General features: G+C 39.3%; 6 protein-coding genes across 8 annotated transcripts in view; 2 read left to right on the top strand and 4 right to left on the bottom strand.

Moving 5' to 3' along the window:
* The window catches only part of spmap2l (sperm microtubule associated protein 2 like), a 9,695-nt gene extending 6,568 nt beyond the window's left edge, over positions 1-3,127 (bottom strand). The window contains exons 1-4 of one of the 2 annotated variants that reach the window (XM_087846847.1): positions 2,721-3,127; positions 2,599-2,629; positions 1,163-1,219; positions 586-720 (exon numbers count right to left, since the gene is read on the bottom strand). In XM_087846847.1, the coding sequence (XP_087702973.1) occupies positions 586-720; positions 1,163-1,219; positions 2,599-2,629; positions 2,721-2,739 (242 nt within the window). In that variant the 5' untranslated portion in view covers positions 2,740-3,127. The remainder of the gene's footprint in view (positions 1-585; positions 721-1,162; positions 1,220-2,598; positions 2,630-2,720) is intronic. The other variant, XM_087846849.1, reaches the window with a different exon arrangement.
* On the bottom strand, positions 3,122-9,075 carry arl9 (ARF like GTPase 9). Its single transcript, XM_006798909.3, has 4 exons — positions 8,635-9,075; positions 6,864-7,041; positions 6,531-6,706; positions 3,122-5,125 (listed from the first exon to the last, which is right to left on the bottom strand). The coding sequence occupies exons 1-4, from the start codon at positions 8,920-8,922 to the stop codon at positions 4,949-4,951; spliced, it is 819 nt and encodes a 272-aa protein (XP_006798972.2). The 5' UTR covers positions 8,923-9,075; the 3' UTR covers positions 3,122-4,948.
* Positions 9,076-10,657: 1,582 nt separating this feature from the next.
* Positions 10,658-11,786, bottom strand: LOC102779290 (snRNA-activating protein complex subunit 1-like). The gene has a single exon (XM_006798932.3). The coding sequence runs from the start codon at positions 11,762-11,764 to the stop codon at positions 10,658-10,660; it is 1,107 nt and encodes a 368-aa protein (XP_006798995.2). The 5' UTR covers positions 11,765-11,786.
* Positions 11,787-13,070: 1,284 nt separating this feature from the next.
* On the bottom strand, positions 13,071-22,031 carry srp72 (signal recognition particle 72). The gene is made up of 19 exons (XM_087846834.1): positions 21,885-22,031; positions 21,298-21,418; positions 20,975-21,095; positions 19,268-19,411; positions 18,998-19,109; positions 18,868-18,899; positions 18,440-18,564; positions 18,239-18,296; positions 18,002-18,133; positions 17,791-17,919; positions 17,232-17,304; positions 16,902-16,966; positions 16,660-16,755; positions 16,407-16,510; positions 16,168-16,245; positions 15,636-15,773; positions 15,442-15,479; positions 14,968-15,127; positions 13,071-14,115 (listed from the first exon to the last, which is right to left on the bottom strand). The coding sequence occupies exons 1-19, from the start codon at positions 21,982-21,984 to the stop codon at positions 13,935-13,937; spliced, it is 2,007 nt and encodes a 668-aa protein (XP_087702960.1). The 5' UTR covers positions 21,985-22,031; the 3' UTR covers positions 13,071-13,934.
* A 450-nt stretch (positions 22,032-22,481) lies between these two features.
* Positions 22,482-28,383, top strand: leprotl1 (leptin receptor overlapping transcript like 1). The gene is made up of 4 exons (XM_006798908.3): positions 22,482-22,565; positions 23,214-23,289; positions 25,217-25,403; positions 26,692-28,383. Exons 1-4 carry the CDS (start codon positions 22,550-22,552, stop codon positions 26,806-26,808), a joined length of 396 nt encoding a protein of 131 aa, XP_006798971.1. The 5' UTR covers positions 22,482-22,549; the 3' UTR covers positions 26,809-28,383.
* Positions 28,384-31,384: 3,001 nt separating this feature from the next.
* LOC118454788 (uncharacterized) lies at positions 31,385-49,265 on the top strand. Of its 2 annotated transcripts, none has more exons than XM_035911187.2 (8): positions 31,385-31,491; positions 33,724-33,881; positions 35,062-35,318; positions 36,808-36,895; positions 39,375-39,487; positions 41,741-41,890; positions 42,002-42,089; positions 49,082-49,265. In XM_035911187.2, the coding sequence occupies exons 1-8, from the start codon at positions 31,395-31,397 to the stop codon at positions 49,118-49,120; spliced, it is 990 nt and encodes a 329-aa protein (XP_035767080.2). In that variant the 5' UTR covers positions 31,385-31,394; the 3' UTR covers positions 49,121-49,265. The 2 variants fall into 2 exon arrangements, with proteins under 2 accessions (XP_035767080.2, XP_035767079.2); XM_035911186.2 differs by having other exon boundaries at positions 41,999-42,089.
* Positions 49,266-70,815: the final 21,550 nt, after the last annotated feature.

Below are 70,815 nucleotides of genomic sequence, written 5' to 3'. Positions count from 1 at the left end.
GCGGACTAGACATCTTGCCTGCACTCTCATTAAATTAGGCATTGAGGCTAATTATCAGATACAATAGCCCTGTAAATACATTTAACTGATGTAGCTTACAGCAAATCAGAGGCAGGAAAAAAAGGATCAGTATGTATGCAGTGAGCATCGTGAATCAAGCTCCTCTATAGCTGATGGTCTGCACCAAACCAGCAGGTGATCAGTGTCATCTTCCGTTACAGTGAATTATTACTGCGGTTCAGTGAGCTGCACTTCCTGCGCGTGGGTTTCTGATTGAGTTACACTGAACATTGTTGCTCCTTTCATCCGACAGCTGATGCAGGAGAAACAACAAACAGAAGAGCTGTGGACCTGTAGCTAGCACTAATCGAGCCTGGCAGCTCTCGAGGGTGATCACCTGGCATCAGTCCCGAACATCACTTTACTCTGTGCTAAAGAGCTCTGCGAAGATTTCCACACAAATATGTTGATGCATCACAACATAAAAAGCTTATGTACACTGCTCTGATCACAAACAGCCCTCCCTCTCATGTCTTTTTGATAGAGTCATCAATAATGTTGGAGGAACAGCCGGGCTACAGTTACCTCCGGTGGTCCTCCCTTGCTGAGAAATCTCTTTTGTGCCTGGATAGGTATTGGATTCTTGCACTTGGAGCGGCTCCGAGCGCTGAAGCGGAGATGGGCCATACAGGCTCCTGGTTGCCCCAGCTCAGCTTCTCACTGATCAATGGAAAGGTTTCCAAAAAGGAGCTGTGATGATAAGCATCTTTGTGCAGAGGCAGAATAAATATTTTCCCAAAGAAAAAAAACGATCCATTCAATCAACCAACCATAAATTCTTCTCATTTCTCTATTGTTTTTCTCTTTTAAACACACATTCGGTGGGTGCCAGACATCTGTCTTTAATTATGCACTTTGGAGAAATTGCACTCAAAAGAAGGAAACGCTGACCACATAGGCTCCTGAATTCTTGGGAGTCAGTTTTAAGTCAATTTTCAAATGATGTAACAGCTGGAAGAGAACTAAGTATGCTCAAAATGTTTAGGGCTTTAAAAACAGACGTGTGATGAATAGCGGCCATTGTGGCGTTACAAAAAGTCTGTGTGCAGAAAGAATTCGTTTTTAATCAAGGGGAAGATGCTCGTGTGAGTCAGCTACTCACCAAGGAGTCGTGGCCCAGACTGTTTTTGAGGTTTTGTGTTGAGCCAACTCCAAGATTCTGTCAAACAACACAGCATTAACAAAACAGCAAAAACTAGCAATAAATACGAGTGTATTTCAGGGACTGTGGGCCCAAAGGGGGGCTGTGCAATCGCTCAGTTTCCCTTCTCTGTTTAGGGTTTTCCATATTTTGGCTTCCAAACAGTCTCGCTCATTTTTTAAAGCTTGGTTTCAACTTTAAATCTTTACCACCAATCAAAAAGCAAAGACGCCAATGCCAGAGTTTGACCGTGAGTCATTCATTTTCATGACAGTGGTTTCCTATTTTGCAGCACCACCTCCATTTAACCCCTTTAATATCTGCAATGTTCCAAAAATACTCCCTACTAGAGGTTACTGATTATATAAAACATGGATTTTTACAACATAGCTTTGAATTTTCAGGTGTTGGTTTTAAGCTTGCATCAGTGTTAGCATCAAAGGCTTAATCTAAAACTGTAGGAAAACTATTTCCCCCATTTATTCATTATGTTTGTTTCAGCTGGTTACACTTTTAGCTCCTTTAAATGGTTTAATCCTGACTTTTAGCTTAACGTTTCTACTCTTTCTTAATAACTTTTTGTTAATTAGAAGCTTTTATCATGATTTTACCTAACCTGTTAAAGAGTTTTGGTGTTTTAACTGTTTATTGCTGACATTTAAGTTTCAAATTTCTTTGCCAGACTTCAAGCTAAATGTTTCTTCCAGACTTTTTATTACTTTTAACTTTATTCCTGCCTTAAGCTTTTTTTATTCTCAACACTGAGTTTTTTTTAAAAACTGTTAGCTACTATTGAGGTTTTGTACTCACATGAGCACTCGCCATGTTTAGAATAAGGCCCCAACTACACAGGCCTTGACTGGTCCACGAGTAACATTTTAGCAGTCGCCCACAGTTTGTATGGAACACACACACTTTACCTGCAACTACTCTCAGAGTGTTAGTGATACACCACAGAAACTGGAAACAGAGACCTTTCTACTTCATAAAAAACTAACTTTTATTTTGCAGTAAAGTTGTGCCACTGCTCAGTTTGCAGACAAGTTGGTATCTTCTATGAAAATTATAGGCAACTGCAGCAATCTGCAAGCAACCAATGCAATTACAAAGAGATTTTTTTTTTAGAAAAGTATCGTCTCTGCGACCAATTTCCCTTCGCCAAACTATTGGGGGATATTTTTTCCCCCTCACAACCTACATTTTGTTACACCTGATATGGTGGAAAACTCTTGAGCAAGAAAATGCTGTTTCAGCTGTTTATTCCTGAGTTTATAGTTGGTAGGAATGTTGCAATGCACAATATCTCCTTATAGTGGTCAATATTTTACACAAACACACCAAATCTATTGAGAATGATTAACTTTCTGAGAAATGCATAAAGATCAAAACCATTTCACCTCTGTGATGGACCAAATGTGGACTGAACAGCTGCAAGAATAAAAAACAAAAGCAAAAAATGAGCTAAGGCTACCTCCCAATATTTGATGACTATTTTGCATGTATGAAGTGATAAATTTACCTTGTTTTCCAGACACCATCTCCCCTTGCGGCTGCTGTGAGCTGGATGCGTCAGCTTGATGTCACATTACTCTCTCCATAGCCACAGCAGGAGTCCTTAGCAACCAGCTCCACACCTGAGGACGCCCTGAAACTGGAGTCTGTGTGGTTAACTCAACCATCCGGCCCACTCAAGACTTCAGAAGCTGAACGTTAGAAGGAAAGTGGACACTTCTAGGTCAGTTGGGAGGCCTACTGTTGCTGTGGCATTCTGGAGAGCTCGATTCAAAATATAAATGTGCTCCAATGGTGTGAAGTGACTAAATGTCAAGCGCTATGTTTGTGATGAGGCTTTGTGCTCACATGAGCAACGACACAGAGCTGTGCTGTCGTAAACAAAACGATGTGAAAGGTCAATGGTTCAAAACACTAAAGATTTAATGCAAAATAATAATTCAGTGGAAACTGTTTATTTAAATGTGAAATAATGGCCAATAAGACATCATCAAACTGTTTACACATTACTGTAAAATGCATTATTTTGGTTTTGGAAAAATAGGAGTCACAAAAAATAAAAAGTAATGCTCTTTTAAATCACCAAAGTGTTACATATGAAGGTGTTTCGCACTTCAGTGATGTGCTTTGTCTTTATCTGACAGTTCAGTTTTAAACAGACATTGATGAAAACAAAAAAAGTTTTATTCAGTTTTTAAGATAAAAAAAAACAAACTCCCTTTTCAAGCATTAAGACGACACACAATGAATAAGGTAACAATGAACATGTTACATACGTGTGTTTTTAAAGCTATAACACTCCTGAGTGATAATAAACTCAAAATAAAGCAGCAGTATTGCAGCAAAGAGCCATGTTTTTTCAGTTATGCTTAAATGTTTCAAGGTTTTGATATTAACGGCAGAACAGAGTCAAAGTTTGCACTTTAGCGGCCCCAGGTGGCAAAAAGGTGTCACTTTCTAACATTTTAACAGTTAAACCCTTCATGATTTTTTTGTTGTTGTAATTTTGCCTTTTTCCATACACCACCACAGAGGATTTTAAATCAAACAGTCCAGATGTGTTTGAAGAACAGACTTTTATCTTAAATTTAAGGGCTTCACAGACTGGCACAGTCCAGTCTCAAAAGTAATTGGACAGTTGATGAACAATTCCCTGCTCGTTATTCAATAGAAATCCAGCAGATAAAAGATTTGAAGTTGCTTCCAAGTGTTAAACTTGCATCTGATGGCCGTTCACTGGATTTCTCAATATGAGGTCCAAAGAAGTGTCGATTAAAGCGGAGAAGGTCTTCATTGATCTGAAAACCAAACTAAACCTATCAGAGAGAGACAGCAAACACTTGAGGAGAGGCCAAATCAATAATGTGGTATCGGCCAGCTCAGCAAAACCTAAAGGCCTGGAACACCGGGGAGGAAAAATCAGTGAGAATGATCCCAGAGTTCTTTCCATGGTTACGAAACAGCATTACTATCTAACCAAGTCAAGACTGCTAGTGTACAATCCAGGAAAGCCCGATCACACTTTGTCAAAAATCATATAAATATATATATGTTAGAACAGATTAAACCAAGACTAACTTTTACCAGAATAATGGGTAGACAAATGTATGGAGAAGGAGGGGTGTGTATAAAAATGGCTGTAATTCCTCAACAATTCATGCAGCACTTCTATTAAAACCCACGAATTAAAGCTGAAAGTCTGGACTTGATGTTCACTGTGGTGGTGTACAGTCCAAAAGCACAAAATGTTATGTTTTAATTTGAGATCTCAGTCAGTAAAAGTTAGTTTGGGCCACTTGTCTCAGCTGATATGACGAATTTAAGCAGCTTGAGATTTGTATGCAAGTATGAAATACGCTGACACATTTAAATCATTAAGATTGATTTCAAGACTACTGCAACTGTAGCTCCAAACAACATTAGAAGGAATTAAAGATTTAAAACACAGTAACAGTCTTGCAAATGTTAACATTTGTGGCTCCACACATCACCTGCTGGGACAAAAATAGAGATAATGGTTTTGTGTTCTCCCAGTTTGACACAAATCAATAAAAAATTTAACAGGCCAACAAACACAGTGAGGGTTTTTTTTTCTCCTCACAAATGTGAAATGCCACCAGAAATAAATACCAGAGGTTTAGCCTACAGACGTAGTGAAAACAGTAAAGTAAAAAAAAAAAAAAAGTGCAAAGCGCTCACTGAATGTGATTAAGTGACAGGAGTTAACAGTGCGTTTTATAAACCGTCACAAACCAACTGGGAGATCAGGGCCTGAGCGTCCTGCACGCCAGAGCTCAGCTCCGTCTCGCCCTTCTTCACGTGGGTAGTGATGAGGAACAAGCGCCGGTCGCCGAGCTCGGACAGAGACAGAGCGTCGTGGAGGTCAGTGATGCCGCAGGAACCTGGAAGGTCCTGGAGAAAGAAAAACAAAACATTGAGCATTAAGTAAGATAAGGATGATATACTCCTATATTATATAAAAAAATATAAAGATGAACTTCTTTGAAGGGCGTAATGTCTGAGAAATCTTTGCTGACATTTTATCCACCACTGAATTACTGCAGAACAAAATTTGCAGGGTTTGCTGCTTCAGTGATTTTAACCCAAAATATGAAAATGAGAAAAGGATGGAAGCCATCTTTCAGATTTTATTTTGTGACATCTAAATCGACATACGTGCTTTTCAGATGGACAGAAAAGGCAAACAGATACAAGTCAAAAGGAAATGCAAGTGATAGACTGCCACATCATTCTGTTTTAAAACTTTTCTGAACTGTGCATCTGCTATAAGGATACTACAGCACAACTCTGTACTTAAACTGTACACTTTATGCACAAATCTAACAGGTTTTTACCTGAATCCGTTTATACTGTGCTTGCAAGTTTACAGCTCCAGACAATGTGCTTGCACAAATGCTGCAGACCTGGCTTTCTGCAACTAAATGCTTAGCATATATAAACAAATATTTTACTTATGCACTGGTTGGACGCATTAAATATCCATGAAGGTGATGCCAGATGTCATCACTTTTTAACCCTCATTTCTTGGCTATATCCCAAATATGGATGGAGATTGGTTCCATAAGTATAGATTAAGCATAAGCTGCCTGTGGAGGACACAAACATGTTTCTCCATTTCGTTGTCACATAGCGAGCTCTGTCTGACTCTGCCACTCCGTCTATCTTCCTCTGGATTCCATCATCAGCTACAGAGCTCAAAAACGTCTGCACCTCATCACTGGACCATGGTGTTGGTTCCCATGCAGTAGTTTTTCTCATTACCAGAGTTTAAAAATGGCAAGTTGCTCTCATGGCTAATCGGTGCATGGAATTTGTTGACATCACATTTTCAGATCAACTTAGCTTGCTTTGAATCCTGGCCAAGGTGTTCTATCCTTTAGATCGCTACCCACAGCTCATGCAGAGGGAAAGAGCACACATCTACCAGTAACATCACTGGTGCATGTTAAAATGTTTATGTGGCACAGACATGCCTTTTATTAAAAAGCTGAACATGTCGTACAGAGGAGCTTAGTGAGAGTGATGTCAATGTCACAAGACTGTGATGAGGTGTGTTCATCGAAGCCTAATGCAGCCTTCTCCAAACTTCAGGCAGCTGCAGCTTAGCTTGATATCTGAAAATCTCTGTTTTGTCGTTTCCTGCTGTTGACATGTTACAAGATAGGAGTTCAGGATAAAAAATAAATAAATAAATGCAATTCTTCACATTAAAAGGCAGTTCTATTTTGTGTTTACTTTAGTTGCATCAGTTGCAAGTCTGAAACAAATCAATCGAACTTGTTTCTTTCACGCCCACCTGTTTGTTGGCCAGCACCATTAAAGGCAGGCTCGGACGAGAGGCCAGCAGCTCGTGTAGGTGTTTCTTCGCCACTGGAAAGAGCTGCGGGTTGGACGAGTCGACTACAAACACCAGCAGCAGTGCTTTAGGGATGTATTTCTGCCAATATGGCCGCAGATCCTCTTTACCTCCAACTGTCAAAAGAGAGAGACAACACACGCTGTTCAAATACAACTCCCGTGTTTATTTCTGTTACATTTTATGCATTAGACAGCAACACATATGTGATTTTCAACTGGCTCATATGAGACAGTATGGATCAGAGCATACTAAAGATGGGCTCAGGCTTACTTTCCAGAAACTCGATATAGCAGTCATCTTTGTTGATGGAGACGGCGTTGAAGCCCTGTGTCGGCTGTATGTCCTGCTCCAGGCGGCCGGTGGACAAAGACTGCAGCAGGCTGGTCTTTCCGGATCCATCAAGACCCAGAACCAGAACCTGTGTTCCCTCTGACTCCACAGGTTGGGACTGGAACACAGACCACACTGGATCAGAGCCTGATATTCACACCAATATTAAAAAGGATTATTTCCTCTATGCTGTCATTGCTTCAGGAAATGTAAATGTAAAAATTGAGTTTTAATTTAAAAAATTATTTAAGTCAAAAAAAGATGTTTAATTATTATCTTAAGAAGAAAATCAGATATTAGCTGACAGAACTGATATTGTAGGTTAGTAATTAAAAATAAATCTCAGGCTAGAAGTACTTTAGACAGTTTCTCAATCTCAAAGAAACGCCAAAATGTATGTAATTCTTTAGAAAAATATTATTTAGGAACAGCTAATATTGATAATATATACCAAACAACTGTCTTAATGTTTCAGATTTTGATTAGTATTTTAAAATACTGTGAATAGGTCTATTATACGACATAGTGTAGAACTGTGCAGAAATAAGCAGTTTTTCCTGTTTCTCATGTTAAATCTTGGAAGGAAGGTCCTTTTTACTCTTTATTCATAATCATGCCAAATAGTGTCTCTTAACTTGTTCCAGGCCGAGTTATCATAGTTTTGTATTTTCTTGATTAGTTTTTATATTTGTTTCACTTTGACTTTCGTTTTTATTTCAGTTTAGTTTCAGTTAATTCCCAGAGTGTGTTTGTTCGTTTTAGTTTATTTTTATTGTCTGAAAAATGATTAGTTTTAGTTTAGTTTTTGTAAGTTTCAGGGCCAGAGTTTTAGTCTTTTAAAGTATTATTGTATTTGGGGTACATGCCAGATGCAGGATTTAGGAAATTCACTATAGATGTTACAATGTAATCACAGAACTTTTTGAAAGCAGTTGATTCCAGTCTTGTAGATGTGATAAGTCTAATCAGACAGTTTGCGATAGCAGATTTTTTTTTTAAACCAAAATAACAAAACTTAACACATTTAATTGGTCTTTTTTTAAAAGAACAAACAAAAAAAAACTTAGTTTTTCAAATTTTGTTCTTATTATTTTTATATTCGTTAAATACAATTAGACAGATTTTTTTTAGTTAACTATAATAAACTTCCGTCCAGTAGGTCGAGCTCAGACATTGTTTTAGTTTAGTTAGTAAAATGTAATATGCACTAATAATAATAACCTAAAAGAAAAAAAAATCTCTTTTTTGGTTTACACATCCCATATTTTATTTTAGATATTTCAAAATGTCCATTTTCTCAGTGAATTTTTTTTTTTAAACTTTTGTATTTATTTAATTATTTTATTTTATTTAATAACTTCTCTTGGAATGTAAATAAAAAAAAATAAATGAATTAATATATAAAATGTGCGGATTAATCCAGCCGGTGCCTCACTAAACTGTCCCGAAAACCGCCTTTGAGTTGAATGGAACAGCCTACATTTCCCAGAACACCACGCGGGAACCCCAAAGAACGTGCCTATGCATTTGCCACTGAAAGATGTACAACTTTACGCAACATGTAAAATAAGTTATTTTACCGAAACGCTTCTTCGTCTCGTCTCAAGTGTAAAACCCGGGGGGCGCTGGGGTGAAGGCACAGATGTAGTGTTTTAGGAGCAGCAGTCTGAACATTTCCACACAGGTGTGTCCGGTGAACGTGCCTCGTTACCTGCGATGTGTTCCGAGCTTCAGCAGCTGCTACAGGTTCAACCACGGCCGTTGTTGGCTCAGCAAACTGTGTCTGCTGCTGCTGAGCTTTAATCACCGGAGTCTCTTCCTCTCTTATTTCATCCTTCTCTCCTTCCCTCTGCTCTCTGTCACTTTCACCGACCTCTCCCAGGCGTGTTTCGGGCTTCTCCTCCCCGGAGGAGGACGCATAGTTCCAGATAAGATAAGCGACTCCTCCCGCCACAGCGACGGAGGCGCCGAGGACACCAGCTCTGCTCAAACTCGACATGGTGCTCAAGTGCCGGCTTTGCTGCTCTGTCTGGGCGCCGTTTACCCGTTTGCCTGCGACATGATTGGAGTTCGGGTGAAAATGTAAGTCCGTAAGCAATTCCCCGCCCCTCTCCTCTGCTCAACAAGTGGATTAACAGACAGGAAGCTCCGGAGGAACTTCTCAAAACGATATTTCCGGATAAAGTGCGCGGAGGTGTTGATGCAGTTGTGAGACCGGCCGCCAGATGGCGGAAAATAATCTTGAAATGTTTTAATGCAACCATTTCTTTAACGCTGTTATTCGCACTCTGACCGCTAGGGCGTCCAACTACTGTATAATACACTTGCATTTAACCCTTAAGGACCCACAGTGACACTGGTGTCACTGCCTCTTTACACTTAGAGACTTGGTTATATATGATTCATTTGATATAAGACCCCCGTAATTTTCATGAAAGTAGAAATAGGTCTGGGCTCTTAAGGGTTAAAATATATAAATTACTAGTAGCCAATATAAAGTTTAAATTTTAAGAACAATTACTGCAGTAAAAAAAGGAGCGGTAACTGTTCTAATTATCCTGCTTAGTCAAAAAAGTATAATTTTTATTTAATTTGCGATATTTGATGGTTTTATATATTTTTTATTTTTACCCCATATTTTTTTCATTGTCTTGTCATTATTCCATGTTATTTTTATTGATCACTTATTTGAGCTAAGTGCTAATATTTAACTGTAATTTTACCCAATGTCACACCTTCTTTATTTTTAATGTTGGAAGAAGTAAATATTTATTTTCAAAAATAAAAAAAATTGTGAAAATGTTAAAGGAGGGATAGCAAGCTGGGGATCAAATTGGCCACAAAAGGGTCGAATCCAGACCGCTAGGTGGCTTTAACCCAAGTGTCATTAATAAAATGAACTACTGTTCCTGCAGTGGAGATACCTGAACTCATACACAAGAAAGAAAACTGAAATTAAAATGTTTAACATTTTAATTGCTTGAATAACAACGCATACATAAAATGCTTCCCTTCTTATTTAACATCTAAGCATTTTGTGATTTAAAGACTAGGATCAATACATTTTAATTAAATATATATATTAAAAAAAACCCTCTTAGCCACCCCCCTTTCTTTTGCAAATGGATAGGGCATTAGATGTGTTCTCAGAATTTATTTTATATTGTTTTTGTTATACAAATCAAAGGAGAAAACTCCAGAGGTAATTCAGACTTTATATTAAATCAAACGTAGTCCTTAAAAATTTAAATAAATCTCGCTTAGTAACACAAAGACAGGCTAAATCAAATAGATAAGACAAAATTTGTTTATTTTACAATTCTTATAGCCTAATTTTAACTATGATAAAAGTTTCCTCCTCATTTATTTTTCCCGCCTTGCAAAGGTGGTACCTATTATATAACTCTTTCTTTCTATTTCCACCCATCGTATTAAAATACACTTGGGGGATTTCAGAGGCTTTAAAGCATGTAAGTGATTCATTAAGGATTACAAAAGGATTCAGACCTGCAACAGTTTATCATGAAATTAACACGAAACACAGTTAACTGGTTTCTAATTTTAGATTCAAAAATGTATAGAAAAATTATTTTAGATATATTGAAGCCTTTCAAATTATGATTTTTTTTTTAGCTATGACAAAAACATTTATTTATAGTTTCTTAACTTATTCCAGTTGAACAGTGACAAACACAGTAAATTAAATTATTTTAATGATCTTCTCTCCTCCTCCTTCACATCCTGTAGGGCTCCGCCTGGTTGGTCCTCCTCACTGGCACCCCGTCCTCCAGCTCAGGAGCACTCAGGAGCCAGGGTGGCATGTTGCTGTCCTCCTGTTTCACCCCGAGGTTCTTCCAGGTCCGGGCCCGGAGAGAAGGTGGTCTTTTTTTCTGTGGGACCCGCTGGACCTGCTCAGGCCCCAAACTGGATGAGTCCGCTGGCTCACCCTGCCGGTGCCTCCTGGACTTGGGCGCCTTCTGAACATTGCTGTAGCTCTTCTGCTTGATGGAGGACAGAAGCCTCGCTCTTTTGCTGCAGGACTCCTTCTCATCTTCTTCTTCTTCTTCTTCTTCCTCCTCCTCTTCTTCTTCTTCATCATCTCTTTCCTTCTTGTCTTTGAGTAGCTGTGAGGTGAAAGTTTTGTTCTGCCAGGTGATGAACTCTGACATGCAGTCTCTCAGGCGTGAGGTAAAGTCTCTGTGGGTCATGGTGATCTGGGAACCCACATCCTTGGTGGTCTCCTTCAGCTTCTCGTACAGGCTCTGGAGGTTGGCCATCTCTTCCAGGGTGTCTGCACTGATGAGCTCACGCACCGCAGTTGTCCTGCTCAGAAACTCAGGGCACACATGCTCCTTCTTTGGCTTCTGCTGCTTCTGGAAGGTCAGAAAATGCGGCATGGCTGTGTAGTGGATGGCTTTGGATGCCACAAGCTTCCTGTAGATATAAACTACATCAAGATGGCCGGATTCTACAGATTCCTTGAGGAAGGCTTGCACGTGGGTCCAGTCCTTCAGAGCGAGCCGGATCATCACAGGTGGTTCAGCGAGCTGCGTGTGGTAGAAACCAAACATCAGGTACAAGCCCCCCACTCGGATCTGGTAGCTGTATGGAGGTAGGAAGTACTTTACAGCTGTGGCCAGAGTCACCCTGCAGAACCGCTTTAGTTCACCCGCGTTGATGGTGCCAATGAAGAGATCGGAGAAGCCCATCTCCCTCCAGAGGGCTGAAAAATCCTCATACCTGACTGAGTCTATCTGCTGGAAGCGTCCCAGTAGCTCCTCCACATCTTCAGTCAGAGGGCCGTAGAAGAAGTCTGAGTAAACACACGGCAAACGAGGCATCGTTTCATCCAAAACCCACAGAGAATCACTCAGGCTGGCTGCTCCACAAGTGAGCTGTGGTCAAAGCAGGTGTAGTGCGTTGATGGCAAATTAACAAGCAAGAGCGCCCAGTAGTGGCAGGATGTACCAAGTAAAAACCATTTAAACCAGGTGCATCAAACATACTGGGCCCTAACTTAGCCCAGGGGATGACTTTGCACAACGAGAGGTTGGATTTTTCTTAATAACAGCTTATTTTGACAAACTTAACATTTCCTTTATTATGACATTTTGTAAGAGTAAAGCAGTGCTATGGGAACCTCATGCCATACAGGCAGGTAGGCAGGAGCAGGACCAGCATGGAGTTGTACTGGCAAAAAGATAGGAGGGTGAGCTGGACATGGCAGAACTGAAAATAAGACTGGACAAGATTAGATAGAAGCTTATCAGAGGGACAGCTCAGATTTAGTGGTTTTGGACCAACGTTAGAGAGACGAGGCAGAGTCCAGGCAAGAGCATCAGGAAGTGAACCAGCTGGTTGGTAAATTGACATTTGTTGCTGTTAATCACTACAGCAAGTGAAATCCAGGTAAAATCTGATTTTGGTTTATTCTGTTGTTTTTTTTTTTCCAAACATGCTGGATTAAAATATTACAAGCACACCACGGTAATCTGATTTTCAGTATAATAGTTCCTACAATAACAAGCAAAAAAGGGATTTTTGGAGATTTTAAATAAATGGCTACACATGTAATTTTTCTCTGTGACCACATGAGGGCTTCATATCTCACAGAGCAATAGAGAGATTATTCAGTATGAGAAAATTTAAGGTGCAGTTTAACTTCCTTTACTTAAAAATTATAAAAATGACCTGCGTTAACCATTAAAAAAAAAAAAATACATTAACAGGACATTTTAAAGCATTGCATAATTTAATTTCAGCTACATTTAGTCTTAAATGTCAAAGTTATCTTTTTCTTCATCATGATCTGGATCATTTGGCTCCATCTCACATTCATAGCTGTGATCTTCCTCTTTTCCAGCACATCCACTATTCTCCATACACGTTCAGTGTATGCTCTAATGATCCCAGGAGGTATGTTGTCATGGAAAATTTGCCCCTGAAAAAAAGCTTCTGATCTAAGGTGAAAATTTTTTTCTAATGTGTGAGAGTAAGAACTTTGGAGTGACGGATAAAATTTAAACAGCAACCCATCTTTAAGAAGGCCAGCAGAGAATTTTCAGTAAACATCAACAAATACATCCAGTCTCTTCTATAAACATCTCCATTCATGCACAATGCCACAAAATGAGCCATACTAGGAAAAAAACTCACAGCAGGAGCATCGCTGTTCAGTTTTATTTAGACTTAACAAAATGGAAACCTGTTTGGCCAAAATAGTGTCTTTCTGAACAAATGCATGTGACAGAATCAAAATCCTTTTGCTTGAATTCAGACAAATAAATTCAAAAATAAATATCTGTTACTTTACTGTAGCGAACTGAAAATACATTGAAATATTAAAGAAAGGTGAAACTGTCAGGTGGAGCTGGACAGGCTAATACTGAAACTCAACAGGTTTAAGCACCATTACCCTAAATTCTGAACTTTGAGTTACTCTGCAAAAGCAGTTTTATAACTCCCCTAATTCTAATGAAGGATACTCGCTGTTTTAAGAGTACTTAACAATGCTTAAAATGCAATAAAGACATGACTGAGCTCCTTAATGCATACATGATTTAAACACTTAATTCATTTTTTATTGATCAGAATTTGTTTTTTGCTTAAAAATAAAGAAAAATGCTAAATACAGTGCAACTGTTAAGGTGTAGAAATATGCAGCCATGAAGACAATTCAATGGACATTTAATGAGAATATGGATATCTGTGTGTTATTGATTCAGTGAAAACAAACGCTGGTTTTGCAGAGCAACAAAAAGTCTATTTCAGTGGAACTGTCCTTTCAATCGTCAACTCTTTTTTTCCTCCTTTTGTAAAAAAAAAAAATCTGATTCATGGTGTCGATGAGCAGCGGGGAGGATTTTGGTTTGATCAAATGACCTGAACAGAAAAAAATAAAATAAAAAAAAAATAAAACTGAATTTAAAAAAACAAAGAAAAAAAAAAAGCTTCTAAATTCTCTGCTGCTCAGATGCCAACAGCCTTCTTCCTCACATTGCTTCCCACTGTCTACCAGCCTCCTTTGCCTCCTTTCTTCTTCTTTTGCGGTGCTTTCTTGCGAGTGGCGCCTGAGGACGACGGTTTCTGCTGTCGTGGGGGAACTACGCTGCTGGCGGGGGCTGTAGAAGAGCCGGACGCAGACCCTGGTCTCGGTGAGGTAGGGGGGCTGCTGGCAGTCTTACTGGCATCCCTGAAGAGAGAAAAGAGCCACAGTGCAGTTAGAAGGGCCGGAAAATTACAGCGCTGAGTTTGTTTATTCAGGATCTGAGTTTCCTTCTGTGACATGGATGAGTGAAATAAACATTTGATTAGCAACAAAGCTTTTGTTGGACAGTGTCTCCCACCACCTCCACTTTTCATATATTTATAAATTCATGTAGCAGCATGATGTTTGATAAGTTTATCATCCATGTTTGAATAACTGACTTTCAACAGTGACCTGCTCAGCCTGCCATTAGGGTCCAAGTCCAGCTGGTTAACGGCAACTGAACTTTCAAAATAAGAGCAATAAGTTGCATCTGCATCTTCAGACATCCTTGGGTGGTGCAACAACAGCATAAACTTTGTTAGGATTATTAATAAATAATTTTAGCTTCTGTAAAAGAGAAACTGGAGGGCATCAAAGAGTAACCTGCTCAGTTGCTAATAGGGAAACTCAAGCTCAAGGGCTGTAAGTAGCTGGTTAATAGCAATTGAAATTTCAAAGTAAAAGTGAGGGTATGTGCAGAAAAATCTGTTGTAGATGGAGTTGTTCTCTCCCCTGTTCTGTTTTGGAGCTGCGGTAGTTCAGATGAATGGTGGCAGATGGATTTCTCCTTTAGGAGAGACTGAGAATAATTTTGTTCTCAACAACAGATGAGCCCTTTGTCCCGCAAAGCAGCTGCAGCTCTGATCTGATTTCAGAGTTAATTGGCATGAAAACAAAAGAACAATCTCAGTTGCTTTTCCTCCATTAGTGCCGTTAATAACTGGGTTTACAATTACAGGAAATTGCACCCAGACGCCTCGGCTGGACGTGCGTGCGACTGCGGAGTTTACTCACAGCTCTGCTGAAGCTCCTGCCGTCGCTCCCTGTGTGCCTTTTCCTATTTGATCCTTCTTCTTGCCCTTCTTCTTCCCTCTGTAGTAGGAGCGCTCCTTCATAGGAAGCCACCTCTCGGGGTCAGGGGTCACTTTGGGGTCATAGTTCTTGGGCAATTTTCCTAAAAGGAAGATGGTATGGTGTGAGTACTTTATGAGCAATTACTAGACAAATAAAATATCTTCAACAGAGAAAACAAAAAAAATCAGAATTATTCTCTTTTCCTAACAGTGGTTTTAATGTTTTGGCCGCTCAGTGTGCATCTGAATTTCCTACATCATTAATCAAACTCTTTTTCTCTAAGGAGAACAAAAAAGATACAATTAGATGTTTTTGCTCATTTAGAAGAAATAATTTCATGGCCTTTTGTATGTGTAAATAAAAACTTCCAGAACAGATTCACTCTAAATCTTAGCAAGTGATTGAAAGACATACCTTTCTTTTTCTTCTTCTTCTTTTTGATTTCACCATGGCTGTTAAAGAAAATGAAGGAGAAAAAAAACAAACAAACTTGTCAATGTGTCCCTCGTTCTTTTGAATGTTTTGTTTACACCCCCCCCCAAAAATAACCAAACAAACAAACAAAAAAAAAACAGAAGTAGCCACAGAAGAGAGTAACAGACGTTTACCCTTGTTCTTTGGGAGGGTTTTCTCCCACGACTTTAGCGGCTTTTTTCCTGACGTATGTGGCTCCGTGGGAATTCTCCAGCTCGTCAACGTCCACGTTGAAAGACATGGTGTCTGCAGACGGTAGGTGTTTGCTGAGCCTGTAGAAAAAAGCTAAGGATGCAACAACTGCTGACATCCAGATTACATCCTGGTCTTCTTGGGTTACATTTACTTCAATAAGGTATGGATCATTTGTAAAATTAATAAACTATTTTGTCAACAAAATACCAAGCTTTGTTGAAAATGAGCTAAAGAAGGTCTTTTTATCTTTTTTGTTTTCTCTCTGACTTCCAAGCACAAAAACATTAGTTTCTCACAGAGAAAAATAACAAATCCTCACATTGAAGGAGCTAAAAATCAGAATATATTTGATATTTTTCACAAAACAAATGTTATTTGAGAATCCAAATATGTTCCAGTTAGTGAAAAAAATAAAATAAAACAAAACCGTTTAAGCGTCCATAAGTTGTATTTAATAATATGAAAGGATACGATTTGGCTTTATCCGTGTCCACTAGAGAATATGCAGAGATGAGTTGGGCCAATGTGTGGACGTCCTTGGTGTTTTGTCTGTTTTGAGAAAAGTGATTTTTATGAAAACAGTTTGATGACATTTGAGGTATATTTTATAAAGAATTAAAACCAGCATCTGTGAAATTAAAAAAAAAAGAAAAAAGAAAAGACTTGACACATGTTGAACCAGCCGAGTGTTTAGCCGGGATTTAACTCACTTCCACAGCTGCTCCAGATCACTAATGGCTTCTTTTTTCCGCCCATACTTCAGCTTGAAATTGGCAGCTTCTCTTACAAGAGCCAAATGTGTAGCAGATCCAGGCTGTGCAGGAGAAAAGACACAGTGGGAACACGTTCACACGTCTGAAATGAAAGCTAACTGAAATCAAAATGCACACTTAAAAAGTGTCTGACCTATACACAACAGAAATTAAAGTGTAAAACAGTGGTTCAGACTTGCACAACACAAACCTGTTCAGACTGGTAATGCTCAATAGCTTGTTTGAAAACATCGATGGCGCTGTCGATGTCTTCTTCATGGGAGTACATTGTTACCAGAGCTGAAACCTGAAGAGATGATGACATGGTCAAAATAAATATATGAGGGAACAAAAAATGTCAACAATTTTGACATTAACGGGGCATTTTAATTAAGAGAAACAACAATTTAAGAAATAAATACAAAAAAGTCAAAGTAGCATCTTTAGTCTTACCATCCCTGGTTTGTGCTTGAACTCTTCAATGGACCTCAGGACATCACAGGCTTTTGTCACATGACCTGAAGACCAAACCATTCATTGGATTATAACACCTAATGAGGAGCATGTATCAAAATTAAACTGCTCAAAGTTTAAAGGTAAAAAACCTTCTGAAGTTGCACTCGTTTGTTTCTTTGTTAATTATTGTTGTTTCAGTACTCAGGCGATAATAATCAATGTGTGTGTTTGTTTTAAGAAGCTAGAAATATGAAATACTATCACGTCCACAGAGAAAAAAAACAGTAAGACAGAGCGGGGTGTGTGTGTTCAAATGCAGATCACTACCTTGTACTAAATAGAGTTGTGCCATTGTCAGTTTGATGCCAGACGCACTCTCTGGATTCTGATCGGAGAATTGCTGCAAAATAAAAGAAAAGAAAAAGATCAGTTAACAGAATTAATGAAACTATTAATTACTGAAGGATAAAATACGAACATTTTCATCCAAACCCAATAGTGTTGTAAGTGTTTTAGGGCATCTTTTTTTTGTATTCCCGTCTTCACAGTTAAGCATCACTTTTAACCGTGAAGACATTTTCCAGTATTTTTAAAAACAACGCAACCACAGTGAAAACATTTCATAGATGAATTCTTGTAAAAAACAAAACAAAACAAAAAAACTGAAAAAAGCAAATCTTTCAGTACTTTTTCCTGTTTCTATACTTTTTAACATTTTCATTGAAGGATTTTTAAAGTGCGATATTAACTATATATTTAATCAGCTTTCACCACTGTGATTTTTTAGGTTAACTGGTGCATCATTTGATCATTTTCTCATAATCAGACAAAAGGAGGAGAATGTGTATCGGTTCTGATAATAAGGAGCAGTGTGCATCATTAATACCTGGAGCAGCTCTATGGCCCTGCTGTGCTGCTTCTCTCTGCACAGCTGAGCCACCTGGATAAGGACTGGCCGTGGATGTCCTGGATTTTGAGCCTGAAGACTGGATGACAGCTTCCTGCACTGGTCAGCCTGTTAACGGGCAAAAGCACCATCAGTGTGAAAATAATTACCTATTATTGATTATTTTTCATTCCTCCAATCACACCCGTACCTGGTTAGTGTACATGGCCAGCAAGGCTTTGTTGAAGTCAATGGCCTGCAGCTGTTTCTTTGCCAGCTTGTACTCAACACCTTCAGCATTCGTCAGCTTCACCTTTTTCTTTGAGTCAAACACGTTTTGGTCCTGAGGAAAGAGACCGAGCCTTAGCACCAGCGTCGTGGCTGAAATTTTAGTTTTATGATCCCTGTTTAGCGTCTGAAAGTGGATTTCAGGGAGGTTCAAACCCACCTTGTTTATGGTGATGATATTGTTGGCAGTCACAGCAAGCAGCCCCACGTCAGATGGCCTGAAATTAAATCAGAGAATTAGAGCAAGCTGAAAATCTATTTAACAACTTAATGCCTGCCTCTAGATGCTTCTGAACGGTCTAAATGCATCCCCAGCATCTTTTTTGGGGACTAAATTTGATGCGATGATGCTGCAACTCACTTGAGCTTGATGACCTGGTTGTAGAGCTGCAGAGCCTCATCTGTGCGACCCTGCAACTGCATGACGTACGCCATCTGAGAATGGATGACGGCCAGCTCCGACTGGATGTCCTCCTCAGTCATATCCTGAAAGGGACAAACAAGAAATGATGGTGATTAGCTGGAAAACAGTGAAAACTAAGTGTTACAAATACAAGATAATTATGAACAAGCTTAGCACATCAATACACATATATGGCCAAAATATGATTACAGCAAGGTTATTCCCATACAATTTTTATGTAAATAACGCATAAATGTAGAATATTTTAAGACTTAAAAGTATGTTAAGAGTGGAGTAAATTTCACTAGACTTGTGACATACTTCTGGACCATCGTTTGGGTGAAATTACTAGAAGTGAAAGTGAAATAGGTCTCAAAAACACTTACAGAATCATCTGCCAGCGAGACTCTGCAAAGCTCTGTCAGAAGAAATGATCAGTTTATGTCTGAGATCATTACATCATTTTAAAAATACATCAAACACCAACTTGATCGCAGAGACTGAATATAAACTGACCTTCTGCTTGCTGTAGTTTATTGAGGGCCTCTGTAAGCTTTCCTTGGCCAATCAGAGAACAGGTAGCATTGTAGCAGAGCTCATACGTTGACTCAGGCAGACCCAGATCTTCCTGCAAAAGGAAAACACAACATGTTCAAATATGAGTTTATTCTAATTCTAATCAAACAGTCTGACTCCAGTTCTGTGCAACAAAGTGGAGAGAGTACGTTTTTGATTTAAAAACTCAAATGAAAAGCTGATTGATGAACTGTGCCAATGAATGCTTACCATTGGAGCCTTCTCCCACTGACTCATTGCAGCCACCACAGCGGCGAGATTGGTCTTCCTCTCCTCCTCGTACTCGTCCTGGGAGTTCCTGATCAGATCCGTGTAGACAGACTTGCACTCATCGTAGCGCTCCAGTCTGTACAACTGCACAAAGAAAAGAGCTGGTTCAGATTAGCAGACGTCGTCACACTTCTCACAACAAGACGAAAATAATATCATGTTAGAAATACACAGAAATTGCCAAGCTGACCATTTATTACAAATCTCTCATTCTCACTCACCAACCAACAAAACCCAAAACACTAGTGTGTTCTCAAAAGAATGTCTCACTGTAATAAATAATAATAGTAAATCATATAGACTGCATAAAGATTGTAACAAGCTGATATTCACAAATATTGGGGATAGTTTTAACAAAATTGAAGTTACTTTAAGACAAACACAAATAGAGCAGTGGCGTTAAGAGGTGAAAATGCTACGCTCTGCAACCCTGATGTCTCCGTTTCAGAGAAAAATTGTTCAATTATACTTTTGCTATCTGTTTTTTTACAGTGTTACTTTACTTAACAACATTTAAATGTTTTTACAATCATGTTTCAAAAACAGAAGCCACATATTCAAACAGCAAGCTGTTTGCATTTATTGTATACCGTTTAATTTGAATATGATTTGTTTGCAGTTCTGATGCTAGATGATCAGATTTTAAAATGCCACATATTAACAATCAGCAGCTTTAAAGGCCTCAACGCGTTCTTTTCTTCTAACTTTGCTGCTCTTTTCAACAAGTAGATGACCAATGACTGACTTCTTCAGCACAAACTGTAAATGTACACTAAACTGTATAAAAGAAATGTAAAAAAAATAATAATACAGTAATATAATCTACTTCTATCAACTGCTCCCTTTAGGGATCATCTGCTTCCATCTCACCATATTCCAGCATCCTCTACTGTCAGATCAACCCTCTGCATGTCCTCCTTCACTACCATCCATGAAACTTCTCTGTGGTCTTTCTCTTTTCCTCCTGCCTGGCAGCTCCTTGTTCATCATCCTTTGTCCAATATATCCACTATCCCTGCTCTGCACATGTCCAAACCATCTCAGCCTTGCCTCTCTAACTCCTATCTTGGTCACTCCCAATGAAAATTTTAACATCTTAGGCGCGCTCTCCGTTCATTTGGTCAGTTCCGCCAAAATCTTCAAACCATACATCATAGAAGTCCCCACCATCTTATGAACCTTCCCCTTCACTCTTGCTGCTATCTTTCTGTCACAAATCACTGCAAACACTAACTCCACCCTGCCTACACTCTCTTATAAAGCTCTCTGGTGTACTGTGTGTTGCTTTAGATGACTGACAAATATTTAAACTACTCAAGATACACTACCTCTGCTCCTTGCGTCTTCACTGTTACATCATATATTCTGTTTTGCTTCTCTGTCTTACTACAAATCACAGTCTTATTTGTAAACATCAGTCCACTGAGGCTACTGCCTGACCTCATCTGTCGACCTGCAAGTCTCTATTGCCACCACCTTACTGTCCTCATACATGTACTACACTACCCTCACATATTTCTCTGCCGTTCTTAAAGCAAAATTCTATAGTGCCTTAAGGTCTTAACCAAGCTTCATCAACTCTTTCCTACAGCTTCCATCAACTGTATGACTACAAACAGTAATAATATAATATAATATAAGCCTCACCACTTGACCGTAAAGCTCCTTCAGCTTGTCTGTCTGCTCAGGAGCACTCTCGATGGTCTTCAGGGAGCTCTCCACTCTGTTCAGCCGGTACTCGCAGTAGGCCTTCTCAAACACCACCTCACTGAGTGGAAAAAAGACCCCCACCCACCCCCGAAAAAGGGTTTAAATGTGCAACACACCATAAAGAACAAACCTTACAAGACTTTTGTAAGTTTTTCTTAGAGCATGGCAGAATTGCTGTGAAACTATACACCGTTAGACACTTAAATGTCAACAGTGAACTACAGGAGTAATTTATACGTGAGTGACAGCGTGCCGCTTACCTGCCGAGCACCTTTGAGTGGGTGTTCATCACATTTAGCGCCTCTTTGAAGCTCCCATTCTGGATAAGGCAAACCACTTTACAGTGCAGTGCCGTCACATCGTCCCTGTTTTCGTGTAAAACTGCGACAAGACAGAAAGAAAACAGCAGTGAACATCACTCGCTACGAACAAAAAAAAAAAGATTTCGCCCTGACACTGATGTGATTGTGCAAGGACAGAAGAGGAGTGTAAAGCAGCCGCTTAATGTTTCCAGGACAGCCGCCTGGCTAATCATGGGTTAGCTGTCGTGGTTGGCTAGGGACACGTCAGTCATGAGACAGTGGGTTTAGGGGGCTAAATATTATTTAACAATGGCTCAAAGTCACGCAACAAGTAGCTAATTCAGCAGGTATTATATATTTATTATATTCATTACACATCGTTAATCAGAGCTTAATACACGAAGCTCCACGGGTGTATTTAACACCCTGACTGCCGTTAGCTCGGACACATGCTAACAGCTGGTGCTGCTCTGCGGGAACAGAGGGGAAAATCCGCCGCGTGTCCGCTCTCTGGTTCCATTTTCAGAGTCAGCCTGTATACCTACTTTTAGTGAGAGCTTTGAGGGCTCTGGTGTAGTCTCCATTCTGTCCGCAGCGGTTGACTTCGGTCCAAAGCGAAGCCACAGATACTCCACCACTCGCCATCTCCGCTGAGTGGACGCTCTCGGTGCCGGAAACAGAATGTGTTTACATCCGGGACAGCAACAAATACGTTTATTAATTTTAAAATAATTTCTATGCGGAATAAATGAACCGTAGTCATAAATTGGGACGCTCTTCCAATGTTAATAAAAGCCTACTATTTGGGGGGCATGTAGTTTTTAATTTCAAAATGACGCATGCAACTGACGCATTCACGGCTTACCCTACTACACGTTAAATTGAAGTGCAAACATAGTACTTTATATTAAACTACATTTATTAGCCTATACATTAAGGAAATGATATTTATGAATAATTTTGGAGGAGTTTATAGAATTCTAAAACGGACAGTTCTGCGGTGTCAGTGCTTTTAATTTGGGTGCTTTTAGGACCGTAGTGGTAATAGTCAGAATTCCTACATTTGTGTCAGCATTGGAAAGTAGCACGGTGGGCAGGGTAGGAGCTACGGCGGGACTCGGTTGGCTTCGGTCGGACTCGGCTACCGAGCAAAGGAGGAGGGACTGTTGTCATTCGTCCGGGCTGTGTGGCGAGCTTTTGTCCAGCAGAGATGGCCGGGATTAAAGGTAAGCAGCAGGAGATTTTCATTCCCTTCAGAAAGCTTCTGAACTCAGCCTCTGTTTATATAATTTCAACAAAATGTGCACAAGGCATGTTTGCGCGTTTGTCACGCTCAGATAAGTAACGATAGAAGGAGTTAGCGCAGGGCCAGTACTGACAGACGTTAGCATTAGCTCGGTGATGAACCTGCACTGTTTCGGTAGAAGCAACCGCAACCGCAACATGACAAAAATAACCAAACCAACTTCTGCGTTTCGTAATGAAAACAATGTAGCAGTGCAACGTGCTGCATTCTTGCGCCACAGTTAACGCCATTCTTGTTTAATACTACAACAACGCAGAAATAACCGTACCGCTAATGCTAGCTGCGCCTTAACTTCCCACAGCCGCTGACTGATTCCAGGCAGCCCCTGGGATTTTAATAGAATTTAACCAGTGGCCGCACGGACTCTATGGCTGTCTGGATTTAACGTGGACCCATGTTAGCAGGGTTTATGCTGCTAACGTAGCTGTCACACACGTGAAATCAGCTGATTCATCACATGGTAGCCCCAAATCTCCAGGGGCCCTGCAGCCACCATGAGATTAGTGATTTCCTGTGGATATACCCTGTTCTAACACTGGGGTCCCCCTATCCTCTGCTTCTCTTGCAGCTCTCATCAGCCTTTCCTTTGGAGGGGCCATCGGCCTCATGTTCCTCATGCTTGGATGTGCCCTCCCTGTGTATGAGTAAGTATAACCATCACAGACCATGTGAGCCTAGTACTTCCTGGCACCTTTGATGATCCCGTCACAGCTTTAACTATAGCTGCATTCATGACCAGATTAGCGTTCTTAGAACATCTCGAGCATAAGAACACCATATAAAACCAGGGAAGTGTGACAGAACCTGACCACTTTTAGTGGAGGAAAGCAGGATTGCATTAAATTAAGCAATTATCAGAGTTACAGGCTCTTGAAGTACATAAATGTGGGCTGGAATTTGGCACTTTTAAATTTACTTTATTTTCTCATGCCTTTTTGAACAATCATAACTTCAGGTTAAATGTGACTCACATCATCTTCACATGTCACCCCCCTCCTAAAAAAAAGAATAACAAAAAAATAGAGGTAAATTCAACATACCCAGGATATCTTTACCTTTTGTGGCTTAATTCATCCTAACATTGCCAATCAGATGTAGTGGTCATATGAAGCTGTTTCATGATTAAATAATCCTGGTTTTTCAGGTCTATGAATGTACACTGGCAACAAACGGAGAGAAAATGATCCTAGTGGAGAAGAGTGAAGAGGTTAAACATATGATGTATGCGATAGGAAAAGTGCTGTGTTAATGTGTTCATGTGGCTTTTAGTGTAAGTGCAGTTAGTGGTTTGTTAGACTGGAGAAACTCTACACATGCAGTCTGTGTAAAGACAAGAAGGTAAACTGGAAAAAAAACATGTTGCACAATTATTTCGGGATGGGGAGATGTTGTAATAAAACTGTATCATTTTCATTAAATTGATGTGCTGCTTAGATGTTTCCCGATGGTGTTCAGGACAGTTTTAGTCTTATTCTTGAAGCTGGAATCTTGATGGTGTTAAATGTTCGAAAGGTGCAATTTAAACCAGTAAGTAGGCTGATTTACTGATGTTTTTATAAAAGTAAGGCTGTTCAGTTTTGAAATCACATTTATTTTGGCCATTAATGAGAAATGGTTATTTGTTAGAATTACTCACACTCTGGAAAAACAGTGGCTTTATTTAAAAGTACAAGCTTACTTTTTGCCATCAACGTTAGTTATAATTCACCTTAATAAGATAAATAATTAATTAAATATATGTGAACTGAACTAAACCTGTAGCAAAAATAAATAAGCATCTATCTTAGTTATATTGTTATAATAATATGTGTATTATAATTTTAAGTGATGTGTAATTGCACAGCCTTAGTACAAAGCCTATTTTAGAATTATGGCACTTTATAAACACTTTTAGGTTAATATAAGTTCTTGCAGTTTGCAGGATAATTACACTCTGTACTTACAAGACAACCTGATCAGCTTTGTGTGTTTGCACACCATCACACCTCTTGGTTATTATTCTAATGAGTGCAGACAGTTTCTCATTTGCTGTATGTGGGATGAGCAACAGCAACATATTTGGCCTTTTTCATCTAATTTCCATTTCAGCCATTGTATTTAGAGTAAATAACAGCTTCACTTCAGCATAATGCGTATTTATCAGCCTATAAGTGACAAGAAAATGCGTAATTCCTTGGATATATATATAGCACAATGTTTTCCACACAGTTTTATTTTTACAGTTTTATTTTTTTTGTTCGTTTTTCATCAGTGAAATATCTCCCCAGGTACAGAGCTTTCTCGCAACTGTATAATAATCTAGCTCTTTGAGATTCTTGTCAAATTACATGCTAGTGTTAAAAACAATATAGATGGATATGTTTTTTGCAGGCCTGCATCTGATCTGTATTCAAATCTAGAGTTTACAGAAACGTAGCTCCTGCGATATGAAAGAAACCCCTTAGGTTGGCGTGTGGAGTGCTCAGCAGCGATTCCTTCTTTATCCTTCGATTCACTTCACTGCATCCTTTGTCATCATAGCATGTGGGTGTTTATGCCCCCTGTTTCTCTCGCTTTTTCGCCTCTCTGCAGCAAATACTGGCCTTTGTTCCTGCTCTTTTTCTACATCCTCTCTCCCATCCCTTACTGCATCTCGCGGAGAGTGGTCGATGACACAGACTCGGCCAGTAACGCCTGCAAAGAGCTGGCCATCTTCCTCACGACGGGCATCGTCATCTCAGCTTTCGGCCTGCCAATCGTCTTCGCAAGAGCTGAAGTAGTAAGTAACTGAAACCTGTTAATTCAGTGTGTACTGCGTGGTTATTTAAAGCAGTGGTTCCCAAACCAAGGGTCTGGACCCTCTGCGTTGGGCTTACTTTAAATGTTCTGACTTTTGTCTGTTTTTCAAATTATAAATTACACACAACTATATAAGGGCTTAGTTTTAAGATAAGCTAAAAGCAACAGCAGCCAAAACATGAAAAAAAAAGTGCCTTGCTCAATAAAATAAATACAATAATATAAAACAAGATGGCTAAAAAAAGCTATACAAAAGTATCACAGAAGTATGGAAAAATGGTGAAAGCAGAAGAGCTCAGTTAATCAAAAATCTAAGTGTAAAACAATAAAGAGCTAAACTCTGACAGATAACTGCAGGTATAGTGTTGTGAGGTCATAGACTTCCTGTATCTTTCAGTATTTACGCCCAATGAAAGTGACAGTTTCATTGTGTGGTCAGCCAGCAGGGCTAATTATAAACAGATTATATTCACCATTAGCAAGTGATAAATGACTGCAAAGGTGCTGCAAACAGCATCCAGTGTTTCAAATGATTATCAGTTGTGCAGATAAATGCAGAGGTTCTGCAGTTCTCTATGAGCGCCATGCATGTAAGCACATCATTTCTTAGGGCATTTTATGTAGAGTGCTGGAGCTCAGTCATTAGTTTGAGGAAGTCTGATTTGACTTTCTGGTTCTTAGCAGTCTCTGTAGTTTCTCCAGCCATCCAAAAAAAGATAGTAGACTATATTATATGCAGTTTGCTTTAAAGCATTCATGACACAGCTTGTTGCAAAGAAAGAAAAAAATAATATCACCAATTTTGGGTTATTTTGGTTTTAAACTGGCTGAAAGCAGCCAGCAAAGGGGCCTAAATAACATAATCAGTTGAATTAATTAAAAGAACAGTAACGTATGCTATGAGATGATCAGGGTGCACAACAGCATATACAGTCTTTAATCTGATTTTTAAATATGATTTCTTAGTTAATGTTTACTGCACCAACTGATCGGACAATTTAGCAACTGCTAAATACCGCTTGTCAACGAGTCACCGCCTTGTTTCGTAAAAGGTGGAAAGCAGTGCCGCAAGGGTGTGTGAACGATTGTCCAACTTTAACTGTCAGTTCCTTTTTGTTCAACTCTGAGAAAGTACTTTGCACGTTAATGATTTAGAGCTGAATTCTGCAGAAAGCAGGTGTTTAAATCAGCAAAATAAAATGTCTCAGTAACCCAAATAAGCTCTGTAGCATTCAGCATTCACCTGAATTTCCTTTGTCACTTTACAGATTGCCTGGGGAGCATGTGCGCTTGTGCTAACAGGTAACGTAGTCATCTTTGGGACGATCCTGGGCTTCTTCCTGGTCTTTGGATCCAACGATGACTTCAGTTGGCAGCAGTGGTAAAACGGCAGCTGGAGGGGGACCTTAGTCTGAACTGTTTTTATTAGCGTTACAATTATTATTATTATTATTATTACTACTACTGTTATGGTATTACCGTTCTTGGTTCTTGTTGTTATTTATATGATGACCGCCCATCCATAGACTCACATCAAACCAGTGCAATACTTTTTTTTTCTTTTTCTTTTTTTACCACTCACATCATGCTGAACTGACACAAGTGAGATGGAAAATGCTGACTTTCAGTAGGATTTTTTCCCATTTTTAAGTTTTACTCTTTCTGACTTCTGTGCTGTGAGTCTTTGTTTTCCATCTTTTTGTATGTGTCCACTTTTATTTAAAGGATTACAAGCTGGTGGACAACTTTTACAGTGTAGTATCTTTGAAGATGTGCTAGAAAGATTTCAAAATGAATGACCAAAAGGATACGGTTAGTGATGTCTGGCCTTCTTTTTGCAATTTAAAACATTGGAAGGAGCTTCTTCTTTGTGAAATTAATGTAAGTCAGCTGGAAATTGAGGAAAAATCTGCACAATATGAGCCACAATTTCATCAGACACGTCTCTGTTTCATACAGGTCTTACTGGATTTGAGTGTCAACAGTTCAGCTGATATAATGCAGGCTTTTCTCAGCTTTCAGTCAGTAAAATGTGAACAACACTAAGCTTGAGTGTTCTTGTGAAAGCAGCGGGCTGTTATTGCCACCAACAGTACCTAACATGTGAACTCCATTATGTGTAAATGTGATATAAATCTTTCTCATGACACAAAGTGAGGAGGTGGTGTTCAGGAGCAGTGTGCAAGGATTCATTTTAAACTCCCTCTCTATCACACCAGAGATCAAATTAAACTGACTTAGTGATTTCCCAGGTGCAAACATGGCGGGCTGCTTATTCACCAGGTTTTTCTGCATCCAATCGGCTCGTATTCCAGTTTGTGTGAGTTGGCGTTTTTCTGTTAGGTCAAGAAAGCATGCAAAGCCCGTAGCAGCCGCCAGCTAGCATTGGATTAGCTCAAGGACAGCAGCCTTGTTGGAAACTCGGCCAAGCTACCCTAAGAGCCAGGCTACTTATAACCGAGGCCCAGTCAGTCATTTAACAGCCTTTAAGCTTTTGAACGCGACTCCCTCAAAGTGAAAGAATCCAGTGACTTTGCTCTGCATTCCAGCTCTGGCACATACTGTATTTCCTCACACCAGCAAAAAAACAAAAAAAGAACAAAAAACACACCGTATGATTAAAATTTGAAAGTATTGGGTTGTGTAAAAAAAGTCTGCATGCTGGTTTATGTAATCTGCTGCAGCTTCTTGATAATCAGGGCCTGCAGTCAGTCAGGTGCAGCGCCTCAGACTGCTGTTACATTTAAACTGCATTAGTAGTGACTAAACGAAGAGTAAAGCAAATGCTACCCTGTAAAGAACTGCAGTGACTAATGGAGCTTCAGGTGTGTTTTGTTGCTTTCTTTGGGTTTTTTCTTTTTGTTTTTGTTGTTTTTTTTGTAGATGGCACTGTTTGAAAATCTCTGAGTTTCTCCAGCCATTACAAGAATCAAATGTTTTGTTTCCATGCAAATTTCCAGTGGACATCTTCACACGTTTTGGCCCTCAACCAGTTTAATTTCCATATTTAAATCGTATTTTTAGGGTTTTAGAAGCACACATCCAGCAAATAAAACAGAAACAGTCCTACAGGAATTGTTTAGCATTTTGGTGAACTCGCTCACATGTCTTGCATATGAAGCTAGACGCGATTGATTGCTTATCATAAGAACTTTCACAGGAGGACATCCGGGCTCTGAAAGAAAACCAAGCCTGTCAACAAGTCCAAAGTTCAGCATTAATCAGAATTTACTGAATTTGTTTTAATCCATACAACTAAAGTTTAAAGCTATTTGTTTTTTTAGAGTTAGTTTTTGAGCTCTAACTACTCTTTGATAAGAAATATTGGTAATTTTGTATTTTAGTTTAATTTCCCTTTACTTACAATTTAAAAAGTAAACTTTAGGTATTTTAGCAGAGCTGTATTATAGCTGTGTACCCCCTTGTTCCAGTCTTTAATGGTAAATTAATTAGATCTGTATTTGAGCTTTGTCAAATCAGACTTCGAGTATGACTCTTACAGTATTTCCTGCATTAGTCGAAGACCATCCAAGAAAATCATTAGGAACCATTTGAGTGAACCTCTGGCTGAAATATATGGGCTGACTGACCTTTGCTGGGTTAATTTGAACTTGTGATCACAGAGCTCATATTTCCGGCCTTTCGTTCAGCCCTACAAAAGATACAAATATTTTTAAAAGCAACACATTGACGGCAGATTTTTGTTTGATGTTAAAAACATGCTTTAAAATGTACTACTGACATGATTTGTGCGTATCACGATGTAATCCCATGAACGAATCCTCTGGTGGTAGTCTGTGAGCCTGTCTGTGGTTCAGACAAGCAGGGTAACTCTGCGTGGTGTTTCTGGGACGTGCGCATCTGTATGACACGTTTAGCTAAACGTGTCAAATGTTCTCAGATTTTCTGTTTTGTAGTCTGCCGTTAATTCTGAACTGTCAGTCTGGCGTGAAGATGTGGGATTATTCTTAGGTTTCTCTCACGGATCTTTGAAGGATGTTGTATTTATTTATTTCACTGGATGCTTTGTGTCAAGGTTCAACGCCATTTTCTATCTCAATTGTTATGTTGAAGATGAGAAAGTCAGCATGGTGGTTTCTTTTTTTTTAATAAACGCCATTTTTGAAAGTCTTCTTCATTTGAATGACTACAGATGCATTTCACTTAGCACAACTGTATCAGGTGGAGAGATGCTGATTTGTCTTCAGAGGGAATAACTGAGTGAGTTAGTGATGCTGTTAAGAGACGCTCATGAGTGTGAGGAAAAAAAAACAGCGAAAACGTCTCATAAACCCTCTGTAGGTTGCAAAAATAATATTCTGATATGCTTAACATTTTCATAGTTATTTATAAGACACAGAAACACGGACTCCGATGTCTTCCAGTGTCTTATTTTTGCCTAACCTACTGCACAAAATCCTCCAAATATCCAGTTCACTCTTGTGTAAAATGATAAAAAGAAAAAAGGTGTCACTTCTCAGAAGTTTGGTAAATATCTCCTGCTTGCTTTAAAAACTTATCAAAAAAAATCTCCCAGTTAATTTTCTAGCTCTGTGTTTATGAACACAAATTTTGATAGTGGCAGAACTTTTTTGTTTCACTTTTTATTCAGATCCATTCAGATAATCAAATCCTGATTGATGGCGATCCATGCGGGATTATCAGTGCTCCACATTGATCACTTTGTGGGTTCTTCTACTGCCTTTTTAGGCCTGATTGTAGATCCAAAATGGAGATCTCCGAGCCTCATAGCTATCTGCTACATTTGCTTTGGGACATGCTTCTCCATTATGGTGGAAAATGTGCAGATTGTCACCAGAAAAAGCAAACTAAATAATTAATAGTAACAGTTAATTAATTAAAATATCAACTCATTTTGATTATTTTTTAAAAATAATTTCAATATTTTATTATTTATTATTTTCTTGTTCCTTTGCTGGGCTTGTAACAAGCTTTGCGGCTGTCTTCATTTTAAATATCCATGAATGTAAACCTAATTAATAAAATGTCTTTGATTGTACACACAGGGAAGTGGCTCTTACAGGCAGTGTGTCTCCCTCTTGTGGCGGAAAAACTGGACCACAGGTTCGAAAGCGAACCACAGTCCCCTCTCGAGGTGTCCAGCTCTATTATATAAAGCAAGAGAAAAGATTTAGGAAAATAAAGACAAAGCATCTCCTTTATGAGCACCAATGCGCCGCGGCCTCACACCGCTGAAGATAAATTTGTCCTAAAAAGTTCAAGACTTCCTTTAGATGGAAAAGCTGTGTATCACTTACAGAGAAGGCTTTTCCATGTTGTTTGTAAAGTAAATAACACGCTCACCTTCAGCAAGGCTGCACAGTCTTCTGGATTTTTTACTTGCTAGCAACAAAATACTGAAAACATAGTGAGCTCATCTCCATGGCAATATATCAAACCTAAACCAACACATAGACACTTTAACACAATACATTTGATAAAGATCTAGATTTTAATGCACATTCATGGGACTTTTCTTTTTTAAACCTCTTATGCAGTCATATATAATAAAGCACTAACCTGAGGCTGCTGCCATAAAGACTCCTGCCTGCTAGATACAACATGCCCGACTTCTTCAGCTCAGCCACTGCCTCGGGGGAGAACTTTACAACACAATTTGCATATAAAATAAGATCAGCCTTTTACTTTGTGCATGATGCAAACTTTAGTTTTCCCTCTTTATTCAAGTAGCAGGCCAGATGGCAAGAAAATTCACAGAGAGACACCGCACCGCTTCCATGTTGTGACAACAGCAGCTTGTTTTAATGCTGAAACCTGCCCCTTGTAGGTGTGCACCAGGTAGGAGTCCTTTTTAAGACCTTCAGGTAAGGTTAAATATTGCGGGAAATGTGCACGCTATGTCCTCTCAGACCATGTGGGACACACCCGCCCTGCCCCGAGGATCATGGGAAGGCGGTTTTAGGTCTTTCAGGGAGCAGATGAGACACAGATGATCATGAGGCGGTTTTTCAGAGCACACCGGGACGAGGACTTCAGTCAGATCCAGTATCTGACGGCCAAGTGCACCCGCCTAGCTCATGACAAAGGTAAGTCACAAAGGTCAAGACGGGTTTAGCTGACTGTTAATCTCTTATCTACATGAAAACTGCTAGTTTACTACAAAGGGGGAAAAAACCCTCTTCTGCCTTCAGGAAGGTTATAATGTTGAGTCCACTGAGGCGTTCGGATTATGGTCAAGTAGTAGATCAGATGAGCACCACACAATGTCTATACAGCTAACAGTTAAATAACAGCTAACAGCTAAATCAGATGGACATTAATATTTAAAATGTCATCAGAACTGCAGAAAGTGCTCCCATCCTTTTCTTTAGTCAAAGTACTGCTGGCTTTATTATCATGCTTTGCAACAAGTCAAAGTCCTGCACAGAAAATGTTGCTTAGTATAATTATGTGACTGTTGAAAATGGAAGTGCTGCTACTTACTTATGGATTCATGAGTTTTTAAAGATTGTTTTGTTTGTAAAAATAGTAAAAGTAATAAAAAAATGCCCATCACAAATGTCCATAGTTAGACTTTATTAATAAATCTGAAAAACAAAGTAATAATAATTAGAAAAATACCTTGAAAAAAAGGAAAAAAAACTACACGAAACATGGCAAACATGTTTCAAAATATAAATTGATTAGCTTCAGTTTAGCTTAATTTCTAAACTTAATTTAGCTTAATTTATAAAATGTATTAATTTTATTTTACACTATGATAAAGAGCATATGCTGCATGCATATTAATACATTCTGCATTCCATGCACACCATCTCTGTAAAATTTATAGGAACAGTCTGACCTGCTGTTTCATCTATTTATATGTAAATATGTCTTTATGTGCTGTTGCATTGTGTGTGAGTGAATTGGAATCCACTTAACCCAGAGTCAAATTTCCTGAATGGAAAAACACGCTTGTCAAATAAACATAAAATTCAATCGAAGGTCACAGTGTTGTTAGAAGAACCACACATGTTTTGCGTGAAAAGAAATACTTTCATCTTTACGCTGTCAAGTAAAATGTGATGAACTAAAACACTGATCTTTAATAAAAACAGGCTTTATTGCAGGGTCGCTGCATTAGTTTGAGCCCGGTGTTCTTAATAAACAGAAAACAAAGTGCATGTTTCCTGCAGCAGATTACACTTTAACAGAATCAACTTTATAGTCATTGTGCAACAGTTTCCAAGTCAATGCAGTCACAGTTACAGAGTATCATTTTAACATGTAATATAACTACAGTTTGTATTATCTGTTTTTATTGCAATCTGGGTCAGTGTTGATCTACTTAAAGCCCATACTGAGTTACAATGCACATTTACCTCTGTAATAAGATGTAAGAGTAGCAAGTGGTGACAGTGGTGTTATCTACTTTTTTAATTCAATTAAATTCCATGTTTAATTAAAATTTTATTCCATGTTATAAAATTAAAAAATATTGTAACAGGCTAAATCCTACATTAGTACTGATGTTAGTACTTGAGAGCATTTCTGGTTGTGTGTTTATTGTTTTGGTATCATAAGGATTTAGAGCTGTACTGACATAAAAACCTAACAATGTAACTAAGTATATTTACTCAAGTACTGTATTATAGAAAAATATACTATAGAAACATATCACACACAAAAATAAGTTCAAGCAAAACTAAATCAATCAGTGGTTAAAGTTCACATCTTAACTTTGTTTTTAAATTTCATTTATTTATATTTATTTATTCTTTAAGAAAATGTTAATCCAGAATAAAAAATAATTTGTTGCAGCAAAAAAAAAATTACTGAGCAGCTACATCAATAAAACTACAACAATTCAGAGTTTACTTACTTAATGGTTTAAATATAGAACTTTTAAATAACTGAGCTAATTAAGTATAACTGACTGAATCAGTATTTTTAAGTATCAAAAGTAGTCTATGCAGTAGATTTTCTGCTTGGTAAAACTGATGTATCAGTTTTTAAGCAGAATTTAGTTATTACATTAAGTGCATTAAGTATTATAATAGACATACTGGCAACTGTTATACAAACTATAGAGAAGTTCTGATACACTGTTCATATTTTATTATTAAAATATGATTTATTTTTTAGTTAATTTACTTTTTTTCCCCCCACACTAATCAGTTAATGAAATGAAACCATCAGTGATTAATGTCTTTGGAGTGATAAGTGTCTGCAGTACAAAATTGACTGTTTAACATTAAGTATTTAAGTAAAGTCAGCCACACAGTTACATCTAATGTGCTCAGTTTAACTAACTCTTCTTGGGTTTGTGGCCTCAGCGGTGTTGGACAGAGAGTTTCTGGTGTCCCGAGAGAGGGAGAGAAGGCTGCAGAATGATCTGGAAGCTGTGACCGCCCGACTCCTCAAGCAAGACCAGCTCAATATGGAACTCAGGATGAACCAGACCCAACTCATCAGCAGGATCCAGCAGCAGCAGGTGAACCGATTATGACTTATCTTTTACATGTAGACAGAACAAGGCTGTCTGCTATAAATGTTAAATTTATTCAACATAGATCAAATAGAGTAAGTTGCTAATAATTTACTAATAAATACAACTTAAAGTTTTACCTTCACATCTTACTTGCACAAAGCTCTGAGGTATTCGCTTTCAGTTGAATCTGTAATCACTGCCACTTCCCAATAGTTCTTGTTCATTCATACGCAACTCATTTTACAGTAGAAGTGGAAATAAATTACATTTTGCACGATGTAAGTATTTGTTGGATTGTATTTGTTACTTGGATTGAAATTTAAACTGTCACTGAGTGTTGCTGCTAAGTGACATAGATTTTTTTATTGGTTGGTTTCTGTACAGAAATCTCTCTCTTTTAAATATATTGCTTCTAGTTTAAGTCTAGTTTAAATCATTTAAACTAGACTTAAACTCGTTTAAATATTCTTAAGAAGTAGTGGATAAATACAGCTTATGAAATGAATAGGAAACTGTCCATTTATCCACATAATCTGTACCTCTGACATCAACAAATCAGCTCATCTTTGCTGTCTGTTAGTTACAGTGGAATTAAGTTTACAGTAAATGTGTTTGCACATGGAAAATGCTGATGTTTTGGCATTGGTTGGTTACTTACAAACTGCATACGTCTGAGCTACAAGAAGTAAGCGTTTTGAACCACAGAGAGATTTCACTGAACTAAAGAAATCTAATGAGCATCAAAACAGCTTTCTTGTCATATTAATTTCCCTGGAACTTCTAAAATTAGGTTAAAGTTGTTTCAGCAGCTTATCAAAGTGGTCAGAAGGATTATTTTTCATGCTTTTAGAGACACAAGTGATTTTTCAGCAGGGCACAGCTCAGCATTTATCCTGTGTCATACTTTAAGGTTGCACAGTAACAAATTATCAGCCCTCTTAGAGACGTCAGTGGTATTTGTTACAGTTTTGGAGAGCTTGACTCCTTCACTTTCCCCACAAAGACAGTATCAGGTTTGGGCTTGTCCCAAACTCTTTGACCTAAAGGTGTGTCTGATATCACTTATGCAGACTGTATTGGAGAATAGCATGTCTCCAGTGAGATTTGAAAAGGATAGGAAGTGCTGAAGTGTTCATGTGAGCACATCTGCAGTAATCACAGTATGTCCGTGTCTTCCCCGCAGGACCTGGTGAACTTGCTTCGGCAGCGCGTGGTCCTGCTAGTGGAGGCGAGCTCCCGGGATGCAGAGCTACTGCGGCAGGTCGGCGCAGAGCTGCTTTGCCTGCAGAGCTCTGAGGTGAAGCTGGAGAGCCTGGTGGAGGAGCTGCAAGCTGAGGCCCAACACAGAACTGAGGTGGCAGAAAATCTCCAGACAGAGGTGTACGCTGAGGCCCAGCACAGAGCTGCACTCACTGAGAGCCTCCACGCAGAGCTGCGCAGGTAAATCTTCAGTCTCTCCAGTATGACAAAACACTGAATCATGTTTTCTTTCTTTACTTTGCACAGTACAATTTGGTTTACGTTTACTTAGAAAAGCTTGCAGAGGTAAGCCGCAAAACACACAATGAGTTCATGTAATATAGGAATACATTTTAAGTTAATACTCTCACATGCTCCAAAACAGACACACATTTAGACAGTGGAGGTGTTCTGAGACATGAAAACATCCTGATGTTTGATGAAGACAGTAGTTTTGCATCTTTTTCATGTTGTTACATTTTCTTTGTGCCATTTTTATATTATATTAAGGTATCTTTGTATTAACTTTTAAATCTCTTGTGGTAGTTTTGTATCTCTCTGTAACTGACACCCGCTAGTTCTGAAACAATTTATACGTTTTGTGTCTCTTTGTGGTCATTTTGTTGCTCTTTATAATTGTTTCAAAACTCTTTGTTGTTATTTTTAGTAGAAATCTTGGATTACTTTTTAACTTTATTGTCTTTTTGTGGTTGTCTGGAGTCATTTTTGCCATTTTTAACATTCTAACATTTGACTTTAGATGTAAGAGGCTCAGGACCTCACGACTACTCTTGGCTTTAAAGCTGTCATTATAATGCTGTGTTCTTACTTTGTATTCTAAACAAAAAAAATGGACTAATCCACTAATTACTGTGGGTGGCACAGTGGTACAGTGGTTAGCACTGTCACCTCACAGCAAGAAGAGTTTTAAACCCCGTCTGGGACCTTTCTGTGTGCAGTTTCCATTTTTTAAAAATTGCATAGCTCTGGAGAAACTATCTTAAAACAGCCGCCTGTCCTCTGTATTGCTGAATTGTTAATGACTTGATTAAAACCTTATCGACATTAAAACATACACAATGAACATTAACCCAGATAAGGCTGCAGACAGAAAAAGAAAAAACATTGAAACGGTTGACTTTTGATTACCATCTTGTGGAAACTGAAGCCAAGTAAAGCTGTCATGGGCTGCCCGGCACAGAGAAGAAAATGGTCTCAGACTGTTGTTTCAAGGCTGAACAAAAACATCGAGTCTGGACCCGCGACTTTAAATCAGCTGAAAAGTCCTCCGAGCAGCGGCGAGCTTCAGTCTGCTGACGTTAAATCCTTGCGGAGTGTCGGCTTAGTGTCAGAGTTTGTTATCACATTATGACTCCAGAAATACAGATGAAAGGAATTTGGGCGTTCGCAGAGAGCAAAAATATTTACCCTAAAACTTTTATCAAGACCAACACATTTATCTGATGGCTACAAAGAAATGAATAAATGGACTGTGAAAAAACAAAATACATCTAAGCACACTACGATAAGAGTGAGTATTTTAGTTACTTTAGTACTGTAAATTTTAAGTATGAGTGTTTATCTTACAGTACACTTTACATTGATGAAAGATCAAATAAAGATACTAAAATTAAAGAGTTTAATGAGCCGACACAGGTAAATAAGACATTTTTCTATTTGTCATCAACAGTAAGACAGTGGAGCTGGAAAGGCTAGAAGAAACGAACAGGACGCTGACAGAAGAGCTGACGGATCTCCGCAGAACTTATCAGAAGGAGGTGAGAAGGAAGAGTTTAGGACTGACGTGGGTCAAAGCTCAGAGTTTACTGCATATAAATTCGAAACAAAAGGCTGAAGGTGTAATATTTGCGGTGCAAAGACTTAAAAAGTGTCTCTGAAAAGTCATGCAGAGACTGTATACAAAGGATGGACACAGCCACTGTGTTGTGAGGTCCTGTTTTGAACCATCGACTTTTTCAGGGTGGTCATCTTCATTCTTTGAAAGTAGATGTCACAGGTGAGGGGGCAGTGAGGGGAAGCTGCACACTCATGACGTTAGTAACACTCAACAAGCTACTCAATACCTTCCAAAACCTTCTATACTTTTAGTTCTCTTTATTGTGTAGCAGTTTACACATTTGCCAAATCTCTTTGGGGTTTGCGTCAGGAGGGGAATCTGCTGTAAGAAATCTGGATACAGTACGTTTTATTGAAATCGCTGGTAAATGTGCAGGTCTATATTTTGAATGTAAAACTATTTTAAAAGTAGTCGGCACTTTCTCTCCAGCCTGAGCTCCTTTGGTAATTTGTTCCACATTTGAGCAGCTTCACCATGTTCAGCTTTTGATGAGTAGTCCAGGATGAGCCTAGCGGAGAGAGCTGCAGTGTTTGCACTGCGTCTGGAGATCTGATACGCGTCCTTACTGATGATTAGGATTTATGGAAAAAGCAAAAGTATTTTAAAATGATTCTCTGCTGTGATCTGAGAACTGTTAGATAAACACTGCTGAAGAAACAAACTCATATCAGGCCTCTGAAGCACTAAAGTAAATACTGCTGTCGGTAAAAGCAAACTGTCCATTGCATCATAACAAAAAGTACACAGTGCTTTATTAAACGAATTGAATTTAAATAAAAATAATAAAGGAGGCAAGAAGTTTCCTGTGTGAAACTGTCCATGTGTTTGGACATTGTTGAGTGTGATCTCGCTTGGTATGCGCAAAGCCACAGGTTCAAATCGTGAATAAGCTCACTCTGATGTTATAAAGACGCTGGACCCACGCGGCAAGAATTTTAATTACGTTAACATTTATTTAACAAAGTCAAACATTTCTGGCTTAAACAAGAAACTGCAAGACAATAAAAAAAGAATGCTGAGAGGCTCATGGGTTTTGTCAGTTATGTTGATTGTTTGTTTTTAAGGATCTTCGGATAGTGTGTCACTTCGACTTATGAGATAGCCTTACTGCATTTCCTTTCATAAAGGATGAGCCAGTGTGTCTTGTGGTAAAGCAGGTAATAAAGGAAGCATCAGAGCAACATTCCTTAGTATGTATATAATCTGACCAGCTCTTATTATGGCTGCTACGCAGATACCCACGGGTCACTTCATTCAATTAGGAAAATTCATAAGCAAAATTGACTATAAACTGCACATCGAGCAAGTAAAGTAATTTCCTTATTGAGGTAAGAGCAGTCAAGCATTTGTACCTGAAAGGTGCAGCATGCAGGCAAAACAAGGAGGGCTCAGGACCATCACATATAACATCAATATCCTCTATTCTTGGACCCTTAAAAGAACCACCCTCTGAAATAAACCTATTAGCTGTACATGATGGGAGAAATCTCAGCAGAATCCCTTCGTCAAGGCAAATGCTGCTGGAAAAGAAAAAAAGTGTGAAATGCAAGACTTTGGCTAATGAGGAGGTTCAATAAAATCATCAGTTTAGTGATTGCAGTGCTGATTTTGTCCAGCAGATGTCAGGATCAGACACTTATTTAAACACTGCTTTGGCCTTTTTTGGGTTGAAACACAAATAAAACTGTTGATGAGTGACAGAGCTTTAATGAATTTGCAGTGAACGGGGATTATTTCTCTGTAGCCGGCTCCTCCAATCAGAAGTAATGGATTAACACTGTTTGTGCGGTCTCAGGTTACTTCAGGTTAGTGTGGCAGAGTGCCAGCTGTGAATAATGATCTGCCGCTGGATTCTGAAAAACTCACGGTTCAAATTTATGTACTCTGTCCAAATTTTAAAAACTACAACCACCCAAGTGAGAGCACTAATTCAGATGTTGCTGGCATTAGGTCTGCATTGGTGTGTGTCGGTGTGTTGGTGTGTGTTGGGTCCAGGCATTAGTGGAACATTCCTCATTTATTTACACTCGGCTTCAAAGATTCATTCCTGCATTGGCCTCTGCTTCATCCAGTCCATCAAACAGCAAACAATCCAGGTCTACAATTATCTTTCCTTTGAGACATCTTCACAAGGCCAAGAGAAGAGAACAACAGACTGCAGAGTCAGTGAGAAACTTCATGAGAACAATTATTTGCAGGGGATAAGGCCTGTAAATTATTGTGAAAGGCCTGGGAGCAGAAGATTAAGTCTGACTCCACTGGACCCGCTCATCTTTCCACATGACATGTCTTCTTTTCCTGATTTATATTTACACGCCCCATCATAATTTTCTAATTTTGTTATCTTGGTCACATCCTGGTTTTGGAAAAAATTTATTTATTTATTTATTTATTTTGAGGTGAGGGAACTGCAGCAGGAAAATGAGGGAAGCCTGAGGAAACTTCAGGAGACGGCAGAGCAGTTCGAGTGGCTGTGTCAGCAACAGCGTTACTGGATGTCTTGTGTGAAGAGGTGAGTAGGGTTCTTTTTTTGTTTTGCTTTGTTTTTAAATATATCTCAGCTGTGTGTACCAAAAAACATAACAGAATCAGATTTTAAAGTCTTTATTGTCTGCGCACATGCTCAAAGTTGATGTAAACGAAACCCTGAAAACCCCTTCTTAATATAAATAATGTGGTTCTGCATAGAAAATACATTTGTAAATGATTATTGGAAAGGGGACTTATCTACTTGCGTTTTTATCTAGCTGGAAGTAAAGTTCTGATTTCTTATAATATACAAAGCATCTACCAGAGTTAATGCATGTCAAATGTGATTAAAATAAACAAGCAAACTATTCCAGTTGTTTAACTGACTGTCATTTACTCAGACACAATTATTTTTTATTTGTATAGAAATACTTGATTTATTCTAAACAGTGATTAAAGGTACTTTTTGCAATTACCTTCTGCAAATGTCATTAAACATTTCACCACAAGATGGCAGTGTTTTACCAGAAAGTTCTAGTGTAGCTGTCCACCTAAAACACAACAAAAGTGTGATAGTAACAATAATTCTTTAAAATGTTGCGTGAATATTGCTGTAATGGGTGTTTTTGGACTTAAATCTGATTAGACACTCAGTGCACCATCATGTGGATCAAAGTGGTATTACAAGAGAGCACAGCCCATCCTGATTTCTTGATATCACTGCAACACAATACAAAGACGTCAATAGATGTAACATCATAGCTGTTGTTGAGAGATTTGGATGAATTCAAAAAGTTTTTAAACGATTCTTTAAGCATTAACATCTTTTATCTGTCTGTTTTTTTGTGGCAGAACTACAAAGCTACCTAAAATTCCCATGGTATGATTTGGCCTTGTTATGATGTTACTGGTAGCACTGTGTTAGTATGAGCTACACATACTCACAATAAGCAGACACAGAGGGACCTAATTTACTTTGTAGTCTGCTTTCTACCCATCTTATTTACTTTAACTCTGTCTTCACCATCTTCTCTGGGGAAAAAAACTTCAAAATTCAATTCCCAACAAGCCTCTGATTGCATCTTTGTGCTGCCATGCAGGTTGGTTTGTCACAGCTGAAAACAGCTGTCTGCACCAGCTGGAAACAGCAGTGAGGGTGCACCACAGCACATAAGCTGCTACAGATCGTAAAACTGAAACAACATGCTTAAAGGTGTTAAAATGTTACGGGCAAGAGATCTGGAAAGAGTGTTGTAGCTTCCAAAAATGTCACAAAAACCTCTTTTTAATACTTTTATATGTCTCTTGTAATTAAAGAAAGACCAATAAGTTGAGATAGAGGTCTGACAGCTGATTTTGCTAGAAATTAACTAAGTACTATAGTGTATGTGGGTAGGATACCACTCATCATCATGCATTTAGGTCACAGAAGTAACCATAAGTTTCTTTAAAAGTTAACTAACCAGCAATGTTTGTTCATCAGTCAGAAAGCTCTGCTAGAATCCCCGAAAGCCCTTCTAACACACTGGATGATATTTTTAAAGCATCTCCCATGTTTCGCCTTCATAACTGAAACAAGAAACATTGCAGCCTTAAGGAATCACTTAAAACCTGTTTTTGTGAGTCACTAGATCAACTTTATACAAAAAAAACAGAGACTGATGATTCTTGAAGAAAGTTAAGTGCTTTCAAACATCTCCCCTCTGTGACCCAAATGTTTCCTGTTAGTGTCCCAGCCTTAGGCCCCAGAATTCCTCACATTAAACTCTCCAAAAGATTAATGCAGATTTCATGTTGAGGATAAGTTGGATCGTATGACAGTCTGTCAGGGACAGGGTAAGAAACTGAATTGTATTGTTCTGTTGGTCTGGTGTTTACATCAGAGGAATTTTGACTGAGAGCGTAAATGTGCATTTTTGTCCCTATCTTTTCACTTCAAATTGATACATTGATATATTACAAGTCCCGCTCCAGAAATTTCTAATGCAATCAGTGCAGGTAGTGCACATAATTCGTATTCTGGGCCCTGCTTATGCAGATTGCATTAGACACATTGGCAAACTCGTATCCAAAGCAGCTAAACTTTAGAAAGCACACGGGGGTTCAACATCTTGCTTTAGGACATTTTTACATGTGGATAGGAAGGTCTGGAAATCAACCCTACAATTTATAACCCCCTCCTCCAGCCAGGCTACATGCCGCTGCTGCTTCCTTTATAGATTAATTAGTAAATATTTAGAAACATGAGATTATGTACGCTGTGCTTGAAGAGTTGCTGAGTTATCATATTCTACAGGTTCAAAGACTGTCTCATGGAGGAGAGAGAAGCTCTGCTGCGACAGGTCAGCAGGTTGGAAAAGAAAGCTGAGAAACTAAAGCGTTCACACGACGGCAGTCCAACACGGAAACTTGTCTGCCCCCTTCAGGACGCCGAGAGCTGTGACAGGTAGTGATAGATGAACAGATTTAATGAGGAACTAGTTCATTATTATCTGAGTGTCTTTTTCAACTTTTACTCACCTTATAACACATTTAAACTTCCTGTCTCTTAAAGCAGTATAATATCATGGGAGGCAGACACAGTGACCAACCTGGAGTCACAGGTGGAGAAGTCAAACGTGCTGTGCGAAGAGCTCCTCGACCAGGTATCACTTTAATTTTTTCTTCCTGAATGGTTTTCTTATCAAAATTTGCTGCAGTTCCCCGAAGAAGAAGAAATCTTCTCACGGCAGCTTAAAGGTTACTCAAAATGTCTCCACGCCTGTTCGGTCTCGTGAAATCTTTGATGACACGTGGAAACCTTGGACGTGAAACATTAGACCTTCATTACAGTGCCAATATTCATTCGAGTATGGTTGCCAATCCCCAGAGGAGCTGCCGTGCTGTCAGTTCTTCCAGAAATTACAAGTGTGCTTTGGATAAACGTGTCTAGCATCTCTGCTGTGGATCGTCTAAAGGGCACACTTTAAGGTACCTGTGTGGCTCTGTTACTTCTCATGTGTGGAGCACGGCGGTGATTATTTTCTGTAATAATGTTATGAGAAACTGAAGTTTCGTGGCAGCTCGAAGTTTCGAATGCTTGCTGGCTCTCTTCGCGTGTCACTGCAGCCCTCAGATGAACCTTTATTTTACGAAATCTGGTGGTGATCTCAGGACTGAAATAGAAGACGTGAAAAAAGAGAGCTAACGTTCATCTGGATGTGACTGCCAGTCCTTGAAGGAATTGTCAAATATCCAGGAGACTCACAGAACCACAGTCTAATAATTGTTTTTTTCTTTTTTACTTTTTATGGTTGAGTAGTCTTCAAGTATTCAGTGAGTAACTGCTGCGCGTTCCCCAAATAACCAAGATTACATACATACAGTTCTAGTGTCCTCTTCATGAAGAAACTGTGACAGTTGGCATAATATGTGCATGTAAATGTGTGCTTGTATTGTCACTTTTACCGACCTTTCTAATCTAATAATACACTGTAACTCGGCGTATTTCAACCCAAATCACCATCCTTCCTTGAATCCTTGTATTGGGACCCTTGTGGGGGCAGTCAGATGTACTGCCTCCTAGGTCAACAATCTCTGCTTAAACACTTCTGTATGGAACTACAGAAAAAGGTCCAATTGAATCATATAGATGGAGTTCTTGTTGGCTGCTAAACATAAAAGTAGGCTGTTTGAACAATCGGCTCGTGCTGTGCTTTCTTTGGGACACCTGAAACATCGGCTGTTTCCTTTGGCCTTAGAATTCACGAACCAGTCTGTAGTTTCCCCCTTTTTCCCCCCTCCAATGTCACCTCTATCTCTCCAGCCATCTTTTCAGTGTTTCGAAATATTTGGATCAAAAACAAGAGCAGACCCGTGCTGAAATATTAGAAATCCAAACCATATTCATCTGGTCACAGCTGCCAGTCCGCTGTGGGCTCATTGCGGTGCCAGAGAGTTTTCCAAAAGACTCTGAACATTCATGTGCACTGAAGTATCATCAGTGTTTTTGAACATGGACACACGAGTCTGTACAGCAGACTGCATGCATATAGGAGGACCAAATAAGCCAAAAAAACAGAACATTGAAAAAATAACAGTCTGGGTAAAAACTGGATTTACAAATATCCACTCAGCACATAAAGTGGAACCATTTAAATTTTTTGAAAGTCACCCTGCAGGACTGCTTCCAATAACTGATGATAGTCGTTGACTTTTTAGGTCGTTGGAGAATCCAATAGTGAAACACATCTGAAAAAGTTGGGGTAGCATAACCAATGTAACAGATGAAAACAGATAGAAATAAATGAGTTATGATTATAGGCTGTATCTAAAAGATGGCGTAGGCACAGTGACCTCACCCACTGACTTCTGGATTTTTCCATTTTGAACCATCAGCTTTAGTGTTTTTGATCACTGCCATGTTGTTTTTGTTTAAATGATGTTGTTGAACCATCTGAGCTATCTCCTTGTAACTTGCTCTTAAGATGGGAACCAGGTGGTGATCTCAGGACTGAAATAGAAGACATGAAAAAAGAGAGCTAACGTTCATCTGGATGTGACTGCCAGTCCTTGAAGGAATTGTCAAATATCCAGGAGACTCACAGAACCACAGTCTAATAATTGTTTTTTTCTTTTTTTTTTACTTTTTATGGTTGAGTAGTCTTCAAGTATTCAGTGAGTAACTGCTGCGCAGTCCCCAAATAACCAAGATTACATACATACAGTTCTAGTGTCCTCTTCATGAAGAAACTGTGACAGTTGGCATAATATGTGCATGTAAATGTGTGCTTGTATTGTCACTTTTACCGACCTTTCTAATCTAATAATACACTGTAACTCGGCGTATTTCAACCCAAACCACCATCCTTCCTTGAATCCTTGTATTGGGACCCTTGTGGGGGCAGTCAGATGTACTGCCTCCTAGGTCAACAATCTCTGCTTAAACACTTCTGTATGGAACTACAGAAAAAGGTCCAAAGGTCCAAAAAGGTGTGTAACCACTTGCAATCAGTTGTTATCATCAAACCGACTTTGAATGTAAATAGTTGGCAGCAGACTGTCTCACTGGTGTTTTATCACTATCTTAACACACCAGAGTCCAGTAAGACCTCATAGATTTTGAAACAGAAATTCCTCCACAAATAGTGACATAGTTGATGCAGAGCGGCGATTTAACTGCAACACGGCACAGGTGCTTGGTACCCCCGTATTTATACAAGAATAAAACCACAATACAACCAGTTGGAAACCAGTTTGGTCGAATGCAGACAAGTTGCATTCATTGACACAAACTCACTCAAACCTTCACCAGTCTGTCTCAGAGTGATTGTAGTCAGTCTGAGACAGACTGCGATTGCCTCCCACCAGGCAACCTGTGCAGTCGCCTTGCTATCGACAATAGTCACCTAGAGTCTGAAGATGATGCATGTTCAACCTCTGGGCGATCAGTTATTTGCCACAACTGCTTGAAAACTGGTCACAAAATGTGAAAAAAATCCAATGCAATCACCAAACCAGTTGTTAGAAGGGAGTTCTTCTTTCCCACTACCTAATTTTTATGCACTGAAAGTTGCAGCTTAGTTTATGACATGTTCATTGCATATTGGATTTAATCAAAGTACAAGTTTGGATTGTGTTAGTAGTTTTTAATTCTTTGTATAACTGGGGCTTTTATTATTTTATTTCTACACATCCACAGTATGCTACACTCAGAACTGGGTACACACAGTTTTCTGTTGTTGTTGCTGTGATGGCATTAATAGGGGCATCGCATTTGCTGAATTTTCTGAAATGTCTTTGATGCAAATCACTGAAAAGCTGAATTGAAAGAGGAAACTTGTTCAGGAGGATTCATATGTCTGACTTGTTGTGTTTGTTAAAGTTTAACATTTTGAGAGATAAGCTTAATGGGTTTATTTTCAAGGGTTAGTTGAAAGAATTGAAGCCTCTTTCTATTAAATATGAAGCCTGAGCGAGCAACTAGTTAGCTTAGCTTAGCATTCAGAACCGAAATACAAGGAAACAGTCTAGTTTTGTGCGAAGGTAGCATAATCTACCACTGGCTTTTAAGCTTACTTGGGGGCGATCGTGGCTCAAGAGTTGGGAGTTCGCCTTGTAATCGGAAGGTTGCCAGTTTGAGCCCCGGCTCGGACAGTCTCGGTCGTTGTGTCCTTGAGCAAGACACTTCACCTACCGCCTACTGGTGTTGGCCAGAAGGGCCGATGGCGCGATATGGCAGCCTCGCTTCTGTCAGGCTGCCCCAGGGCAGCTGTGGCTACAACTGTAGCTTGCCTCCACCAGTGTGTGAATGGGTGGATGACTGGGTGTGTAAAGCACTTTGGGGGGACTAGTAAAAGCGCTATACAAATACAGGCCATTTACCATTTTACCATTTATATGATTGTGTTTTATATTCGTTGTTTAATCTATAAAATAAACAGTGTGAAAATAACAAATATGTCATTACTGGGACGTTTTCCATCACTCAGCAGATTCACCAGTGAGTCACTGCTCCAAGCCAAGAAAAGTCCTCCGCTTAATACCCATAAAACCAGAACGTTATGTTTTCCAGTTTAGTTTTTCCAGTCTTTATGCTAAGCTAAACTAACCATATTTCTCCTGAGTGTATGCATTTGAAGAGCAGTGTGCAGATAGTAGCAGCCTTGGGATTGTTTGAAAGGATTCTGTAAGAGTGACCAGTGCAATGTTTTAAAATCTTTGGATAAAAGAATAATGCACAACTCAAGAGCAAAACAGACATTCAAAACAGCGATAGTCATGCGAGGATGGCTTCCAGTCCCCTGTGGACTTGCAGAACAGCCAGAGCATTCATATAACTGATACTTCATGGGTACCAGAGTCTAATCAGTGTTTTATTTTTCTGTCTGCAGCATGCTTTAAAAAGTTAGAGGGCTTTGAGGAACTTGAGGTTTCAAAGCCATTTTGCAATCAAATAGGAACCCCACGATGTCTCACAAAGAAGTCCTTCAGGAAGAGCTTACAAATCCTGACAGGACCTCAAACACTTCATCCTCCTGCAGGATTTTTATAGTGGAAGGTGTCTGCCTGGCCACTTTGGGGATTTTTCAAAGCCCTCACATCTTCAGAATGACAAGTTCAGTGTTTTAAAAAATGGGGATAAGAGGAAGCCTGACAGACAGAACATAAGGCTAATAATCGTGTGCGGATGGCTGCCAGTCCCCCAGATGAGCTGCCAGGCTGCCAGAGACTTCAGAGGTGGCTGATATTTTTTGGGCTCCGGATTCACATCAGACCTTTTCACTGTCTGTCTGTCTGTCGGCTGCACATGGCTTCCTCCCAAGCCATTCGAGTCCTTTTCCAAAGCAGCAAAGAGATGACTAATAATGACTGGAGGGAGGTGATTGCCAATAGCCTCTGTGCTTCATTCCCCTCACCTCTCACAGACTCTGCAGTGCATTTCTTGGGATAATTATTCTGATTGAGTGCAGATGATGCAGAGTGGGTTTTTTTTGCAGTCCCTGCTGAGCTGAGAGAGGGAAGAAATTTAGCTGGAGGAGCAGGGAGCACCGGAGTCATAGAGGAAACAGCCATGAAAAAACACATTACCAGCTCTAACATGATTTATACAAATGGGAGATTCACATTGTGTAGACATAACTATTGTTAGATGACAGAGAGAGAAAAGGAGGACGCTTACTGTTCATTGGGCTGACATCTGCAGAGATAGAGAGATGTGCTATTTCAGACAGAGTGGTGCTGCAGAAGTACAGGTGAATAAAAAAGTCTCAAATTCTTGGCTAAATATCAGTGTGAATCTTCTTCTAGTGTTTAGATTGAGTAACTTATTGAAGGACCAATAAGTCTAACTCTGGTTCTCTGGGTAGTTTTGGAAATATAGGAGAAGATACTCTGCTTTTAAAAAAAGAAACCCTTTTAAATCAGAGTATGGCATCAACTCAGTTAAAATTCTGGGATATTGATCTGTTCAGTTGAATAACAGAGAGGATTGTTAATTAAATTCTGGTTCTTTTGTGTTAATTAAATTTACAACAGGTCCACTAGATGTGGAACAACGAGACAACCCCAAAACAGGAATGGTTTTACAGGTGGAGGCCACTGACCATTTTTTCCGATTGCTCAGTATCAATACGTCAATACATGCCATTGCAAGGTTTGCTGTGTCTCCCAGCACAGTCTCAAGATCACAGAATATACCTGATACCATATTTCGAGATATCTTTCGAGGATGCCAATGTTCACATTTTGGACAGAGAGGACAGATGGTTTGAAAGAGGAGTGAAAGAAGCCATCTATGTCCACTGTGAGCGACCATCTTTGAACAGAGGCGGTGGTTTACGACACCAACTGTCTGCCATCTATAATCCAGTTTTGAGATCCCTCCCCAGACGCCTTAATGCCCACTCACATCCTGGGCCATCTGACCTCAGAAATTCGCATGATAAGGTGGGGCCAGGTTTCATAATGAGCTCACCTGAAACCCTGGCTGATTGGGACCCACACCCTGTTTCACACCTTGGCTCAGGCGATTAGAAGATCATCAGGGGGTCCTTTTGTCCCTCTGTGGGGGGATACTCCCACTAGGTTTATATCTGGGACTCCCCACCATTTGACCTTAGAACTGAAGAAGCTTCTCGGATGAGAGGTGAAACGTCTTCAAGCAACTTAAAGAAGTCCAGACGCTTTTCTTTGCAAGCTCCTTTGACTACGATGACCTGGATGACTGAGAACCTTCACAGACATACCTGATACCATGTAGTCTGATTGGCATTTGCCACAGAATACCATAATTGGCAGGTCCACCACTAGTGCCCTGTGCTTTTCACAAATGAGGGCAGCTTCACCTTGAAGACATGTGACAGATTTGAAAGGACCTGGAGAAGCTGTGGAGAACGTTATGCTGCCTGTATCACCGTTCAGGGAGGGACCACGGAGGGATGCACTGACCTCTATAGACTCAGCAATGGCATCCTGACCGCCATTAAATATCGGGGTGAAATCCTTGGCCCCACTATCAGACCATACACTGGTGCAGTGGGCCCTGGGCTTCCTCCCGATGTATGACAAAGCCCGACCTCATGAGGCAAAACAAAAAAAACAGATCCTGGAAGATGAAGGAATTGATACCACTGACCCCCACGCACATCTGACCTAAATCTAATAAAATGCCTCTGGGACATTATGCTTGTCCATCTGACGCACCAGATTGCACCTCAGACTATCAGGAGCTCAGTGATGCCCTGTCTAGATCTGGGAGGAGTTCCCCTAGGGCACCATAGGAACAAGTGCTGAGTGCCATTTTGAGTTTTGAATTAAATTACAAAGCGAACTAACCTGTTATATGTAAAATTGTGTGTTTTGGAAAGCTGCAGAGAGCTTGCACTTTTTGCTGTAATATATGCTGCTTGCAAGTAGATTTGCTTTTTACAATTGGTGTGGAGAATACACAGAGTTACGACAGTCACATTAACAGGAAAATATAGCTGGTTAAAATAGAAATATCCCTCAATCTCACTTTTAGCATTCATTTCCAGCCATCCTTTGACCTGTACTTACTTTCTTTGAGGTTTTTCCTCACTCTCAATTCCCTTCTTGTGCACTCTTGTGTTTATTGTCTTTGGTCATCTTCACTTACATTTTATTTTTCTGCCCTCAGGCAGGGAGCCCTATCAACGGATACCAAAAACCTCCATGAGGACAGAAGCCTGGATGTCTTTGCTTTCTTTTCTCACCTTCTGCAAGCCAGGAGATGCAATGTTTTATGTGTTTGTGGTTAGCTTACCTTCCAGTCATTGTTTTGAAAAACCAAACACCCTTGGAAAAACACACCCGTGAAACCACACACGCATTGTTTTGTTTCCACTATTGTTCATCGTGATATATGACCGAATTAAAATACAATGTGCTCCTGTCCCGCATTTGGTGTCACACATGCACATCACATGTGCCTCGACTCTGTCTGGTCACATTTTTCAGTAATTGTCCATTGTTCAAACCTTGTAATCAACACCACTAACAAGAGCACAAGCACCTGCAAATGTTCTCTTTTGTTGTTTTGCCAATGAAACGTTGCAGGACAACCAGCAGCTGGCGTGCAGAGGAAGCAATGAATGTTCTTTCAACCAAAATGAAGCAATACTGATTATCCCCCCACTGGTACAGCTTGACTCTGATGAGCAGATCGCTTCATTCATCAGTTTGCATGTGGCTCAGATTAAACACGGTGACTCAGACGCTTTATCATATGTGAACCATGTGATACATGCTTATTGCAAACACAGTTTACACACGGTGAGCCAAGACATTTAAAGTATGCATTCTGTCACATCACAAACATTACACTGCAATCAACATGAGGAGCTACACGTTTATTCAGGACTACAGCAAACTTTCAACATGCATAAAAAAATCTTAACAACACTAAACCATTAATGACACAGGAAGCATCATTATATTTCATCGGCGGTGCTGGGACAACATTTTTTGTTAGCATGACAGGGGTTAGTTTGACCAACAGCGGACAAGATGTGTGATTTAAGTTTTGACTCCATGTTCAACAGGCTTTACACAAACTACACCACAGTCTCATAGCTTTAATGGCACGACCACCAAGCTCCTGCACTCAGTCCGATGATGCTGAATAGCAAACATTTGCTTGTAAATATCAAACATATAACTAAAACTTTGGGTATATTGCAACACATTTTATGTTTAAAGCTCACAACCAAAAACCTGCTGACTTCATGTTGAGTGAACCATTAAAGTACTTACTGGTTTCAGGGCTTGATCCAGTATTTGAGGTAATCAATTTTTAGCCTGGAAATATCGCTAATTCTCTATGTGAAATAAAAAGAATGCATATATATATATATATATATATATATATATATATATATATATATATATATATATATATACACACACACACACACACACACACACACATATATATATATATATATATATATATATATATGTATGTTCATAACTTAAATGATTAAGTTATGTTGGCCCATAGCCCATCAGTCCATACATTTTACATGGTGTACTACAGAGGAGAGATAGTTGGGCATTAACCTATAAATTATGTTATAAAAATGAAATTCTACATTTCAGAACTGGAGGACATATTCAACTAAATCACACCAGGACCACATCCATCTTGGAGCTCTGCCTTTGCTTCATTGTAAACCCCCAAATCGAAAGGTTTCTTGACTCTTTTGCTCAGTTGTTATGGTAACAAACTGACAGAGAAGGCAGTGACTTATTTGGTAGTTTATGCTACCGTAGAATTCTTCCTTTTGCCAAATGAATGTATGCTCTTTAAAAATGAATTTATAACAGGTTACAAGCCTGTCTGACAGCAAATAAACCTCTTAGCATCCACCTCAGTACTACGAAGCAGGACTTTCTTTTGTCCAGGTAACTTTAGGGCAACCCTGGGCTTTCTGGTTCACTTCTTTCCAGGGTACATCGGGGGTAACTTATTCTGCAACCATAACCTATTCCAAAGCAGGTTATGTATGTAGGGATGTTAAGAGGTTTAAAATCTACACTGAAATATGTGTATTCAACATATAAGAGTAGAAACAATTTAAGGTTTCACGTAAACATTGCCACTAAAATTTTAGCTACTGACATAATGATATTGATAACATCAGTGTCAATTAGAAACTGACAAATAGGTTAAATAAATAAATCACAAATACTTTTGCTAACATTCAATTACATTTTTTTTTTACATATTTGTGGGATATATATTATGTAATCTTATGAATGTACTTGTTTGAATTTGAAAGGACCAAGACACACCTGGCAGATAACTATACAGATAACCAGTAATATATATAAGTAAGATCTATATTAATGCTTAAGGGTGTGTGTGGATAATGGATAACACTTTGTACCTTTTCAGGGGACGTAATACGATTAACCTTCGAGGCCGACCAAAACTTTTTAAGTAAATACTTTCTACTGACTCTTTATTTTTCAGTCTGAGGATTAGTTCAGCATCGTAGTCATCAACCAAAACACTGAATTTCATCACCTCTTCCTGTGTGATAATTAGACCACACACCAAAGTTAATCCTGCATATTGAGGTCGCTGTACACTGAGGCTGACTTTGCATGAGGTTGAATCACAATCGTTGTGTTCTTCATTTACTCTCCAACTGATGCCAGATGGGTCACACATCTATTAAGCACCCAACAGCAGGGGGATGTGAGGATTTAAAGAGGAGTTTGATGGGTCATAAAAGTGTAAATATCTTCAAAGAAGTACCTTGAAAAAAACGAAAAGCAAACCAGAGAAAAGGAAAAGAATCAACTCATAACAAAGTGGCAGATGTTTTTTGTGAAATCACACTTCCACAAAGTGGAGACACTGGAGTGAATACTGATGATGGATACTCATTGCTCAAGCATTAATTAAAGTCTTTTTGTCATTTTAAATGATGAAAGAATATTTATGAACACTTCAGCCAAGTCTGTCTTTTTCTTCTATTATCCATGATAATTAGGAAGATTTCCATTTGAGGATCTTATCTGGTGGCATCCAAGGTCAAAGTTTCCCTTCATCCACTGGATGGCTTATAAATTTTGGACTTTTAACTGTGTACATGTAGCTATTCCTACTAATAAAAACTCCTCCCATGGCCATTCATACTACACCAAAGTAACTAAGTAATAGAAACAATAATATGAGAGAAAGGTTTGAAATTTCTACAGTAGATAGTGAAAAGTTTTTCAATTTCAGGCTGTTTTTTTTAAAGGCCATTTGACTTCAGTAACACAGGTTTAGAAACAGGTCAGTGACCCTCCTTCTACCACCAGTTGCTAGGTAAAAATGTGGATTCCCCTCAATGGTTGGCAAGTGGGTGCTGACAGTCGTGAGGGGAAATTAGTAGCAAAGCGATATACGGTGATTGCTTTGGTCACTAGCAGATTGCAGTGGTCACCTGCTTTTTGTTGTTTCCAAGTGTTGCAGACGAGACAGAGCGTTAGAGGCAAACTGCAGGCAATGTGCAAGTGAAGTGGGCAGATAGTGTGGAGAGAATGAATTGGACCCAAATGCAGAAAACAGAGAGATGAAGGTGAATGTCTAACAGAAAGTGAGCCTTTATTGTTGGCTGCACAAAACACTACAAAACAAAAGGCGACGGGGAACTAAGATAAACAAACAAACAAACAAAAAACCTAAATGAGAAAAACTAAACAAGAAACCTGAGACATAGAAATAGAAATAGATAGAAAAAACCTGGAAAAGCAGAGGCAACAAGGAGGAAGACATGCAGATGACGAGGAACACGGGAAAAACGCACTATAAACGCAGAGGGCAATGAGGGAATATGTAACAGGAGGGCAACACAGCTGAATCTAACTAGATGAGACGAGACAGGGAGGAAGCAAAACAGAATACACTGACACAGGACACGAGACTGTCAAGCTAAAACAGGAAATACACGAACATCAAAACCAGGAGCACTAGACGTAACACAAGGAAAGGGAGGGAGGCACAGTGACAAAACCAAAGGGCTGGAAAATCACTAAAGTACTAAAGAATAACTAAGGAATCTAGAAGTGCAACAGACAAAATCATGAAGAATCACTAAATAACAGAACACTAAATAAACAAAACATAAACACGAGGTCACCAGACCATGACAGTGAACAAACAACCAGTCAGGGAATACAGATTTTTACCTAGCAACTGGTGGATGCCGGGGTCGTTGATTGGTCTCTGGGCTTTTGTAACTGAGATGGACATTTATTCAGTTTGTTTCTTTTTTGATTAAGAAATTGTGAATTATAAATCTTACTTTAATTTAAGATTAATTATGGCAGGTTTTTGGAAAGATCCTTTGCCATTACAGGATTTCCAACACTGGACACATTGTGCCAACTTCACAAATATTAAAATGAAATGAGAGAAATTGGAAGACATCATCTTCATTATTATCAAGAAATGAAGTAATCTTGCTCTCAACAGTCTGGTTTGTGGGAATTTTTTAGCCTTGGCGGCGATATGTGGTCTTGGACTGCTCTTGTTTTATTTAAGCTTATTTATGTGTAATCATGCAACTAATTCACACATGTTCTCGTGATTGACAACGATGCTAATGAGCATGCTCTGTCCACGAACTGGGAAACTCCAATCTTTCTTCATCATCATGTACCTGAATGTTTTTGCAAAATTCTTTGGCCTGTGCACCACTCAGCAGTTTTTTTTTTTTTTTTTACTGAAATTAATGAGTAGCCATCTTGTAACTGGAATCCAGTTCTCCCTAATACATTTATCCCAATCCATCCCGGGATAGTTGTCGGCACTATACACAGGCCAGCTCTCAAGCTTAATAAACAAACCTGTTGGGTCATACATTAATAATCCAATTACATCCCTGCTGTCTGTAGGTCAGAGCCAATTGCAGGCAGCTTGTGAAACTACTGTCTGTGTGGCTCACAGCACAGACCTTCAAGCAGTCATTTATAATAAAAACATGCATAGAAAAAGACTAGTACTCTTCAGCCTGATTTTAAACACTCGATAACTTCTCCTGAAAACCAAAAATTCTTAACACATTCTTACATTTCAACTGTGTCAAGTACCAGTACAGGTGGTCCATGTGCGTTTCTGAGTGCCCCTGCCACTTAAACCACGTGCATGTCACTGGAAAGCAATGTGCGCACATCGGAGGGTTTTGTAATACCGAAACCCGAGGGCATAGGTAACTCCGGCGAGGTGATGCTGTTCTCAATTTATCGTACGTCTCGTCAGAAAGGTGTGGCCCCGGATTTGCGGTGGCGCCCTTTACCACGAGGGACATCAGTGGCAGCGGCAGCAGCCTGCCCTCTGACTGCAAAGCGCTAAAAGAGTCTGACCCAAATGGGCTGTGAACGGCCGAGGTGTAGCCAGAGATTAACAACGTGTGGCAGCTGGAAACGGGTCGCCTTTGCACACAGTAAATACTCTTGCACCCTTCCATGCAGAACGAGACTCAGACGTTATACGTGTTATTAATAGAACAATTATAGGTGCGGCAAGAATAGCATGTTTATGTCCGAGCGTCGTCACAGCCAGGGAAAACACATTACAGACATTTAACACCGGGATATACCCATTAAAAAGTGAGACTTGTTAAAATGCAGAACGGGAGACTTGTATTTCCACGTGTGACTTTTGTCTGTGCACTTGCTTGTACAAACACAGATTATTGGGAACAAGCATGTGGTGTCCATAGCTTATGTGGATAATAAAGAGCACCACATGGGCTTGGAAATGGTTCGGTTATTGCAAATAGAAAAGTGTTTATTAAACATTTATGAGTGCTGGGGTCCATTTGGAGAAATGTCTCCACTCACAAAACACACAAAAGTTGTTTGCGGTTTGGAGCATAAACTAAAATACAAAGAGTTGGTTCAACACGGAGTCACGACTTTGTCGTTTCTCATGGAGATGAGACTCGAGTCCAGCGGCGTTAGAGGTTGTTTACCCCAGTATCCTCTGTGTATATAGCTGTTTGGTTTCTTCAGATTGATTACTATGGATGCTTTGGGACTCCTTTTTGGAGGAAGAGTCAAACTGCTCGGTCGCATGCTAATGCAAAACAGAGTGAGATGATTCGGCTCTCCCGCTGACACTGTTTGGACGAGTATGTAAATGTTTAATAGCGGCGTGAGTAAACGCACATGAAGGTTAGGTGTCGGGATTTGAGAAGGCCTTGTTTGGCAGCTGTTGACAACCAATGCCGAGTACCTCGCAGCACAAAGCGGCATGTAAACATGAAGCTATCGTTGCCTTAAAGAAACACTGATGTCACATGGAGAGGAATCCTCAAAGACCAAACAAATACCTAAGATGCAAAGCTGGCAGTGTAACAAACAGGCAGTCTTTACTTAGCAGTTTGGCAGCAAAAGAAAAGCAAACAGCACACTTTAGGCATTTATGACCAGTGTGCTTTGTGTTTTCAAATATGGATGCAAAGAAGAGGCATAATAGAAGTTCTCTACAGACACAGACAGCCTTGACTAGATGGCCAATTTTTTTGGCCACCTGGGAGCAGTAGAAATCTGGCATATTTTAAACATAGACTGTAAATAAATGACTGATGTCACCTTGTGTTTTCTGGACTGTGCATCTTTAAATCTTATTGCTAACACTGGTTTTTTGAAGCGAGAACTGACCATAGAGCAGAACACAATGAGCAGACTCGAAAAACCAACAAAAATAGAGACACTGATACTTGATAAGTAGCAGATATTAACACTTCATCCACAAAAGCTGGAGCACAGATCATTGTAATGGTCTCTACCTCACAGCAGGCTGTGTTATGTGTGATATATATTAAAGACGACCCAAAAGGCATCAACAAACAAACATGACCAAGAGGTCCAGTTCAGCAACTCCAATTAGCTAAAGTGTATTTAGTAGCTGCCTGTGTCAACATGCCTTGACGAATTCCAGATGGATGACTAATAAAACTTTAAATGTTTTATAAAATAATCATTAAAAAGTTATACAGACCACATCTGTCTTTGTACCAGAGAATAAACATGTTTTTCATATTTATAGTCAGGTATTTTTAAAATTGAAAAATATGGGCAATGAGGAAACCCCAACTGGCCATTAAAGGAACTGCACCCTACTTTTTAGAACCTCCAATTGTTTTTTCAGTCTTCGACAATGCTGCTTGATATTAAAAGTTGACGTCTAAACTTAGCTTTAACCTTAAACCAAGTCTATGGTTATGAACACGTACCAGACTGTAAAGCAGGGCTTTTGGACAGCTAATTCATTTCACTTTAAAACCTGAGAGTAGATTTAAATTCAGCTGATATTTCTCTGCTTACTCACCACTGTGACATTGTTCATATGAAAACAACTAGCCACTTACGTTAGGCATATACTGAAATCACATGATCCGTAAAGTCAATTCAGATTTTTTATACAGTTTTTTTTAATAAAACCACATTTATATTTACCACAGTGGTATATAGATACATTTTACATATAGTTTAAAATGATACAAAACTTAAAATTGTAATTAATTTTAATTAAAAGGGGCTTGAGTTTCATAACAGCTAGCCCTACTAAGCTTTTACTTATTTTATTATCAAATGTATACTGTTACAGTGTATATTCATTCATATTAAACATAAATAATGAGGTCAGCGTATTAGCAAGTCCCAGTAAACCAAAAACTCAACTTTAGGCGCTGTATGATATTAAGGAGAACAAATATTCGTAATATGGTCAACTGAGACACAGAAGCCCCACCCACCAGCTATTCAAACAATCTGTTTGGGAGGGGCTGCCAATCACAAGAAAGATGACTTAAAAGGAGGCTAGTCTTACCAAAAACCACTTGTTCAACATTTTAGGCAACGTTGACTAAGAGCCTGCAGTAGGACCACTATAACTAAAAGAACATATATATTTTTTAGATTTCTTAACAGGGAAAACTGCTCCAGTAATCTCTCTCTCTCTTCCATAGCGTGTCTTTTATCCTGTCTTCCTTCTCTCACCCCAACCGGTCATGGCAGATGCCCGCCCCTCCCTGAGCCTGGTTCTGCTGGAGGTTTCTTCCTGTTGAAAGGGAGTTTTTCCTTCCCACTGTGGCCAAAGTGCTTGCTCATAGGGGGTCATATGATTGTTGGGTTTTTCACTGTATGTATTATTGTAGGATGTATCTTACAATATAAAGAGCCTTGAGATGACTGTTGTTGTGATTTGACCCTGTATAAATAAAACTGAATTGAATTGAATTAAATAATAGAGCTTAAGACAATGATAGTCCTTTAAATTTAGCATACCTGAGATGGCAATGCTACCCTGCAAAATGTACAGGAAGACACCCTCTGCTCTTTGATAAATGAGCTGAACATTTCCTGATGTGGTGACAGGATGGTAGAAATATGGTATGAAATATCAAAGATATCAAATGAGTGAAGTATCTGAGGTTTCTGACAAGGTAGGGGTTTCTTTAACTGGAGAAGGAAACTATCTCACTCAATGCCTCTTTGTATTGAGTCTCTGCACACGAGTTATGGGTGATGTCAGGTGTAACAGTGTCTGAGTTGGTGTTTTTTTTCACCTCCTTGGTGAGGTCTCTGTGGTTCTTCAAGTAGCATTTACAGGTTTGGACTTGGGTTAAATTTAAGGTAAAAGTTGTGGTTTTGCATGTAGAGCTGGAAGGAAACTGGTTTGACGTTAGTGTAGTAATATAAGCATGTGTAGCTGCGTTTTCTTGCTTGACAGAGGCAAGACGCTGACATGCAGTTGACCCCTAGCTGGCATGTGGCAGTGGCTTATTTTACGCCCCGTGAACTGACTGAAAGGTGACTCTGTGTGTATGCGTGTGTGGGGGCAGCGATGAGCACCAGATGGATGCCAAAGCCACCGGGACCATCGAGTGCACAGGTGAACCACAGCGACGAGGTCGATCAGGAACAGCCTCCCTTCGCTGTCGTATGAGACTAAATATCAGTGGTCTGGAGGACAGATGTATTTTATGTTGAGAAATGTTCTTTCCACTCTATTGAGTGTTTACACTGGCAAGACTGTTTGACTGACATTATGGTGGCTGTTTCTCATTGTTATTACTCTGTCGATATTGCCAGAGTTCTTGCTAGATTTTAATAAATGGCTTTTAGGGAGATTTTCAGGATGACCCATTGACCAGATGGAAGGAGGCTAAAGCTTTAATTTGATTTTCAGCTATTAAATCAACTTTTCATGATCTCATTCACACACAGATGATGTAGATAAAGTTTTTCTTCAGCCCCTTAGCGACATAAATTGTGAAAACAGGGGTAAAGGTTCAGCTATTGAGTCCACGTGATGATTGAATGATTCCCATTCAGCCGTTTATTTTGTTATTCTTGACATGCGACTATACAAATCTGGAGACGTGATTCTTTGTAGAGGAATAGTTTTGGGAAGTAGGCTTATCTAATTTCTTACTGAGAGTCAGATGAGAAGATTGGTCCCACTTTTACATCCGTTTCATACATTTCATCTATACTGAAATTTAAGTGTTGTTTAATAAACTTTATGGGTGTTAGTTGACAGATTTTTCTTCTGGACTTGAGCAGCGAAAAACATGGGATTCTCTATCAATTTGCATATCTACGTAATAATTAAAGTACAGTTATAGAAACTGAAGACAGGAAATAGTTTTCCATTTCGGTCTGCAGGGAGCACTGCCTGCTCCCCACAGTACTTACTGAGGGACAAAAAAGAAAAATAAGTTGTCAGCAAATAATTCTCAGATTTTACATGTGGTCAGTCACGTATTTCAGATCATACTCAATAAAAAATTTAATTAAGTAGTAAATTTAGAATAAAATAGAATTTTATTAACCCCTTGGGGAGGTCCCCTCAGGGAAATTACAATTTCAGCTGCGTAACACCAATTCACATTACTGGTGTGAACTGGTGTTGTGCTTGGATCATTCTAAATCTAAGAAAGTGGGATTATCCATGATATGCTAATTAGCTAACAACCTGTCAATCACCTATCAGCCAGTGTCTAAAGTGCTTGAACTGGAGGCAGCTGGACTCGTTCTGGACTCGTTCTGGACTCCTGAAGATGTTTTAAGTCAAATTCAGGTATATAACCTTTAGGAGACGTGTCATCCTGGTGGTATTTTGACATGCCATCAACTTTCAGAAATTAAGAAGCATTTCGAACAAGTGATAAAACATCTCAAGAACCTAAAAGACAGACTACTATGACCTGGATAAATGAAAATCTATACAGACATCTTTGGCCGATAAGAGTGCAGATTATTACAGTTTGTGAGGCAAAGCATGTGGAGATGATGGAGAGTGGACCCAAACACAGACAAACGGAGGTTAAACTGTAAGTGGGTGTTTATTTAAAGATACAATAAAAAACATTACAAAGCAACAACAACAGGAGGAACTGAAAACACTAACAAAGCCTAGACTGGGAACAGCTAAACAAAGGAACGAGTGAAATGTAGAAAACATAGCAAAACCTGACAACCAGGAATGAGGAGCCTGAGACATGAAAATATCAAGGATGATTCAGAAAGGTATGCAGGGGATGAATCATAGAGGTACTATGGATGAAAACACAGACAATCCAACACCAAACAAAGGAAAGCACAAACTATATACACACCAGGTAACGAGGCAGGAATGCACAACAGGAGGGAGACACGGCTGGGATTAATCGGACATAACGAGACACAGGAAGTAAAGCAGACTACACTGACAAAGGACCAGGACTATCAAATTAAAACAGGAAACACACATGCTGAACTCAAGACACGTAAGCTAACAGAATGACCGGGGAGACACAGAGAACATAGAGACCTGAAACGTGGGACAGGAAGGCAAAGAGCAAACACAACACGGAACACAGGGAAGGCACATAACAAAACCGGAAAACTAGAAATCAGGAAATACAAAAGAACTATGGAGCTAGAAATACTGAGACAGAAACTCACAGTGGTGTTACGACCCGGCTCAAAGCCACAACATAAAAAAGGAACACCTTCACTCACCCACTTAAAAGCAATACAAAAAACTGATATTCAATCTCCACTAAAATGTCCAAATATCCCGGACGAGCCCCCACTTATGTTACGACCTGGCTCAAAGCCACAACATTAAAAAAGGAGACGAATAGAGTATGGGTGAGAAGAGGATTTTATTTTTTTTTTAAATGGAATACCAGGTTGGCTAAAATGGCTAGTGCCACCAAGGCAAAGAGAAGTGAGCTCTCTGGATGCTTGCCTCAGTTATGCTTTTATCCACACCTGACTAGGTGTGGCCAATTAGCACCAGCTGAACACACTGAGCAGATTAGAGGCTGCAGAGGGACGTAACAAGTGGTAAATCATGAACTCAAAAACTATTTAATAAATAAAAAAATACAAAACACTGCGTCACCGACCCAGGACCGTGACACAGATTCATAGTCAGATCCTTGTTATTGTCACAACAAGATGGTGATGGTGCTCAGCCTGAAGCTTAGAGTTCATCAACCAGTTACTGATGTCACAGTGGCTACATCTGTCTTTTGTACTACACTGTCAAGAGAACTAAATTATGAAGAGTTGTCTATAAAAACCTTTGACAGGACGTTTCCAAACTTGTCTTCCAGCACTCACACCAGTGAGTTACAGTTTAGTTGCCTCATGGAGACCATGAGTGCTGCAGGAACCCGCAAACAAAGCAAATCTCGAGAAGCCTGAAGACTTGGCTCATGCAACCGGGGAGCAATTTGAATTATCCAAGGTACAACCAGTCAGGAAACACAAACAACAAGAGCACATATCTTTATTAGCTGACTTTCCTACTGGATCTGTGGAGAAAATAATAATAACGAGCCCTCTTTAAAAGTAGAATAACAGACAAAAAACGAATAGAAAAATATCCTAATAACAAGAAACAGCGTCTTAATTCCATGAAAAAAACTGAATCTTATTATTGTCAGTCACACTATTATTTATGTTTAACTTATTCTTATTCTCTTGTATATTATATTCTTAGTCATTTGCCAATTTTTTCCCAATTTATTGGGGAATGAAATCCATACAGTATTTCTTGCAAAACATTGAGTGAATTAAATACATAAATATTAAGTTACAGAAGGATAAACTACAGGACTGTATTTTTTAAATAATATGCTTGAGGGTGACAGCCTCGCATGTGGCGCAGATCTTTGCTTGCTTGTTTTGAACATTAAGTTCTGAAAAACATGATGTTTCAATCACGGTTTAGCTTTCCTGTATTTTGCTGGAAGCAAAACGTGAAATAATAAAAATAATAAAGACATTTTATTTTTTGGCCACATTGCAGAGACCTGATTTGTACAGAGTCAGACTCGTTTTCCCGTTTCCAGTCTCTATGTGGTAAACTAACTGTCTGTTGCCCCTGGCATTGTATTTACCACACAAAACACGAGAGAGGTATCTGTCATGTTGGTGAAAAAGCAAATAAACACACGTCGAAGCAAATGTCAAACCGTTCCTTTCAGGAATGCAGAGTGTGATTTAGATCTGATGTCATGAGAAAATGACGCCATAGAGGAGAGAAATGGCCACGTGTCACGTTTTTGGACAATCGTTTGGGCCGACTTTCTCCTTCAGCGTAAAACCAGCAAGACTTTGAGTCCTGTTGCTGGCACCGACGTGCTATACAAGGTGTACCGAGGTTGTAAACATTTCCTCTTCAGGTTTTGGCTCCAACAGCTGCAATCTATTTTCCCTCAGACCTGAAATGGCTTTTGTGTGCCAGGGCAGGAGTATTTTTACTTTTCCTTCAAACTCAATCTGTTTCTTCTTTTTCTCCCATTTTAACGTCACCAATTCTTGTATTTCTTTCATTTGGCACCTTAAAAGACAAGAAGTCATAGACCACAAAGTCAGAGCTTTGTGTCAGACATCATTAGTGAAGGAACGACGTCTTACTTTGGCCATTGTTTGTTTAGCCTTTAAAGCAGCAGTTTGACTCCTGCTGGGTGTGTGTCATGTTGTCTGTGTCGGGACTCTTTTAATCAGGATGAACCTGAATACCTGATGAAACCTGTTTTAAACTTGATGTCTAAAACTGAGAAGAAAATGTTGGTGCAGTAACACAGATCCAGAATCAGCAGTTTTACACATATTTGTTTGGTCCACGTTCTGGTTCATTCCTTCAGATTACATTTTTTTCAAAACAGTTTTTCAAAACTAAATCAAAAAAAGCATTTTGTACAAAAACAGTAATGATTTAAAGTGTTTCTTTGCAAACTAAATTCACAAAGTGCTTCAGCTGTAAAAACATTCACTGAAAGGTAAAAAGTATCACATTCTGTTAAATTATCAATAAACAGATCCAAACATTTTACTGAAACAATCCGAACAGTTACTGTACGTGTTCATCTGCTCGATCTCTTGTGAACTCCACTCAATCATAATTGTAATTTCTACATCATATTTGACACTTTGACAGGCAGCAGTATATCATTTGTGAGTGCCCCAGCCACTGGAGGTCTCTCTTGCACCAGGATTGCAGGACAGTGAAAGCTTATTTGGCCTGCAATGCAACATCTTTCAAATGTGTCTTCAATTAGCGATCTGCAGTCAACACCATCCTCCGACTTGGAATGTCAGCTGAGTTGGAGATAACCTCCTCGGTTTTCTTTTATCTCACCATAAAAACCCCAGCGAAGGACAGCTCAGTCATAGATGTCCTGCACACATTTGTAAAGCAGATCCAGAGTCACAGATAACAAAAAAAGCCACTTCTAAGAGCTTTTCATTTTTCACTTCAGTTTTGATGATATGACTCATGTTGGCACGATTGTGTAATCTTGCATGTGAAGTTTTCCTTTCAGTGTGTGCAGGCAGGCGGGTGCTGCAATACTTGTGCACAGACTGCTTGGCTGTCATGTAATGAGGGAGTAAGATAAAATGATGAACTCGGTCCACAGGTGAGGATTCTTCAGCAGCAGGGAGTATGGCTAAAACACATGCATGTTTTACGGTTCGACCAGCAGTGACTTTGAAGACAGTTACGGATATTAGGTCCTGATATTCAATATCCACACATTTGACAAATTAAATCCACAAATATTACAAGAATTCAGTGTTCACATTACTGTGGGAAAGCCATAGGACACAAAACCATTCACCGAGATCCAGACCAATAAACTATTTTAGGATGAACAAAAAAGCAACTTTTATTTAGTTTTAAAACTAAACAAAAAATGTTTTGGTTTTTTTTTTTTTGAGGGGGATATAAAATATAATGGATATTGTTCTTTTTTAATTAAAAAAAAAAGTTGTAGAAAGTGTGGTAGTAAAAAGTGTGGTATTTTAGTGGCATTCAGCATGAGCAGTAACTTCAATAGTGTGCCCTGCAGCTGTATGGAAATGTATCCCATTAACTGTAATGTCATGTGCTAATGATGTTAGACAGAGGAGGAGAGATACACAGTGAAAAGAGCTGGACATCCCAACTGATACTAAAGATAATCCAAATGGCAAAGTTTACCTCTGAATGGTGAGATAGTTAAATAAAAATGCAAAAGGAAACAACAGCACAAACACTTAGATTAGTTGGTTGAGGCCTAGCAGACATCAGTCAAAGCAGCCAGGCCTCAAAGGCTTCCAGTATCCAAACGGATGAGTGGGTTACAATCAAAAAGAAATATCAATAAAAGCCAAAACCTTTTACTTAGACGAGCCAGTAACATGCTTTTTGATTCAGTTTTAGTGGGTACTTTAATATTAGAGTGACACTTTTGAAGTCTGCCTCAAGTGACCAATAGAGGAACTGCAGTTACGGGTACTTCATTTGTTTTTTGTCTCCAGATGTAGCTACTTGGTTTTGCAGATCATCATTTTAAAAAGGATTTTCTAGTTTTGTCGAGGATGAAGACAGCCCTGATGAGGAAGACTACTGCATTCCAGATACCTTGGAAGTTGAAACTCAGGTGTGACGTTGAGTGCGTTCTGGTAGCAAAGTTGGAAAAGCAAAGATATACAGGATTTGTTTTGCTACTTTGTCACTAACAACAGTGCAATACTTTTTTGTGTGTGTGCCTGGTCAATATTCTACGTATGGATTATTTAGCGATTCTCAAATACACAACAGTGGCGGAACAGATTAAAAGTTTAAGTTTTATTACTGTTTACATTCACTGCCGGCATCTCAGATTGTTAACTAGCGGTTGGTGGGGCTGCTCCGACTTTCCAAGATGAGGGGGTGTTCTAGATGAAAATTTGAACTGGAAACTTGAAAATTCCACTTTCCAGCTTAATCTGGAACACACTACATGGTAGGGTAAGTTGGGTCAGACGTGTGGCGCCAACCAATCAGCTAGCCTCCTGTGTTTTACTCCTACAGGTAAAAATGCAGAAGCAAACAGCAGCTTCAAAATTGCAAAAAAAATGTGAGGCAGATTTTATCATTTCTGATATCCGCTCATTTTATCATATTAGATATTAGATGAGTAGATATCAGCTGAAACTAGCTGAATTCAGTCTGACACTGTCGTTCAATGTGAAAATGCGAACGGAGCACGTATGCACTCATTTCCTCACAAACACCCATTCCCTTAACTCTAATGTGATATTATTGCAAGGTTTCCCACCTGTCTGCAGCTGTCAGCAGGACCTTCTTGCTACAGATACATCCCCACCTGCTGTGTGTGCACAGTTAACCCACACAGTCACACAGAGCAACAGTCATCTCCTACCCAGCCGGAGATGGACCTTGATGAGCACAAAGGCTGAGTCGCACACCGCTGGAATGCTGACAGCCTTTGTACCAAAATTAGGTATGACAACAAAAAAACTACTCAATTGAACTTTTTGTACAAACAAGCCAAAAAGAAAAAGAGAGAAGATGAAGTTATTCAAGTAGAAAACGACACCTTTGAAGCTCTTTTTCGCTCTGGGGCTTTTTCAGAGTATCGCTCCCAGGCAGCCACATCAACGCCAACAGTATGTTTTGAATAAAGTGCAAGTGTGGCGCGTGGCACGCTCATGTTGTAGCAACGTGAAAAATATGATTGTGGTGAGGTAAATATTAATATGACTGGGAGTGCATGATGTTTTTTGTGTATTTGTGTAAACAGTAAGCCCGCTCATGTTCTAGTTGTGTAGGAAAGTGAGTGGGGGAGTTGAATTTCTGATTTTGCTTTCATCTGATGAAGCCGTTTTTCTTCCACTTTTTACAGCGTCACAGTTTCTTCCAGATATTTCTCACATTTACAAAACTGTTACTAGAAAATTTATATTTTCTGCAAACTATGGAAAAATGTGAAGGTTGAACACAACACAGCAAACGTGCAGATGATCATTTCAAAAAAGGTCCAACCAAAAACAGATGTGCATTGGTGTAAGTGTGTGTGCATGTACTGTTTTTTTCCACTTGATGTGTGGCTTTGCTTATTATAAGGCTACATCCACCCTACAATAATCTCATTAAAAAGCAAACAATAAAAAACAGTGTTAATAACAGTTTATAACAGGTTTAGAGGTAAGGGTTACATGACCTTTCAGCTACACTGGGCATGCCCATGCTGGTGAACACACAAAGTAGAGGGTTGGGTACTTTACTTTGTCAGACCAAAACAGGAAGTGGCTGTGAGGTTCAGAATATCTTCACCTTTAAGTTTTGAAACTGCACATTAAAACAAACAAAAAAAAAGTACATTTTGGGATAACCTGTGAAGCAAGTAAATGGATTTTCAGGATCGGGAATATATTTCTGGAGTCTTCAGCCACACTGTATTGGTTCTGAATCTGCTGCAAATTTGGACAAAGGTGCAGGTGTTAACTTAAAACGCCTAAAAATATGACCAGGAAGATCCAGATGTTTAATTTCTAAAGCTAAAGGGATATAACAGACAAAAGTCTGGTGACTTTGACCCAAAATAAGGGTTAAAAAGATCTTTTTGTCCTTGAACTTACACTCCTTTGCAGTTTCAGAGCAATTATGCATTAATTAGCATCTCAATACAGCATGCTGACACAGTCTCACTGCTCATGCTATCACAGCATAGAACAAAGGCTTTGCTTATTCATTTAATAGATACAGATAAAATAAGCCAAGAAAAAAAATGTAAAATAATTGTTTCCTACATCTTTACCTCAATAACAAGAAGTGTACTCCACCTAAAATGGTGGTCGACACCTCCTGTGTAAACTGAAAGCTCTGAAAAATTTCCAGCAGCTACGAGTTTTTTTTTTTTCAACTGTTGGTCAATTTTGGTTTCATGGCGTAGTTGTTAACACTGATTCGAGATCAGGAGGAGACACAAACTCGGTCACAAGCTATTGTAGTCGTAGTGCCAGTCCCAAGCCTGGATAAATATTGGGGCTGTATGAGGAAGGGCATCCGATGTAAAAGCTGTGCCAAATCACACATGCTGATCCATCTGCTGTGGCAACCCCTTGGGAAACAATCAAGCAGCCGAAAGTCCCTATTTTCAAAGTCAACAACAAACCTTCAAGTTCAACAACTGAATTAATTCATCAGTATATGAGGGTTGACTGAATGCTGATAACCTTGGGAATAACAAATAAGACAAAAAATAACCAATATGAATATGAAAATGCCAAACACTCACCCAGCTCCCTAAATAATTAAAAATGACACATTTGCAGGGATATTGTGAATATTTGGACTGCAGCTTAAAGACAGCATGAGTGGTGGCATCATGGAATCATCATTTTATAACATCTTATCAACAAAACTTTTCATAAAGTTAGAAAATAGCTAGCAGTAAATGAAAACTATTCTTTTTTAGCAGTCCATCTGCAAGTATTCCTTGTTTTGTTTTTTTGTCTGGCTTTTCACCTCAAGTACAGAACTGTTAGAACAAACATTTGGGACCACTCCACCAGTTTTTGTATGTTTGTGATGTCCTGCATGGCTGTTATTGCTCTGAGTCATTTTCTTTTTCTCATTTTGATGGCTTAAACTGCAGCTCGGTTAAAGTGTCTCTGGATGAGAGCGTCAAGGAAAAGCCTCCAATGTAAATGGAAAAAATGTGTGCGAAAGCTCTCAACACATACATGCGTGACCGCGTATGCATTGAATCCTATTTGTGTGTGCATCTGTATGCATGTATATACAGTATATGTTCAGTATGTGTGAGTAAATCCTTCTCCACTTGCTCCTCGACATCTCTGCCAAGCAGACGGGGTGACATGAGAATTGAACCATCTGCTTCTCCCCCGCTGGCCCGATTGCCAAACAGCCAGTAACTCGCTCCAGCTGTCTGGGAATGGAAAAGACAATCCCGAGACGTTCTGTAGGAATGGCAACCGCGATACAAAAGACGGAAGGACGAACAAAAAAACAAGAGCGACATGAGACGAGGCAGATGTAAGATGCTGCTTTCTTTAAGCTACCCATCTTAACTTCTTTTCAGTGACTTGTCTCCAGAAACTCCAAAAGAGAGACCAAAAGAAAACCTCACCAGAAGCCTCTGCAGAGCGGGACAGGACTACAGGTTTAACGCGTGTTCGCATGATGTCTCCATGTCAGTACTGTCAGAAACACAGCAGGCCTACAATAGCTGGGGAACATGAAGAGTGAAATGAGCTAAAGGCAATAAAATTGAAGTTACACATGTCACTGTCACAGCGGCTGGACTCTATCGTTTGGCGCTGGACAGCAAGGACTTGGAAAAATTACAAACAGTCTTTCCCTCTGCAACTGAGTACAGCAACACTTAATCACAAGACTCACAAATACTTAACATTACAGCTAACCCATATGCAAAGGATGCTTCTGTGGTTTAGCCTTAAATTTGAATCAGTTCTTGTTGTTCAAGGCATGTACTTGTTTCTCTTCATCTATGCAGCAGTGTTTTTCAGACATGGACCTTTCACTTGCCTGGGTTTTTTCATATATTTGTGTTTTTCTTTCTGTGTCCATCCAAAACAACAGAGTTGATCTCAGTCTTTTCTAACCAGCTTTTCATCTAGTTTTATCTTAAGGGCAGGGACACCAAGTTGCAGTTTTAGCGGTGCTGGATATCGTTTAGCTGTCTTGAATCCAGCTACTAGACAGACACCAGCGCCACCTTTTTGAACTCCAACTGGCAACGATAGTCCTTGTTCCGCTCTGGAGATCCACAGCAAGCCGGAGGGCTGCTTTCAGTGTTGGGAAGATTACTTTTAAAATGTATTCCATTACAGAATACAGAATACATGCCCCAAAATGTATTCTGTAACGTATTCCGTTACGTTACTCAATGAGAGTAACGTATTCTGAATACTTTGGATTACTTAATATATTATCATGCTGTTTACAACTACATGAATGTACTATTGCTGTGATTTATTACTGTTACTGAAGGTCCGCGGCTCCGAACCGTAGTAAAGGGACCTCTGGCTAATACGGTGGGTTCTGTGTCGGCTCGTAGCCGAAAACTAGCTTTACTTTGTTGTCTGGGTCAACCTTGCTAGTGAGAGACAGAGAGAGGTGTTGAAAGGCTGCTCCAACGGAACTTACTGTTTCGGAGGAAAACACGAACACGGTACAGTCGAGTCTTAATAGCTTACTTACAACTGGGCTCGTCAGGCACTCTTCTTGGCTGCAGTGGTTATTATTAGGGGTGGGTTTTTATAATCGATTTATCGATTAAAATCGATTCTGGCTTGGATAACGTAAAATCGATTCATTAAAATCCTGAATCGATTTTTTAATATAAATTTATTTTGCCCGAAATGCCAGAATCTCAGGTGAAATCTCACAAAATTTCAACAACCACCAAACAGCTAAGACAGTAAATGAGAGCAGGAACACGGATTCTGCACAAAGAGTAAACACACAGCGCAACCGCAGATCAGAATCAGTTAGATGTGGCCTTTGTGTTCACGCCCTTTATGCGCTGATTCTAAAGCTGTTAGTTTGATGTCTCTCCAAACAATATTGACCGAACCAGCAGCAAAAGAAGATCCAAACTATGCCTCACATAAACATCGTCATGTATTCAGTCTTACTTTTAATGTTTTGCTTCGACCACGATGCACAGCTCTCTCTTGCGTGCTCTCTCGCTCTCTCTCTCGCGCTCTCTCTCTCCCTCTCTCGCGCTCTCTCTCTCCCTCTCTCGCTCTCTCTCTCTGTACTGTTTTCTGCATTATTTGCTTGCTTGTTACGCACAAGTCTACCGTTGTTTACAGCGCTGTCGGCCGACGTTTTTTTTTCGTTTCATATACTTCTGAAAAGAAAACCTAATTTCTGCCGTTCAATACTGAACAAATTTAAACTTTTTAAAATCATGCAAAACGCTTAGCCGTGTCTCTAATAAAACCGCTGTAACTTCAGAGGTAACGTTCATGTGTTGATTAATGGTTTTCTTTCGTTTTTGATGTACTGCAGAATATTTTTATAAAATCCCAGGCCAGAAAAATTGCCTTCATGTTTTTCTGTGTTTTATCCTCAGCTACTTTGACACAAAGGCATCTGCTGTGATGCTCACACCTTTGATAAAGTCTTGCTTGTGTCAGCTTCCTTTTTATAGATACAAAAATATGTAAATGTACTGATCTGAATTATAATATTTCTGACTGTCAAAATTTCCCAGATTCAAATCGAATTAAATCGAATCGTGGATCGAATCGATTCGGGACCTTGTGAATCGGAATTGAATCGATTCTAGAAATCAGTGACGATACCCAGCCCTAGTTATTATTATATTTACATGCTTCCAGCTCCCGTTTTTGCTCGATGACAGCTCGTACTTTTCCTTTTTCTCTCTCCCTCGCTCACAGACACATAACGTGTATGGCAGTCCATTCTCCCAGCAGCACGGACTACACTGCCTATGATGCTACAGTCTTTAGAGCTATCTAGCTAGCATTCTGCCTATTAGCTTAGCACAACAACAACAAAAATGCCTCTCTCACCAAGGAAACACGCAGAGAGAGAGCGCGTCACCCTGTAACCATGGCAACCGTAACGCTGCCACCTGGAACAACAGAACGTAGCTGTCAAACAAAACCCAAAAAGTCCTGACCCGCCACAATATGAAACAGGGAAGTACCGCCGTGTAATCCATTTATTTCAACAAAGTAACTGTATTCTAAATACCACCTTTTTAAACGGTAACTGTAACGGAATACAGTTACTCATATTTTGTATTTTAAATACGTGTATTCCGTTACTCCCCAACACTGGCTGCTTTAAGCAGAATCTGCAGCAGGTGGAGAACTACTGCTGCTGTGCAGAGTGCAAAAAGGCACGTTCACATAAAGATGGCTTTATTGTTGATTACTATTCTGTTATTAATTGACATAAAGTTAAAACAAATCTCCAAAAACCCATGTAGAACTTTTATATATGCCCTGTGAACCGAATGAATGGAACTGTAATGCACATGCAATAAGACATGCAACCACACCTGATATTCTTTTAAATGTAGGGGAGACCGGGGATAGTTGTAACGTGGGTCAGTTGTAACACTTCCAATTTCTCCAATCAGGGCTAAGTTTCAAATGATGTGACTCATCCTGTGCATGCCCAATTCAGTTCTGCTATCACATGTGAAAAATCAGCACATTTTGTCAAACACAGACAATTTAACACAAAAAAAAGTAATTTGTATGCCAAAAAGTAAGTTTTTCTACTTTATTTCAATTTCTAATAGCATTATCTGCTTTGCAGTTAAACTCATCAAACTTAAATTATGTTATTTGTATGTCTATGGGGATATATTCTGTGTAGGTCTTTAGTGCTAATGTTTTAGCCATTGGCTGTAATGTTAGCTAGTTCATGGCTATAGGAGTCCGGGTCAGTTGTAACAGCAACAGTCTGGGTTAGTTGTAACAATAATGCAGATGTTACAACTTACCACACTATTACTTTAACTTATATTAAACAAGTTGGGGCAACGACATCAGCAGAGAGGTTCA

This window comes from Neolamprologus brichardi, chromosome 2 (genome assembly GCF_056152115.1).
Source record: "Neolamprologus brichardi isolate AB-2024 chromosome 2, ASM5615211v1, whole genome shotgun sequence".
NCBI lineage: Eukaryota > Metazoa > Chordata > Actinopteri > Cichliformes > Cichlidae > Neolamprologus > Neolamprologus brichardi.
The sequence above is the reverse complement of the archived record's forward strand: the minus strand, read 5'-3'. Positions and strand labels throughout refer to the sequence as shown.

Excerpts from the sequence above, each read along its gene's own strand:
- LOC102779290 (XM_006798932.3), bottom strand. The coding sequence starts at position 11,764 with ATGCCTCGTTTGCCGTGTGTTTACTCAGACTTCTTCTACGGCCCTCTG.
- srp72 (XM_087846834.1), bottom strand. The coding sequence starts at position 21,984 with ATGGCGAGTGGTGGAGTATCTGTGGCTTCGCTTTGGACCGAAGTCAAC. Across the intron at positions 21,096-21,297 it reads CACTCAAAGGTGCTCGGCAG|TGAGGTGGTGTTTGAGAAGG; the intron begins GTAAGCGGCACG and ends TTTTCCACTCAG. Across the intron at positions 14,116-14,967 it reads GCAGGAGCTTCAGCAGAGCT|GGATGCCAGTAAGACTGCCA; the intron begins GTGAGTAAACTC and ends TTCTCTCTTCAG.
- LOC118454788 (XM_035911186.2), top strand. The coding sequence starts at position 31,395 with ATGATCATGAGGCGGTTTTTCAGAGCACACCGGGACGAGGACTTCAGT. Across the intron at positions 35,319-36,807 it reads CTCCACGCAGAGCTGCGCAG|TAAGACAGTGGAGCTGGAAA; the intron begins GTAAATCTTCAG and ends TGTCATCAACAG. Across the intron at positions 36,896-39,374 it reads GCAGAACTTATCAGAAGGAG|GTGAGGGAACTGCAGCAGGA; the intron begins GTGAGAAGGAAG and ends ATTTATTTTGAG.
- leprotl1 (XM_006798908.3), top strand. Across the intron at positions 23,290-25,216 it reads TGTGCCCTCCCTGTGTATGA|CAAATACTGGCCTTTGTTCC; the intron begins GTAAGTATAACC and ends GCCTCTCTGCAG. Across the intron at positions 25,404-26,691 it reads TCTTCGCAAGAGCTGAAGTA|ATTGCCTGGGGAGCATGTGC; the intron begins GTAAGTAACTGA and ends GTCACTTTACAG.
- arl9 (XM_006798909.3), bottom strand. The coding sequence starts at position 8,922 with ATGTCGAGTTTGAGCAGAGCTGGTGTCCTCGGCGCCTCCGTCGCTGTG. Across the intron at positions 7,042-8,634 it reads AAGCTCGGAACACATCGCAG|TCCCAACCTGTGGAGTCAGA; the intron begins GTAACGAGGCAC and ends TCTGTGTTCCAG. Across the intron at positions 6,707-6,863 it reads CTATATCGAGTTTCTGGAAA|TTGGAGGTAAAGAGGATCTG; the intron begins GTAAGCCTGAGC and ends CTCTTTTGACAG.